Here is a 72,089-nt window from a genome sequence, read left to right as displayed (position 1 = left end):
TCCGTGGCAGTATTCCAAAGAGAAAGAGGAAAACATGATGAAAAGTAAAAGCCTGGGATCTACTGGATCAGGAAATACCTAGTGAACAGCAGAAACCAAAGGACAAGAATTTAAGCTTTTAGACCACCTTATATATTAAATGAAAGAGGAGGTTTTGAAATTATCATCATCCATCAAGGGCTGTGAGAGGAAAGAAAGGTATCTTCTCTTAACTACAAATGAGTCTGTTGTTTTCCAGATTTCTACAAAGGAGTAATAAATACTACTGATTCGCTCTCTGAATTCTTGAAATTATTGCTCAAATAAGTATCATGAGAGTGAACAAAGTGGTTCTTAATCTTGTGGGTAACTTTGAGGGACACAATGGTGGTGAATGAACCACTTGCCATGTCCATCTGTCATATATTCAGGAACAGCTGAAGCTCAGTAACAAGCAGGATTGAAATTCAAATTATATTGTTCAGTGTCCTTACCCTATTGACATTCAAACAGACTGACAGTAAACAAGATGCTCTATCAGTCAATTAGTAAATTCTCTGGTTTTTTTTTTCCTCTTAAACTCCAGGCATGTCCAACTCATCATTATAAATTTGTGTGTGTGTGTTCCTTAAAGTTGTGTATAGCAAGAAGTCGCTTCATCAGAATATTCTCTTGTTTTGGGTACAATTACTAGCCCACGCCTAAAGGTCTATAAAGGACAAGGCAACAGCTCTGCTTAGGGAAGGACAGAAAATCTTCCTTGGCAATGAAACAATTGTGGGTGTTGGTAGAGAGCCCTTTGCACAGTTTGACTTGCTTCAATAGGTGTCTCAACCAATTCCTAACCAGCACTCAGGGTTTAGCACAGTCTAGGGATTATTTCCAATCAACGCCTTGGATGAATGAACATGATTGTTGGGAGTAACAGTGTTTAACAGGTGTGGACAACAGGAGGGACACGGATTGTTCCAGGGCAGTTGGCATTGGTAGCAGATAAGAGCATGAACTAAAAGTGTTTAATTTACAAAAGATCTTTAAAGTCTTCCCAGAGTTCTTTAAAGTTATTCCTGTTTCCAGAGGATGTAGAAACAAGCTGTGACTGAAGCAAAACCCTGCATGTTCTGTAGTGTATATAATGGCATTTATGTAGTGTGAATCAAAGGTGTTCTTGTCTCTCTCTGTAGTGACTTCAGCAACTTCTCCTGAGTGATTTGAGTTCAGATAAGTGAAATAATTGCCTTATCATATTTTCTTTGAGATTTGGGGTTTCAGTTTCAGTGTTCTGTTGTTTTGGGGTTTTTTTAATTTTTAAATAAATATTCAAGAAAAAATGTTTCTGACATTTTCCTCTTTATTCTACTGAAGCTGAGCCTGGTTAATTAAAACCCCATTAAAGCATAGTTGTGAACACTTATGAACTTTTAATTTTTTCTACTTTAGTAGCATCTTTTTTTAAACAATATTTGCCATTTGCTGATTCGTTTTCTCTGCTGTTTTTGTGGTCAAAGAAGGTAATGTTTAATCAAATGAACCTTGTAAAGGAAGAAGTAAACAAGTTGACAGTTTTTCTGTCAATGTGAATGGACACAATCTGCAGGTCCTCCTATCTTTATTATTTTTCATATGTAGATGGTGCTATACAGAATATTGTGTATTTATATTTTAGCACACAGTTTGTTAAACAAAATTTTATAGAAACTAAAGATATTTCAGCAAAGGAGGAAAAGAACCCCAAATCGTAGTACCATGTTTGCTCAGCCTTTCATGTGTATTTTTCTATTCTGTTAAATAAATGACAGTCATTCTCTTTAGATGAGTGAATAATTGCATATTTATTTTAGTTGAATTTGTGTTAGCATAGAGGGAAAGGTAACCACATATTTGAGCAAGGCTATGGCAGTGGTTAATGTGAAAGCAGGTTTCTTTATCTAAAGTAATCTAAATTGGAGCAAGGTTGTAAGTCAAATAACAAAGGTTCCTGACAAAGCTGTGATATACTTAATTTCTTTTCTCATTAAAGCGTGCCACAGTGTCCTTAGCAGACAGTCACTTTTTGAGTATCTCAGGAGATCAGATTAATATGGAGCTGGTAGTAAAGTACTTAAATGGACTCAGTCAAGACCAAGTGAAATTCATCCTAGGATTATTAGAAAGATATAAGGAGAAATTACCAAACTCTATTATTGTAGAGATCTGTCTTATTATATACTACAGAAAAAAAGAAAGTGAGAGGAGAGGGGGAAAGATAAAGTGAACTTTCCTTTCTTGTTGTCAACTTTTCACCACTTTCTTAAAAGACCTTGGAATGATGACTATTGCTTTTTGATTATTTATTAATATAACTCTTGGAAAACCCTAAACCCTCCATTTAGTCTCCTGACTAAAACATAAGCAAGTCACATAATCTCTTTGTACAGAAGGTTTCCTCTTTGTTAAACTGCACTAACAAAGATTCCCCATCACTCAAGAAGTGCCATCAGGACGGAAGTAGGATATAAATGGTATATAGGATTTGCAGCATCTTCTGATCACAGGTAAATTTTGCCCTGATATTTGTAAGGGAGTATAAGTCAGGATGGAGGGATGTGTGCTAAGATCATTTACGTTTAATCTTTCAATTAACAGGTAGGATTTTGGGTCCCAGGAATCAAAAGTCTTCTATTACAAAAAGACCACGTTCTTCTACTCTGCATTTTTATAACATCATTATCAACTATTTTACTGATGTTTATATTAGAAGAAACATAAATGCTTACTGTTTTATGACTGTAAGTGCAGCAGGAACTACTAGTTTCCAGAAAATTTATTTTCCATTTGCATTCTGCCACTCTACTGAACTTAACAATATTTCCTTTTCATCCCAAGTTGGTTTTGTGTCTCTTTTTTATCTGTGTTCTAGTATAAACCAGGGACAATGCCTCTGTGGTATAAAACCCTAATAAAATCCATTAAAATATCTTGAAAGAAATTCCAGAATGAAACACCAGGACAAGAAAGTTCTCCTCAACCATCTACTTGTGAGCTGAGAGGTAGACCATAGCTTTGCTACAGGATGCCACCCTGCTCCATTTCACGAATCTACAAACCCTCTCAACTAGACAAATTCCATTTGTTCTCCTCGGTGCCCTTTAATTACCCAGTACTTTCCCATTAACTTAATTATTTAAGCACTCCTCAATCCCGTCCTGTTGCATGTACAGATGCTATGTGCATAATATATTAAACCTGGATAATTGACTTACATTTAAGTATCACCAGTTGTGTAATATTCTGTGTTTGGTTTACGTTCATGACACTGTGAAGAAACAAAATGTAAACAGACCTCACTTTTATTGCTGTTCAGAGCTGGAACAATTCGGGAGAAACCCCAACTACTGCTATTAAAAAACATGGAGCTGTGGAAACAGCAGCAGCCATAGCCACTTGATCATCTGCATCAGTGTCATCTGAAACTGTAAATGTTTTTTCTGTTAAAACCATGGGAAAACAGCAAGGACATATTTTGGGACTGACATTTTCCTGTATTTAAGAGTGTAGCGACTTATTGAGCCAGGAAACTACAGCTCAAAGGAAGCTCAACAGAATTGAAACATTAGGGGCTGCTTATTTCTTAATTACTTGAGGTCCTGAGTGGCCTGCTAAAAACAAACCAACCAGAAACTCTTTAAAGGCAAAAAAAAAAAAAACCCATCCAGCAGCCTCTGAATCACTTTCCTGAGATTTGTTATTACTTTCCATTTATCTTACCCAGGTGTTGGGATTAGGTATAGTCTCTGGATGAAGAAAGAATCAATTTAGATGCCTTATGGCAGCTGAGATCTCAGATATCAAAGGCTGTTTGCAAACACCTTCACAATATTTCTCAATGAAATAAATGTTCTGGGTTTGTGACATTAAGTTTGACGTTATCAGTCAAGGATGTCTGGCATGGCCAAGAGGAGTCAGGGGCAATTTCCATCTGAGACAGGTCATACCTGTGCATTTCCCTTTGGCAAATTTGCCATAAAGGCACATTGATCAGTAAAGGCTGGACCTTTCTCTCCCACAGCACAATCATTCACCAGAGGTCTGTCACAGTGTGATGGTTTAATTGTCATGGGGGAATATGGTGTAGCCTAACCCAGTAGGAACTGAAAAAAAAAAAACAAAAACAAAAAAACAAACACTTCTGTCTTCACAAAGAAAAAGAACCTTGATCAAAATACTGTGTTTATTGCTTTTCTTTTAATTCCACTCAGTAAACTGAATCCTGAGATTAGATATGCAAAAAAACTTATGCTTAGAAAATGGAGTAAAAAATTTTATGTCTAATTGAAACTCGCGCATGAAAATTCGCGTTTGAGTTTGGTTAAACATTAGGGAATAATTTTGTCTGAGGAAATAAAGAAACAATAGTAAAAATGCCCGTACTCTGTTCCACATAACACAAATAACAATCAACACCACCCAAATTTAGAAAAATAACCAGTCTTAGAAGATTTTAAAATTGCAAATTAAAGTTGAAAATCAAAAGTTACTTTTTGTGTATTTTTCCTTCTGCATTTCTCCAGGAAAAAGCACAAGGGAAGGAGTGTAAGTGTTTGCCTTTCATTTTTGTGTGTGGCTGATGAGAAATTACAGCCTTGACTGTTGTTTTTAAGAGCTAGAATGTCCCATCCCACTTGTCTTCAGCCACCTGGGACTGAGTGTATATTGGTAAATAAAACAGCAGCATGGTGTAGGCTCAGGTTCTAGACTGTGTTTATCTTGAAATAACACCATGTGCCAGCTGGAGTGTTCCCAAACAGTGCTCAGTTGGTTCAGAATCTATCAGGAACCAGAAACAAGACCCAAAAGGTCAGTGATGCACCAGGTTTGGCTCTTTACACATTACACAGCATCTAACACTGACTCTCAAACTCCACCATCTGCTATGCCCAGGGGGCTGTAACACACACTGTCAGCTTTGTGGTGTGAAAACACCACTGTGAGGGGTTGCTGTACAGCTGTCTTGTTATTTATGACATTTTGAACTGGGAGGGGAAAGAAAAAAAAAAAAAAGGAGAAAAAGAGAAAAAAATTATGTTTCTTTATGACTCTAAAGAGGCAGTCAGCATTTCCAGAGAAGACCTAGTACAAATTACTAAGCACTTGTCAGTGTAAATATGCCTCAGAGGCAGAGAACTTTCCCTATTTAGCAGCACATATAGAATAAGAATGTTATTTACCTGTTCATCATAGTAATTCTATAATAAATGAGAAAAGATAAACTTCTAAGTGATCATATATATCCCACCCACATCACAAGTATATCTCATCTGTCAATGTCTAGAGCTCTCTTCAACCACCTAGAGTTACCTCCGAGCAGACACTGAAATTTCAGATTGACAAAGCAGACACAGGTCCTCCAGTTTTGAGCAGTCTCATAATTTATTGGATGGTTTCCACTTTCCATTCATATAATGAAATCACCTCCCCTCTTCCCACATCTGTAAATTCCTACTGTTGTCTGCATGAGTTGCCTTTCATCTGGCACATTAAACCAGATTACCCCTTAAGTAGAAAGTCAGTAGAAGTCATGTTTGTCACATAAACCCCAAATATACACCACTCCCATACTGAGAGGAATGAGATGTTAACATATCCATCCTCTGTGTGTGGAACCACCCAAAAGGCAGATTTTTTAATCAATAATCTGTATTTAAGAAAGTTTGACATGTTAAAGAATTAGCAATGCAAATTAGGCAGCGGCTTGCACAGGCTGCATGGTAAATTACATGCAGGTTTTTTCCTCTATGTGAAATTCACCCACTGATGAGCACAAAATCTATTCAAGTGCTTGAAGGGCAGTGGAACTGCTTCATAAGCCAGGTTTACACATGGTTTACTTTCATTCCAGGCTGTGACCCTTCTGCCCAGTGAGAGTGAGATTTCTTCCTCCTTTTGTGATTTCATTGGCTGCTATATAATTACTCCATGAGCTAATTTAACCATTTCTTTTTCACAGAATCCCAGAATGGGTCAGGCTGGAAGGGACCCCAGTGGGTCATCTGGTCCAGCCTCCCTGATCAAGCAAGCTCATCCCAGAGCACAGGCACAGGATTGTGTCCAGAGAGTTCTGGAATATCCACTGTGGGAGACTCCACACATGCTCTGGACAATCTGTTTAGTGCATCAGTCCCTGCCCATTCCTTTTGTCCCATTGCTGGGCAATGCCCCTCCTAAGGTCCCCAAAGTGCATTTGTTGCCTTCTGTTTCATTTGTTGTCTCATGTAGTGTCGTGGTTTCCAAGCCCTCACATGAGAGCTGCAGCACTCTGTGATACTGGGCTGGGAGATGAGGAGATTCTAGTCACGTAAAAATATGGAAATGGAAGTCTGCATGGTGTAAATGGAAGACTTGGTAAAATCAAACATCTTTTTTCTTCACTTTGAGCCCATGTGTGAGGATTGAAAACATAATCATATTATTGAAATCAGGGGAAGAAATCGCACATCTAAGGTTTGACTTATGACAAAAATTTAAAAGATTACATTGTTCTTGCCCTGTTTCTCAACTTCTGATCCAGTGTCTCAGGCAGGTAAACCTGCTGCTACCCACACATATGCATGTTGAAAATGCAGATGAAATTGAATGGATACACATCTCTGATAGTAGACACTGGATTTTTTTTATCAGCAGTGGAATAGAAAAAGAGGCATAAATGAATCATAAATGTTGAAAGACAAAGAATTTGAAAGACTGAAAATAAATCAAATTAAGGACCATATGCAGCAACTGATTGAATGGAGAATAAATCCTGGGATGTGAAAGTGTTGCCCTGATATAATCCAGAGGCTGACTTGTGAGGTTGTTCGAGAGATTAAGGGTTCATTTGTATTACACATCCTGCTTACCTTTGTGGTGCAGACTGAACAAAAATAGCAAATGACAGTTCATTATATCCAAAGACAGAAAATAAACCTGCTTTTTGAAGAGAGCCAAGTCAATATGGGGTTTTTTTATGCTTGTAATTGGTATTTCCTAGCATTTTTCCTATTCACTCTTGTGGCTGTTTTTGAAGGCAGGACCCTGGGGTAAAAAGGATGAGTTGCCATACAATCTTCCTGAGAGGGATTAGGAATGGGGAAGGTATCAGCTCACCCTTCTTATGACATCAAAGTCTGACTAAACCTCTACCATTTCTCTGGAACTCATAAAAAATCCTTGCACATGGAATGTATTAGTGGAGGATGTAAAAAAAAAAAAAAAAAAAAAAGCTTTTTTGTGTCCCATTTACTTTCCCTGATCTAAAAATATCGCAGAAGGATGTTCAGCCCAATCCAGTGGTGTGAAGTGATACTCAAACTATTCCTATAGCACAGGCACACTACAAGAGAGCTATATCCCTGGCTGTAATCCATAACTATTTTCTTTCCAGCTACCCATTTTTTACTAAATAAAATGTTATCCTATGTAGAGAAGTTCTTCATGGTTATCCTTTTCACTCTGATAGCTACCCAGGGGCTCTGCTGAGGATGCTTCCACAGGATTGGAGCACATGGCAGAGCTATTTGCTGCCTTGGGATTGCAGGACTTCGAGTAAGAACTTGGGGTTCCTTGTCTTAGGTACAGGATCACTCAGTCATACCACTCTCAGACCTGACTCATAAATCTGTTCATCAAAGGTCACTTCTTTTTAATTTCTCACAATGTGTTGGGTTTTCATGGTAATGTTTTGTTAGTGGAGGAGCTGCAGGGGTGGATTCTGTGAGAGCAGATCAGGAGCTGCCCCTGTCACACAGAGCCATGGCCAGGTGGGTTCACCCACCAAATGTCCCCCATCAGGTCGTGTTTCCACACCTGTGGAGGGAATGCCATCACAGCCCTGATTTCATGAGCTGCTTCAGCCAGATGCATCCAGTTATTTTGTTAACTGTTTTTCACAGTGTAGCTTGTTCTTTATCTAAAAATATCTAGGAACAGGAATCAACAAGACATTTTTACTGTGCTACCCATCCTGTAAAAGCTTTTATCTAGTTATTTCTTCAAACCAGCCAGTGATGGGTGCCAGACTCATCCTCATTTCTGAAATCATTACCAGCACCGTTAGCTAAATTGCTAAATTCTTAATCTCTACCATCTGGGTAAAGATTTAAATTATGAGACTTGAGCCATTTAAGGAATAGAAGAGTTCAAGTTTTGACATTTTATTTTGTTGTGGAAGAAAAAAAAAAGAAGAAAAAAATTACCATCCACTCTTTACATAGGTTGTATGAATACAACATCCATCCCAAAACTCACTGGCACAAATTTTTCTCAGTATTTTTTTTTTTCATTAGATCATTTACACATGTAATACAGAGAGAATATATTTAATAATTAAACATATATATATCCATGATGGAATCTGTGTATATTTACATAGTGAGAGAGGTACAAATAGAAATCAATGGGTTCTCTGTAAATGTTTTGATTCTTCTTCACTGTATGCTGAAATATTTGAGCTATTTCTGGGGAAAATCTCTGGCCAGTGAACTAGATCTTAACATATTTTGTTAATGATGCTGCTCAGTGGTAGAATTAAAATTCCTATTTAAATGCAACACTTAAAGCAACTGCTCAGAGTCCAGAAAAAAGACTATTTAAACACTTTCAAATGAAAAATATTAACTGTAATTTAATGTAAACATTCTGGTACACATATAAGAATAATTATAAGATGCTATATCTGTTCTACACATAAATTTGGACCTGTTTTCAACTGTGTCTTTCCTGCCAACAAGTTCCCCAACCTGAGCTAAGTTATGCTGCCATGCTCTGTGTTCATGCAGCAATTGCCCTGGGGAAAAATGACAATTTAATACAAAAACACAGTCAGGGACATGAGGGTAGCAGTGACAATGGGAAAATCATGTCCCAAAAACAGGAGTCAGACTCTGAATACCAGATTGTTGATCATACTGTAAAAATATCCCTAAAATATTCAGCTGAATAGATGAATATGTTCATGATTACTTCATAATAAACTTGTTGCATGTATTTTTATATCTCTAGGCAATTTTACTGCTTTTTCATCTCTTTGTGACTGCAGAGAGTGAAAAGGTGGAATGTGCTTATTTCATGGTTTCTCAGACTTTGAGAGATCTGCTTAAATTCATCAGAATACTAGATTCTTTTCTGAACATCATATCCAAACATATGTGAACATAAAGAATTCCCTCATGAAATTAGGAATGAGAAATAGGTTGGAATTCGATTTTCCCCAAGAAAATTTGCTTTCAGAGAAATTATGTTTCAAAATATCAAAAAAGCAAAATATTGAAATAATGATTTGTTGGGCATATAATATTTTTTCTGATTTTCTTTTTTTTATTTTTTTTTTAAAAAATGATACATTTAGTTGTGACTGCTGCACCCTGGAGTCCAAAATATGTAAACTATACCACAAGAGAAAAACAAAAGCATGTGGAGGTGCACAAGCAGACATGGTATCTTGAAGAAAGTCCTCTGTCCCACATGGCAGCCAGAATTCTGTCTAGACTGAGATGTCACTGTTGAAGAGAAATGTGAGCTGGCTGGACATAATAGGAAAAAGAACAAGAGTGATCAAAAATTCATCATCCATTGTAAGGAAAGAATTAAGTCAAAAAAATCTTCAGTGATTAAAAACATCTCTGAGAAAAAGAGAGGGAATAAATCAGTTCTTGTATCTACCACAGACAGGGGAAGAACCAATGGATTAAAATACAAGAAGAGACATTAATAATGGACATTGATCAAGATACTTGGTGGGCACACAGGAAATATTGCCCGTAATGATTGCAAGCTTTTTCAGTGGCTGGAAGTTTTTAATTAAATTTGAATACAATTGTGTACAGAATACTACAGTGACATCTCTCCATAGTTTAGCAGATGGACAAAAATCTACTTGTTGTCTATGATTTCCTACTGAGTTTAAGTACCACTTTAAAAGGCCACCTGGTTGCTATGCACAAACTAGAGGTGATAAAATGTAATATACTGGTCCAGTATGATATGTGGAATCCAATTAAAATAGATTTCACTAAGTTCAGCAATTTTTAGCAGCACAAGAGATTGGAATAAAAAGCCTTTAAATGTATCTGTTCAATGACGTCTTAATCACTTGTAAAAAATCCAAGCAGCTTGAAGAGACTTCACTTCATGTTTATTCAAGAGTTAGAAATTCTAATCATCCTTGTAATTCTGACCAAGAGGAAATAATCCAGGAAAATATATATATAACTGTTTTTTAAGAAAAAATATAGATTTTTATAGATTTTACAAATTGCTATCACTTTACTGGAACACACTTTTTCTTTCCCAATAACTTGTACTGAAGGAAGAGTAAGATAGAGATACAAACACACACTGAATTTCTAGAACTTATATTCAAGGGAGGACCAACTCAATTATCTCCAGAAATAAAGAAAATATGTTAATAACTAATAAATTGGTTATTGAATTCTTTTGGAGTGGATTAAAAATAACATTGTTTAACAATATTAAAATACACAGGTTTCATTTAATATAGAGATTTTTTTTTTCATTTTGTCTGTTATAAATGAAAATATATGTAAGAAACATAGTTTCTATGACTTCTAGAAATGTTTCACAAATATTTTAGAATAATTAACCAGAACAGAGAACAAAAAGAATCTCCTGGATTACCAAAACCAGTCTCAATGTTATCACAGACAGCCACAATATTCAATCCCTTCACTTCGTTGATAAATACCTGTTTTAAGATGCAAGAGAACTTTTTATTCTCAACTATCCTGCTGAAAAGCTTTTTAGGACCTCACAGCTGTGATAGTTAGAAAATACCTAATTTCCATTCAAAATATATTCATGGACAATAGTAAAGAATAATCTCACATTTTACTGGTGAGATAATAAATGTCATTTCTCTGTAACAGGATGAAAATCAACAGAACAGATTGTGCATCCTTTAAGACTACCAAAAAAAAAAAAAAAATAAAGAAGCTCAAAGTAGATAGAAATTAAATTTACCATTAATGTATTTAAAACAATATTGTTCATTTTCAAACCATTCTTCATAGTTTTTCTCAAAGTCTTATTTTGAACAATTAAACTTTTATGAGATGAGATGTTTAACCTATGATATTGCTTCTCACTCTTTATAACAAGTCAGAATATATTCTTTGCAGGAAGAAATTAAAATATCTGTAACTTGTTCCCAATGAGTAATGAGTAAATTATCTGGTTATTTACTGCAAATATTTGTATCGAGTGTTCTGTTCTAATAAATTGCACATCATATTGCTCATGAGATGCCTACAGCAATGGAAGTAAAAGTGCATGAAAGAAGGAAATTAAATTCAGAAGGAAAATATATTTACAGCAAGTGGTACCCAGTTTTAAACCTCTGGTTCCAAAAGGTTTGTATTGGTTTATATCAGTTAAAGCCAAAGTTTTTTGTTTTTCTGTCTTCATTTATATTTTGCTGCATAATGTGTTCATCATCCGAATCTTCAGGCAGCATATGGAAAATGGAGAGAGACAGTTCTATAAATCCTTGGCTGCATCTTGTTGTCCACCTAATAATGAAGTGTCTCCTTCAGAAAGAATTCACATTACTGAGTGTTTTCCATAAGGATATTTGCAGGGCAGTTCACTTTATTTCATTATTTGAAACCCTTTTATGAACCTCATGTTGCTCATTGTGGTTTAGACTTCCACCTCGGAGCTCTTTTCCCATGGGGTCAAAGCACAGGGCCAAGACTTTGGAGACATGGATTTTTTTCCTCACCATATAACAGCTTTCATGGATTTTAATAATATAAGGGACTTTTTTTGGTTTTTTGTCACCCATAAATTTTCCATCATTATTACTTTGTAAGGGGCAAATATAATAAATGTCTTTTTCCGCTGTGTTTCCTTAGAATAAAAGACAACAGCAATTACCTTAATGGAAAAGCAAAACTTTTAGGTCCTAAATTAGACAGGAGAGATTTAAGTCTTTGGTTTTAGATTCTTCATTGATGCTCCATAAGGCACCAGTGTTGTAACAGGTGTTTTGCACATTAATTCCTGCTTCTGTTCAGAGCAACAGCTGCCACATGAAACCTTGTTCAGGTGCCTGAATTTGTGAAAGTCAGGTAATGAACTACACCTCTCCTTGGTGATTTTAAAACTTTGTGACCTTGACTATTGCTAGCATACTCAGTGTGTGTGCCAAATTTTTGATACTTCTTTTTGTGTTCAACTTCTGGTTCCTTGCATCAGTTTTGTTATTTCAGAGAGGTTCGTAGCAGAATTTATAATTTCTTAATTCAAACAAAATGAAAATATTAAGAGGGTTTTTCTGTTATCAACTTTTTTTCTTCTCTTAAGGATATAATATGCAATGTCTTGTGTGAAGATGTTTAGATGCAACTTTTTAATGCAAATAATTGAGCATTACAAATAATTTCTCATTTCAGGGTTTGGTGCTGTTTGCTGGTTGATTTTGATTGGTTTTGTGTTTTTTTTTTTCAAATGTCTCTTTTTAAGGACTCAGTAAAACACTTGAAATTAAGATATTCTTAACAAATTTTGTGACAGCATCAGGAACAATCTGCATTTCAGAAACCTCAGAGGAACTCTGACTCTCAAATTTATCCCAAAATTATTCACCAAGGAGATGTTGATGGTGCCTTTGAAAAGTGGGTCTAAATTAAAGTTGTGCCAATGGCTGTCTGAGTGGATGACAGCAGCAGCTTGAGTGGGAGACTGAGGGTCACCAAACTGGATAGTGTATAATCTATATTGCTCAAATAAATGGGGGTGTGAGGATAATATCTGCATTACTCTCCCTGTGGGTGCCAAAATATTCATACAGATAGCTTTTTGTTATTCCAGGAATGCCTCCAGCACTTATTATAAGGATATTATAAGGAGTTTGTGTAAGCTGGGAATTCCTTTCTCAGATACTCTTCCTTGCACTGGAGGGGAAAAAAATTTCCAGCTATGATAGGAAGAGTCTAGTCTTCCTAAAAAAAATTGAGCCACGAAAGAATAATATGGTGAAGGGTAAGTGGAGGCAGTGTAGCCTTTACTGAGATTTTTAATCATAGAACCTTTTATGAAGTTGGACTTTTAGATTCTCTTTCCTTGATGAGATTTTTTCTTCCTTTTCTGCCATTGGTCCTTTTTGTGGACAAGTACTTGAGTTTCCCCTCCTATTGGAAGCCAAGGCACAGGGAATTTGTGTGGATGTTGTTTTTGGAAGAAAAAAAGCTGTCTGGAGCCTGCAGTCAAATCTAGGGTTAAGGTGCTCTAAGATTCGATCTAAGGATGGTAATTAATAATTACTACAAGTATATTTATCACTGGAATAAAACAACTGCATATTTTTGCCATGATGGTGGTATGGGAAAATCTGCAGCCTCATTTCACAGCATTCAAAGAAACATTAAAAAGCTTTCCTTGCACCTTTTCTGCTCTTTCAAGCACAGTTTTTACCCAGCTGGTAGAAATGAAGGATTGCTGGGAACTGCATATTCCAATAAGTGAGTTAGTGTAACCAGCTTGCCAGAGAGCAGCAAGAGTCTGGGTCACTGACACTGAATAGACTTCCATCAACTGGCCAAAATCCAGATACCCACTGGCCCCTAATTTCATACAAGAATTGACTGTAGTGACCTTCCATTTTTATCTTTGTATAGAGCAGATGACATGAAATAGAAGTTTCTCTTCTGAGTCTATAATGTCTTGTTAAAATAAAATGTATATTTAAAATGGGAAGAAAAAAAACCCCAGTCTTGATTTAAAGGCTTCAAGTCAGGGGAATCCTCCTTGCCTTAACATGATCCCTGGTAAAAATAAAGTGTCTTGCTTTTAGTTCACATAATTTCAGATTCAGCTTATCCACCCTCCCATTTATTTCACTTTGTAAATGTTCACTTCATTGTCGAGTGTTCATGGGTGAAGTGTAGAGTTCAGGCTTTCAAAGTATTTGCCTATAACTCAAGTTTCCTAAATATCAGTGAAATTTCAAAGTAATTTTTAAGCCTTCAGTGACTGGCCATTTTTTTTAATATGTAGACATGAAATCAATTCCAGAATGATCTCACTGCTATTTCTCTACTCTTACTTGATGTTTTTCAGTTGACGTACTCTGGGTTCAAGTCAATCCCCTTTGCTAGAACAGCAATTTGAAATTTTAATTCAGCTGGCTACTTCCATAATTTACAAGTTATTTCTAATGTTTCATTCCAAGACCTTGTTCATCAGCTTGCCAGTTTGCAAGTGGTCTACAACATGGTGTATGGCTTCGTTCTTTTTCCAAGTGATCCTTCCTGGTTTTACACATTTGTCAAACATTGCACCTTTGACATTTTTTACCAGAAATAATAGGATGTCACCTCTAGGTGCTCACACAGCCTCAATGTTTATAATTTCTCCCTGAAACTGCTCCAGCTTTTAGACAGGTCCACCTCACTTATTGTCATAAAATCATAGAATCATAGAGTGGTTTGTGTTAGAAGGGACCTTAAAGACCTTCCAGTTCCAAACCCCTGCCATGGGCTGGGACATCTTACTCCAGACCAGGCTGCTAAAAGCGCCATCCAGCCTGGCCTTGAACACTCCCAGGAATGGGACATCCACAGCTTCCCTGGGCAGTAACATATTATAATTCACAGACGTTCATGAGTACAACATTGTTTTACACGGCATTAACTGTTTCTTCAGAATATCACAGTGAAGGAACATGCAACACTAGAGACAACTGGAGACAAGGTACCAGCTGGATGTGATTAAGTGCAACACTTTTTCTGTTGTCAATCCTAGCAGTGGTTATCTGGTAGGACAGCTCTAAGTATACAATAAAAAGCATTTATTGTATTGACTTTCAACTGTACTGAGTTGAATCAAAAAACAGGCATTTCCAAAATCCACCCCCAAGAATGTGCACCACAGAATCTTTTTACATTTCTTTCACTCTTAATCTCTTTTTTATTTTCCATGAGACAAGAGAAGTGAAGGAAAGAAAACCCTTCCCAAGGAAATTTTGCAACTCATGTATTTCTTAACAATGTAATTAGATTTGCTTCTCAGAAGTCAGTGTGTGTGTGTGTGTGTGTGTGTGTGTGTGTGTGAGGGCATTCCCATGAAGTTTAACAGGACCAAGTGCAAGGTGCTACACCTGGGTTGGAGATAACCTTCATATCAGCACAGATTGGGGTATGATATTAGGAAGAAATTCTTCACTCTCAGAGTGTGAGGACCTAGTACAGGCTGCCCAGAAAAGCTGTGGCTGCCCCATCCTTGGAAGTGGGCATGGAATTGCACAGGGCTTAGAGCAACCTGGTCTGGTAGAAGATGTCCCTGCCCAGGGCAGGGGATTGGAACTGGATGATGTTTAAGGTCCCTTTGAATGCAAACCATTTTTTTATTCTATGATTCTAAGCAGAAAACTGAATGATCATATTCTGCATCCTGATATCTGTTTTATCTTCAGAACTCGTACTCCCTGTATTTGATTTATTAGAATGGATGAGGGCAAATTTTGTGAGAATTTCTTGTTTACACAATGATGGCCAACCACTGAAAAGTGAAATCCCCTCTCCCTTTCCCCAGCTGTCTGCCATTTGTCAGCTAAGCCATCTCAGTATTTCCTGACATTTTCTGCTTTCTGCTTTAATATGATTAAACCTGTGATACATTGTCAGAAGTTTTAGCCATTGGCAGGATTACAAAATGCCAGACACATCACTGCTAGCTCCACTCCAGCTCTCCTTAAATATTTTCCTTTTTGATACAAATTGCACATGATCTGTGGGTGGCAAACCAGATCCTATCAATTGCCACAACTCCTGTGAAAGCTGAGAGGTTAATAGTTCATTTATGATTTGACAAAAAAAAAAATCTAGCCAGTAATCAAGCAAATGACTTGGAAGATATTAGTGGTGAAAATAAGTAATGTTCCCATGCTTAATATTTGGGGCATACCCATGAGGTCAACAAATAAATATAATGGAATATATACACAATGTCAAAAAATATTTCCTCAGAAAATTATTCCTGCCTTCTCCAATTACAACATAAACCATATATATATATATATATATATATATAAATATATATATATACAAACACTGACTATTTGCTTGTTGCTGGGAACTGAAAGGCACCACTGTCTTCATCACTGAAGAAAGAAAGGTACCCTATGAGAAGTTTCCCAGATGCCTTCATGCCACTAGTACCAAGTTAAAGGTGTTGGTTGGTTGGTTACATCAGACCTAATTCATTCCCTTTCTTCTGTGCCTTGTTATGCTGAGCTGGGAGCTCAGTGAAGTCCTACCTGGCCACCTCCTTTAGGTTTGCCAGCCCTCAGGGTGCCTGCTCTGTGAGGTTTTCGTGGTGTGCTGCCAAATCAAGCCTCACCTACTTCACCATCACTTTCAGTTTTTTTCCAGAAGAGCCACCTCAATGACAATGTGCATTTACTGGTTGCTCAATAGCATCCAGCCCTGAAATGGCTGGAAATGGGTATACTCACATTACTCTGAGGGCTGTCCTGAGCGGCAACACAACCACATCCCTTTTTTCTTTTATTCTTTTCACTTTTATCTCCTGTTACCACTCCTTTGCATGTGAGCTTATTTCACCTTGTCCTATCCCTTTTTTCCCTCTATATCAGACCACTTCCCTGGTGAAATATATGCGTGCAAACATCTTGAAGTTCAATGACCCCACTCTGGTCCCTCCAGTCTTATCCATTCTGTAATTCTGTTATTCTCTTTTTGTGATCATGAAGTGAGACCTACTCAAGGAGAAAATTAAGCCATAATCAATTAAAGGGTGAAATGAAAAGATCCTATATCACTTGACCCAGTAATATGTAACATCTCCAGCAAATAGGAGGGTTTTGAGATGGTGGGAAAGGGAGGGCAAGAAAGGTATTTGAAAAGGTATTTGACCAGAAAATTGAAAGGCTTGTAAACCCCTCCCTGTTGGATGAAAGGGCCATTATGTGAACCCAAGGTTTTTGTTTTGGCATGATACAGAGGCCAACTGCATGGGACAGGCATTTGTGAGGACTTCAGGGTGTGGGGTTATGCCTGGACATCAGAGTCTTTTGTAGATTACAAATGACCTCAGGTTTAGGCCAAGAATTCTTCCAGCAGTGAAACCAACAGGTAAGTCTGAATCCTGCACCTGATCTTCACAAGAGGGGAATCCTTCACACTGCCATGAAAGAAGGAATGATTTTTAATTCAAAATCAGATGTTTTGGTGCTATAGCTTCATCATTCCCCACTGCTTGTAATAAAAAGAAAATGCAATCTTCTCTGCTAATGTTTTATCTTTGTGGTACTGTTCTACATGCCAGTGATTTTCACCAGATCTTGCAACACATATCAGAATGAACTTTCTCTCTCTCACCCTGAGGATCCTGATGGGACAGATAAGGCAGCATGTCAGAGTATTCTTAAATAATGGGTAGTGATTGGTATGAAATTATTTCATCCCACATGCTCTTTGGCCACTACGTGTGATTAATCAAGAGTCTATGACTGCCAGAAGCCTTGAAGATCCTGTCAAAAATGGTCTTTAATTTATCTGGAACATAAACAAACATAAAACTACAGCAAAGACCCACTATGCTTATTTGTTTAATGAAGAGCAATGTTTGGTGAGGTCATAAATACATGGAATAATAGAACCCTAGAATGTTGTGGGTTTGGAAGGAATCATAAAGATCCCCTAGTTTCAACCCCACTGCCACGGACAGGGAACCTTCCACATCTATTAAAAAACTCCATCCTATTGTGTTTCTCACAGTTAATCTCACTCCCGCCTTAGAAAATTGGAAAGAAATACAGGATTAAGAGCTTCATGCCATTTACTTTATTTTTATTGCTTTTTTTCTTAATATATATTCTATCAAGAATGTTAAGCATACTTAGTCAATACAAATCATCCAGCTGTCCTGGAGAGTATTTATTGAAGAGTATTATTTTTTCCTTTAATTTATTTCTATATATACATAGCCAACTGCTTTTTAGAGAGTAAAACAAACAAACAAAAAAAATTAAAAAAAAGGATAAAGAAAACCTAAAAAGATCAGAGCTTCAATAAGATTATGCAATTACTTATAGTGCTGAATTTTTCTTGAGTGTCAGTTGAGGAAAAGGACAGCTTCTGGAACTGGGGCTGGGAGAATGAGATCTGCTGAAAGATAGAGAAACATGAAGTGGGGATGCAAATGCAACATCTGAAGCAGGTGCTCTTCCTTAAGGAGAATTGAACCATCCCAGTTTCTTATTGCTTCTGAGCTGTCCTGTCTTATCCACCAATCAGCAATTGGATGAGGACAGCTGTGACGTCTGCCAAGTCCTACAATTTGTTTATTATCATCTTATATGCCTTAATTTCTTGAGTTAAACTAGAGATAAACCCATATTTTTTTATAGTTCCTCTGCCCAGCTCTCCCCCTTATATCCACTTCCTGTTGCAGTCATGTCTGTGACTCAAAAAACATGCTGGAAGGAAAGTGTGAGCTGAAAAAGGTGAGTAGTAACAGGAGGCTGTAGGAGATCTGAAGACAAGAACAGTCTGATTGTGAGACTCATGCCAAGGTGTTGGTGATAAATGGGAGGGAAGATGAACTGGCACATGGCTGTGAGAGTGTCCTGCTCCCCCCTTCACCTAATATTTCTAAGGCCATCTCCCACACTGCATCCCAAAACTCTCTCCCCATTCCATCTCTGGGTTTTATTTGTGGGGGTTTTTTTTGTTTGATTGTTTGTTCGTTTGTTTGTTTTTGTGGGTTTTTTTTGTTTGGTTGGTTTTTTTTGTTTTTGTTTTTGGGTTTTTTTTTTTTTGTGTTGTTTTTTTTTTGTTGTTTTTTTTTTTTTTTTTTTTTTTTTTTTTTTGTTGGGTTTTTTTTGTTTGTTTTTGGTTTGGTTTGGTTTGGTTTGGTTTTTTGGTTTTTTTGGGGTTTTTTTGACTGCTCTGGCTTGTCTAATATATTCAAATTTCTGAAATGATGCTCTTTCTAGTAGTGATGCCTGCCCCTGGCATATCTTAGGCTGTCAAATTTCCTCCAGTAAAACCTGTCATATATATTTTTTGCAAAGAAAAAAAATATGCTCCGAATACCAGGGGGAAAAAGGCCCCTAAAAATGTTAAATTACAGCTATAGAAGAAAACATTCTGTGACTACTTTAACATTAAGATGTCGCTGCCCTTTAAAAACCTTCATTCCTGCATGCTCCTCATGCTCATTATAAAAACCATGTCTATATGAAATATGGCATACATATAAGTCATATGACAGCCTTATGGTATTAAAAATGAGATCACCTCAACCTTAATGAGATCCAGGATATGAAGGACAGAGACTGAATATCTCAGGATCATAGAGTCATTCGAGTTGGAAAAGATATTTTAGGTCACCCACTCCAACCCTCAACCCAGCACCACCATCACATTCACCATTAAACCATGTCCTCAAGGGCCACATGCACAAGGTTTTTGAACACTTCCAGGAATGATGACTCTGCCACTTCCTTGGGCAATCTCTTCCAACTCTTTACAATCCTTCCAATGAAAAAAACTTTCCTCATATCTCATCTAAGCCTCTCCTGATGCAACTTGAGGCTGTTTCCTCCTTTCCCATCACATGTTACCTGAGAGAAGGGGCCAACCTCCACCTCACTACAGGCAGACCATGTCCTACCTTTTCCCAGAGCCATCCCATGAGCCATCAGCCCACTGAAGTCTCATCTGCTTCATCACAGGTGGGAACACAATTTAGGGACTCAGACAAAGGGACACCCTGTCCAGACACTTTCCCTGATGATTTTTGTACCTCCAGGTGCCAGCAACAGGAGAGGCTGGGACTCAGGGCCAGTTACTGGGAAAAATGAGTATCTGAGCTCCACTGCTGGAGGGATCCACCTTGTGTGGATTTAGATCTCTAAATTATCATATAGTGGGCCTCCGTCCTGCTCAGCCAGAGAGGACAGCAGGATAAGGGTTTGGTGCTGTGTGTTCATGGGGATACTCTGTGTGTGTGTGACCTGTGCATGGAGGGTGTCCAGGTGTGCTCTTTTCACCTCTGCCCATGGGAATGCATAATCAGAGTCACTCCTGCTTTGACCTGGGCATCTGCATTTTTTCAGCCTTGTCTCTTTTGGGCTGTCACTCTGGCAGAATGTATTCTCCTAGTACATTAAACATATCTACTGAATGTTCTGGTGCTGCTGCCTAAAGAAGTTTAGGATAATGCATTAATCTGGAGAGAAAACAGACTGCTTTGTAACGGGGGGGAAGATCTCTTCGTGTCAACAGATCTCTGGCACAGTCATAGTCTCAGTGAATATGAATTGACTCACAAATCAGTGTTGATGCCCTTATCTGCAAGTGTCACATCAGCTCAAAATTGTGTTTGGATACTGCAGCTGCCTGCCTGTCTGTCTAGATGTCAGATGTCAAAATATTATCAATTTTTTGTCAAAAGGTGCTGGCAGCTGCCATGGCGGAGGTCTCTGATCTAAAAATACTCCCACATCTTGTGAAATATATCAAACATTTCCCTTCAGACTAATTGGAAGCAGAAGTCAAATCCTTTATGTCATAGCATTTCCAATGAGGAAGGGAAGCTGCTTCCCAAGGAATCTGTTGTTTATCCAGAACTTGCTTTGGACCACAAATGAGTTTCTCCAGCTACCAGCCCGAAGGATTTACAAAGGAATCTTTTGACAGGAAAGAGTGAAACTAAACTTACTGCTGAATTTAGAGATACTAAAGACATGGAGGATTTTCAAGAAAGGAATTTCCATTTCATTGAGATCTTTAACAACATTTTTTTGCCTTTTCATTTTATTTTTTCTTCCTATGGTGAAATGAACATCGTTTTGTGCATTTACATTCCTTCCTTCCTTCCTTCCTTCCTTCCTTCCTTCCTTCCTTCCTTCCTTCCTTCCTATCACAGAATGGTTTGGATTGGAAAAGGACCTTCAAGACCATCTTGTTCCAACCACCCTGCCATGGGCAGGGACACCTTCCACTTGACCAGATTGTTCCAAGCCCCAGCCAGTCTAGCCTTAAACTCTTCCAGGAATGGGGTGTTCACAGCTTCTCTGGGTAACCTGATCCTCACCACCCTCACAGTAGAAAAATTCTTCCTATTATCTAATGTATACCTACTTTATTTCAGTGTGAAGCATTCTCCCTTGTCTTGTCATTTCAAGCCCTGGTAAAAATGCCCTTCCCGTCTTTCTTGTAGGCTCCATTCAGGTACTGAAGGACTGCAATTAGGTCACCCTAAAACCTTCTCTTCTCTTCTCTTCTCTTCTCTTCTCTTCTCTTCTCTTCTCTTCTCTTCTCTTCTCTTCTCTTCTCTTCTCTTCTCTTCTCTTCTCTTCTCTTCTCTTCTCTTCTCTTCTCTTCTCTTCTCTTCTCTTTTCTCTTTTCCAGGCTGAATAATCCCAATTCCCTCAGCCTTTCCTTACAGGAGAGGTTCTCCAATCTTCTGATCATTTTGGTGGCCTGCTCTGGACTTGATCTGAGAGGACTTCCTCTGCTGGGGACCCCAGAACTGGATGCAGCAGATAGGGTCTCACCAGAGCAGAGAAGAGGGGCAGAATCCCCTGCTGCCCAAAGTGCTTTGGATGCAGCCCTGGACACATTTGGTTTTTCAGGCTGCAGGTGAATATTGTCAGCTCGTGTCCAGCCTCTTGTCTGCCAGCACTCCCAAGGCCTTCTGGGCAGGGCTGCTGATCTGTTCATCCCCCAGCCTGGACTGACACCAGGGGCTGCCCTGCCCCAGGTGTAGCACCTTGCACATGGGTCCTTTAAGTCTCATGTAAAGCCCTCCTCGTGTGGCCTCCCCAGCTCTGAATAAGGGAGAGAGATCCCCTCCCTCAGGCTCCTGGCAGTCCTTGGTCTGATGCAGAAGAGGATTCAATTTGCTTCCTTTGCAGCAAGGGCAGCTTGGTGTTTACCAGAGCACCAGGTCCTTTTCTGTCAAGCTGTTTTCCATTTGGGTGTCCTCCAGTAACTCTTGGTGCATGTGCATGTTTGTGTCCTGAAACCATCCTTCTCACCTGGTGAGAAGAGACTTTGACTCCATATATATATATATATATATATATATATATATATATACATATACAGACATATATACACTTCTTTTTCTTCTTCTCACTGTCACTGGAGCCAGTATTCCTTCCTCATGGTTGTCCCATATACAGTTTTTAATCAAAACCCTCATTAGTAAACATGAGGTATGTGGTCCCATGGGATCCAACAGGACTCAACATGACTACACCAGCATGCAAATAGCAGGATTAGTGTAATAATGCTGAAAGACAAAATATGACACAGTGGGAGATATCAACAAGAGAAAATGCAGAGGCTGAAAGGAGGCAGCAAGCACAGTGGTGGTACAGCACTTCACAGCAGTGTCCCTCTCACTGCTAAGTCTTCTGCTTGTTTAGAGCTCTGTGTGTTTCTTGGTCAAAAGGGATGAGAAGATCTATGTTAAGAAAATGGTAAGCACTGAGGAATGCTTTTAAAATGTTATTCTTGATTTAGGGGAGCAATTTGGGATTTAGCACTTCTAGGGGGATCTTATTCTGATACCCTTGTGCACTATTTTCACTCCAAGAGCGAAATGAGTCTCACTTATTTCCTTGGACAGAGAAAATAACTATTTAACAAGAATAGAACTAAGCCAACACCTTGTGTACCAGTGAATTAAAGAATATCACAGCTAATTCTTTAAAGATGCTCTAAATTCAGGAGAAGGATGCAAAAGGTTAATAGAAGGCAGTGGGGAGTTTCAAAATAGAGACTTTGGTGATTTAAAAAATAAAATCCTTTTTCATAGTATTAATTTTGCATCAATTCATTTTAATGGTTTTGATTGCTCTCAAGAGGTCTGGCTGAAGCAATGGAAACTAATTCTAATCACAGAAAATTTATGTTGCTTAATTTTGACCTTGCTTAAATAGCAGAGGATTATGTGACTGAGTTTTGTGACCTATGTAGGACAGGCTTGAAAATGAAAACTAGGAGAGAACACAGACAGACAAATTTATTCAGGAACACAGGAAAATAAGGAGAAAATAGAAAGTAGAACAGAGGCAAAATTATATGGGGAAATTATAGAAATGTGAAGGCCCTAAAACTAAGGTAATATTCTGAGTTCATATAATTTTAAAAATATGCTTTCAACATATAGGAATGAATAATTTTCTTGGCAACATATTAGAAGATGAGTTGTTCGAGAAGACTTTCCACAGCACTATTGAATCACCACATATAGCTATCAATATTTTTGTTCTTCCCTTTTATTTTCTGTTTTCTTAATGTAAAGGCATCAAGGACTTTGCAAAGCAAAGCAAGTCTGTGTGACCTGTGCTGGAAATAGCCAATCTCCACATGCATGGGGGACTCAGCTCTTTTCTGCTGGATTGGAGGCTGCAGCAATATCCTGTCACCTTTACAGCCCCTGCAGAAAGGAGGAGTGGGCAAGTCACCCACATGGAATAGAACAGCCAGTGTGGTTACTCTGTACCCCAATAACAGCACAGAGCAGACAAGGCAGAACTCTCTGGGAAGGGGTTTAGCCCTGATCTTTTGATCCCTGAAGAATCCAGAGAGGATTCTTTCATTCTCACAGTCCATGCCTGGGCACAGTTAGGAGGCAGCTTGGGAAGCTCCCAGAAGTGTGATGGAGGTGTGGAAAATAAGGTTTATCCTGTCTTTGACTTGTGCTCTGCAAGTCTTTGCTTCTTGCCATGAGTTTGCCATTTCATTTATGTTAGCTTGATTCTGGGCCACTATAGAGACAGAACAGAGATTAAGAGATGGGTGTTTTCTGTCAGGAGCTGTCCTGACGTAGATGCCCATCCCTGTGTCTGAAGTGCCTCAGAAGCATTGCCTTCAAGGTGGAATCATCCTCATTACTCTCCCCTGTGAACTTCACTCCCCAGGACATGGCCACCTTTACCCTGAAAATGTTCTCCCTTTGCCTTGTCATGTAAATGCATAAGTTGTTTGTATGATCTTTTTACCTAATTATTGTAGTGGAAATTATTAACCTTCTTGAAATGGTATATAAGCTTTTGGAAAACCTGAGTAAAATTGAATTCTGATCACTGAATCCAGCTGGAATGTTCCTCCTGATGCTAGGTTTAACATTTTATTTTGTTGACATTCACCCAGTTCATCTCTCACATATGCCTGAAGTAGCATTATAAATCTTTTTCTGTTTTGAATCTAACCAAAATAGAAGATATATTGGGCATCGCTCCCCTAATGAATGTAATTAGCAGGGTGAGGATGGAAGCGCCTTTCCCTGAGTCTGTCCTCATCTGCCCAAGCTCCTCCACCAGATTTTTTTTAGGAAAAAAAAAAAACAAAACAAAACGAAACAAAACAAAACAAAACAAAACAAAACAAAACAAAACACAACCAAAAAAAAAACCCAAACAACTATTTAATGGGGTTTTTTTACATTCAAAACTTCATTTTCATTCCTCATCAGATTAAAAAAAAAAATAAAAAATTGTCCTGACCAAAGAAAAAGTCCTTAAGTGAACTCATTTTAAAACCATCATCTAAAAGATTTGCTACAAAATGGTGTTTTAATCCAGAGTGTCTTGTATTTCATGATGTAAGTAATAGAAAGGATCATATGACATACACTGTGTTATAAAATCTTATAGCACCACAGTTTGGGAGGAAATATTATTTAAAACATTATTATCTTTTTAATGCCTATGAAGTTATTACATAGGGAAATAGATGTGAGTAGATATTGGTATTATTTTCAGCTCATTTCTGAATCATTTTCTCATGCTTGAGTAAAATACTTGGACATCTTTGATGCTTCCAGCAAGAAAATAAGTACTAAATGTACTCATTACAGAACTAACCTCCTCCTATCCTATGTGAGGAGTCAGCTCTTCACATCAGATATAAAACACTGGTTCCATCAAAAGACTCAGCTCTCAAGAAAATCACCACTGGTTACGTCTATTGTGGAATGCATCCAAAACAGTTTCATTCAACTTATTATATTTATCAATATGTAAAAATTTAAATGAAAAATGAATGCATCACTTTTTTTTTTTTTCCTCACAAATAACTTAATGTATTTTTTTAAAAAAAAGGTCTGGTTTTTACAGCCAATTCACTCTTTGCTACCCAAGTTAAAAAAATATATTAAAAAAAATAAAAATTGTGAATTCAGAAAATATTTTATCCCACAGGAATTTCTTTATTAAACAGATTGATCTGTACCTTTCCTGTTTCTTTGCTAGTCAGATACCACAGCTGGGATGCAGATGCATCTGGGTTAAGCCACTTGGATGAACAAATATTCTGTGAGCACTTTTTCAAGGATATCAGTGAAAATGAGGCTTTACTGCACAACCCAAATGTCTCCGAAAAACCATCACCTTGAGTATCAAATTCTGTTTATGTGTTAACCTCGGCATTTACTGCATGGCACACAGAGCCTGTGCAGCTGCAAGTAATTTAAAGTCAATAACTCTGGAATATTTCCCCCTGTTTTACTGGAGATCAGAAAGTTCAATGCACTGGCTATCCTGTTTTATTCAGTCGAGTCTTACTTAGGGCTTCGAACAAATTGCATTATGTTATGCTACATCTTGTTTCTTGGGGTTTTGTTGGTGTTCATGGCTTTTTTTTTTTCCCAGAATTATTTTATTCTGGCAGTTAAAGAGCACAAAACCTTTGTGGACAGAAGTAGATTTTTTTTTTTCTTTCAAATTTCACAACAACAAGAACAAGAACAATAACATAACGCATGATTTCCATTTGAGGTATAATTTGAATCACCTAACAAAGAAGTAGAAGACTGAAATTTGGTGACACTAAGAGCACACTCCTTTCATTTCACAACCCAAAGCCAAGGTACCAGGGTAGGCTCATACTCAGTATAGAAGTTTCAATCTAACAGTTATCTTTCCAAATGGGAGCTTTTAAACACACTCTATAATCAGGTTCACCAGCCATTGACTAACTGGGGACTGCTGTGGTGGGATGAAGCCAGGGTATCACTTTAATTTTTATGCTGCACAAAATATTGAAAAGGAGAACAAAAATAGTGCTCAGTCCTAATAGCCAGATTTGAATATTTCTGTTCTTACTTCAATGCAGATTGGAATATCAACATGAAGCATTTAAACTGGGAAAACACAGTGCAATGTTTCACACCAAAAGCCTCAGAACACAGTGAGATGATGTGAAACAATGTTCACATCTCTTTATAATTTTGTTCTTCTTAAGAATTTTCTCACTAAATTCAATTCAAGTTTCAATCACCACCAAAAAGTTTGTGTTTAAATTAGGGAGCAGAGGTCATAGTTCACTAAAATATCTTGAACTGAATGTCTGAGCCACCAAAACTTACATTAAATTAAGATTCTAAGGGGGAAAAAGACTGGGAGTGGTGTTTTTTTTGTTTTGGTGTTTTTGTTTGTTTGTTTGTTTTGTTTTGTTTTTTGTTTTGTTTGTTTGTTTATTTGTGGTTTTTTGTTGTTGTTTTTTGTTTGGCTTTTTTGTTTGTTTATTTGTTTGTTTTTGGGGTTTTTGTTTGTTTGTTTGTTTTTGTTTGTTTGTTTTTGTTTTTTTGTACACACTAAATCCACAATGGTTCAGAAATATATCAGCCATATTGCATACCTCAGAGGGAATGGAATGGAATGGAATGGAAACCCAGAGGACAGAAAGCTGTTTACAGGTCTGCCAGCCACGAGTCATAATGAGAGAGTGAAATGACGTGGAGAGTGACATTCACGGATTTATGGTAAGAAATGACAAGCAATTTTGAAGTGAAAGGTCAAACTGCCAATCACTTATGGCAAATAACCATTTTCAAGGACTCTGATGTTCATTACTCGCAGACTTTCTGGGATGAAACCCAGGCAACATAGGAGGTGTAATGATCTTAGGGGTTTGATCTTTGGCTATTTTTTGAAAGAAAAGTACTTAATGGATTTGGTCTCAGAAGAGGCACTGTGTTACACAATACACTGGAGGAAAAAGCTGTGCACAGGAGAAAGTCTGTCAGGAAGTCCACATTTACTTTCTCCCTCTTCAGTCACTAAGAAAATTTTACAGCTAAGACAAGGATATCTATCTATCAGCTAAGAAAAGGATATAACAAAGACCAAGTTATCTTTGTGTTATGTTACTACTTTAAAATGAAGAAATATAGGTCTCTAGTAGGTAAAATAATTTAAAAATATTTTATAAGACATTCTATAGCCTGCACAGCCCTTAGAGTATTGTCTGTTTTCTATGCCTACTGTAACCTCTAACTAGACTTGTAGGTACCATGGACAGGTAGAGAAATGCCCCAAATAAAACAGCACTTTTATAGTCTCTAGTTCTAGTAAAAGATCTTGGAAGCAATGTCATACTTGTTTCTCAAACAGAGGATTGTCTTCACATTCTCTGTTACCTGTTTTGACTGTCTCACAACTTTATTTTTGAGATAAATCAGAGCATTCCTGTCTTCCCTACTGCTGACCTAAGGGACAATATAGAAGTTGTTAAGCAGGTGTGTAGATGACAAAAATTCACCATCATCCATTGCAAATATGAACTATCTACGGTGAATTAATGAAACCAACTGATCTCTCTCTCCTGTATGTATTAATTACATGCCCCAGGGTTTGAGGCTCTAACTCACACATAAATACAGCAGAAAATTTGTCAATTTCCTCTTCTTAGGCTGCCGTACTACAATTGATTTGGAAACATCGTTGCCAGATAATGCTGGAAATTTTCACACGTGTGTTTCTTATTTTTCTTCTGTAAAAGGAGGAAAAAAATACATGAACAAAATAGTCTCAAGATCAAAAAAAACCAAACCAAACAAAAAAAAATTAAAAAAATCCAAGTGGCCATTTTCTTTCTTTCACAGTCACATTTACTGCTTCTTACCACTCTCCCTGTCAGTTGAGTGCAAGTATTACAGATTATTTTAGAGAGCCTTTTATCTGAAAAGAGTAATGCCTCTCAGAAACTTGAGGAAAAAAAGCTGAAAAATAGTTTTGTGCAGTCAATACTTATGAGCAATGTGAAAAAGACTGCGGCAGACAGTGAATGTGTGAACTCATAACTCTACATTCCTCCATTTATAACACTTAACCAGCACCACAGGACTGACAAACTACTACAGCAACCTTAATTACTCAGCTTTGAATTCACACCATTTTTGGCTTGTTTTGCTTAGCTCTTTAGAGCAGTGGGAGTAAGAAGTGTGGCCACCTCCTCTATGCCAGTTCCTCCTGCCCAGCTGCTGGAGCCCAGACTGGTTCCACAGGCAGAGCTGCTGCTTTTTCCCTTCTGCAGGTCCCAGCAGGAACAGAGCTGAGCACAGGGTCCAGAGACAAACACACAAACACACACCCAGAGCACTCTGATGTGACCAGTCTGACTGGCTGCCACAGGCAAGATGCAGCCAAGTCCTCTTCCTCCTCTTTGGCTGGTAAAGGTGGGATTCAGTGGTGAAGTATTGCCATAATACTAAGCCTTCTGATGATTGTTTACATATTTTCCTTTAGAGTCTCTCAAAATAATGTATATTGTTTTCATTCCTCTCGGTGATGGACTTTTGGATTGACCACTGGGGTCAGAGAGGTGTTCCTCTCATTGACCAATCCTTGACCAAATCTCAAATACTATATAAACCCTAAATCATAATAAACTGCTTTCTTTTTTTTCCTGCTTCTACCTGACGGGTGAGTGTGGTTCTTTCCGTGTCCCTAACGGTGACAGTGAAGGCAGCTAGAGACCACTCAGATGGTTTCATAAACCAATGTCTGCCCCTGGATTGCTGCTTTAGAATATGGACAAGACACTCAAGTTGTTTTTTTCTATAAAATAATCTTGTGGCTCATAATTTTGTCTGATCATCTTTATGATCTGTGTTACATCCACTTTCACTAGAAGAATTTTCTATCAGAACTTTACCTTGTGACTCAGCAGTTTGATCAGGAAGCTGCTCATATTCTACCTTTTCATATTCTGTTACTTCTACCAGAGCTTATGATTGTCTAGATTTTTTCTTTGGTTGAAGCTGTAAAATTTGTGTTGGATTAAAATTATAGACTAACTGCAGTAATTAGTATTTTTAACGATTAAATGTTAGTTCTTTTTCTGACATTAATGAACTTGTTTGTGCAGCTGTATCTACAAAGGAGGCAGAAAGGGTAGATGTGCTTCAAAAATAGGTTTGCTAAGTAATACCCTTGTTTTCCAATGTAAATATTACAGAATAAGAAAATTGACTTCCTGTGGAAGCCTAAACAGATGTTAACAGATGATAAAGGATATGACCACATCATATCCAAAAAAACTTCACCCTTTTTGGATGGAGTTTGAGAAAAAGTTTATACTCGAAAAAGAAAGTTTTGATCAGTCCTTAGTGTGTTGCAAATGCCACTTCTGTTACAAGAACAAAAACAGTTTTATAATGAATACTGTCAATTTTAAATTATAGTTCTGTGTGAAAAATGGGTAAATTCCTGTTCCCAGAATGGATCTCTTTGTTGTGTGTCCCAAGTACACATGGGCAGATTTTATTTCAAGTAGGCTATGGCTATACAAACCCTCCTGCAATAGTTACATGATCTAAATGTGAGTTTCCATAACACAGACACATACTTAATCTGAATATTTAATCTATTGTCTGTGGATACCTTTTTCTTCCTCCTGTAGGTATTTTATTTTAAATCATTTAGAACAGATGTCTGAACACAGACACAGAAACCCTTGTGACTGTGAAGTAATTTGGGTTGAAAAGATCTCAGGCAGTTTTCAGTTCAATATCCTGTTCAAAGAAGGCTGAGCTATGGGATTGAATGGAGTCAGTCAGGGATTAATCCAGATGTCAAATATCTATGTTGGGAATACTACTAGGTTTCTGTTGGCAGGTTTTGCTGTCATACTTGAGGAGTCACAAGGAATTACCAGTCAATTTGGAAATAATGTAAGTGCAGCGAGGGTACGAATCCAGAGAGGACCAAATCTTGATTTTACAGAGACAGAGGAAATTGAAGAACACAAAAGGCAACTTCTGGGACACAAAACCACATCTAATCCAGTAACAGAAATTTGAACTCTCAGAGAAGACAGACGTCATCTAAACCTCAGAGTAGAGACAGCACCTTAAATTTGTCAGTTTGGTGCCTGACCTAGAGCTAAATGTTACTTTTCATATATAAAATATCTTTCTTTGAATCAAGAGCCTGTTACAAGATAATCCAAATAATCTTTTACTTGACCAAAATCACACTAACTTTAAACCTCACCACAACTTTCCATTTATTACTGTTTATTTCCCTTCTCAATAATAGCTATTCAGCAACTAAATTATTTCACAGAAAGCAAGGAAGATTCTTTCAGGTTGTTTTGTTGTACATAAATATATAATTTCAGGCAGACACACATCTGTCTTTGAAAGCAAAGTATGTGTGCAATGAATATGTTTAACTAATTAATGAGAGGAAATTTAAAGGGTAAGTAAAAGGCCTTGAAGATACTGTGGGATATAAATATATGAAATAATATAAAACATATAAAAATATAAAATTTTAGAAACTGAATTTCTGGATTTACATGCAGTTAGTTTAATGATAAAACTTCCTTTGACCTCAAAAGATCAAAAAAATTTGTAGCTTTCCCTCACTCTCTCTGTTTTTTTTTCTTTTGCCTTTTCATCTCTGAGGGCACAGTTTTGGGGTAGCTTTGCTCTCAGGTCTGCCAATTTCTTATTTGACTTCAAGAAGGCAACAAGAGCAGATTGTCTAGTATTATTATTTTTCCTAATCTAGAACTGGGTAGTTTTCAGAATCGATGACTTGTCTTTTGCACACAGGAACATGTAAAAATCAGAAGATTAAATATTTTTAATATTTGTTAGTGTGATGGATAATGCTATAAAGTTTGAATGTTATTTTTATTTTTTCCTTACCGACTTTGATTTTATTTTTAATTTTTTTATCAGTACTGGCAATTTGAACATTGATATCCTGTCCTCAGGGTAATGAACAGAAAAGTATCAATAGAAATCCATTATTAATTGCATTATTAACAATTTATGTGTTTCTTAAAAGATTGTATCAACTGCAGCTATAGGATGCTTACATTCAGAGAAAAATTCCTCTTTGACCTTTCTTATTCTCCTTCATTTTGAAAATAAAATTTTATTAAAAGTTCTGGGGGTTCCCTTACTTGGTTACATCTGCTTTTCATGCAGCAGTTAATGTAAGCAGCCATGAAGGGAACTACTAAAAAAAAAAAAATATTTCTGCAATTGATTATTGACATACCAGTATATTATTGAGTGCTGACAGCTTGAGAAAGAGATATTTATCTACCTTACTAATTATAACTATACTTGCTAGTGGTGATTTTTTGTCTTTATGGTAATTTGGGATAAATTACAGGAATTTAGAGGAGAAAAGCCTCCTTGTTTTCATGCACTACGGAATCCTAAAAAAACCATCATCAAAATCTCTACACACCCATAGACTGGGTAACCCTTCAGATCATGACAACGGTATACTCTGTATTTTTTTTACCCAATAAGAATTTAATCCTTTTATTTTCCTTCTCCTAAATCCCTGCAGTGCTGCACCTGAAAGAGCTGAGTTACCTATTCATTGTGGACTGGTAAGTGAAACTGTGCAAGAATTAAGCTTCTGCTTCCCAAACAGGGTGACTTAGAACCCAGTGAGAATAAGAAATACAGCAGGAATTCAGTTTGCTGACATTTTGACCCAAGTCTACCAAGACCAAGATCTAGAATACTAGTTACAATAAATATTTAATAACTTTTTGTCTTTTCCTGATCTTCTTTCCAAAAAGACCTACAAACAAACAACTTCAGCAGAACTCAAAAACTGAAGGATTAAGAACTCTTTATAGTCCAGAGATAATCAGCTTTAAATTATTAATTTCCATCTTAAGGACAAAATTAGCAAATAATTATTATTGAGGATGAGTGGGGGGTACTTTGTTTGTGATGGTGGTAGCAGTGGGTTTTTTCTTAGGTGGTTTTATTTTGAGAATAAAGAATGAAAATAGATGCGGACTTCATGCTCCTGTAAGAAATTCTATTTAAAATACACTTGATTGATCAGAGCCAAGCAACATGAGTCACCCAACTGTGCATCCAAAGCTTTTCTCAGATAGTTCTGCTCCTTTGTGGGGGCTTCTAAGCTGCTTGTGAAGGAGCACCTCCACTTCTGTACTGTGCAACATGGCAAAAGTCAACATGGCATTGATTTTCCTACTGCAGCAGCTGTAACATGCAGTGAGCCAGAGTCTCCAACAAGGACAACATGAACAGAGCTGTTCCTGCTGAGGAACAGGCACCTGGGGATGGAACCATGTAGTGAGCCCTGTGTAAGTCATCCTGCCTCTGAGTCATAGTCAATTTTCAGACACATGGGAACAGTATAAAAACCTGCCTAAAGCATGTAGTTCATAGTTTGGGAAAGTTCTGACCAAAGGATATTTCAAATTACAGGAAATTGCCTTGTTATCCTTTTTCTTTTTTAATTATAGTTTGGTGATGTGAGTCAGTCATTTTGAAATAGTCTTTTAACCTTATAAAAATAATTGGCCAAATTTTATGCCTTGATGTATGCCTGAATGCTCAGTGAGTAGTCAGCATAAGCACACAGATTTATGTTCTCAAATAAATGAGCCAACTAGACACCGATAATCACGATAATGATGCCAGTAATGCACACACCAGAGAACTCTAAATGCCCAGCTACTGCAGAAACAATCCTGATTCATAACAGCATGCTTTGAAAAGTTTCATTCTTCTAGCAGCTGAGGCATTTTTCTACTAGTTAAATGCAAGATCATTCTAACAGATGTTGAACTCCTTCCAGTGAACAACAAACAGCCTTGAGCCAAACACCAGTGACACTACCCAGTGACTGTATCAGTCCAGATCTGGGTGTTGAGATCAGCTTGTGCCTTTGAACTGTGCTTCTTAGATCACATCAGTGCAGGCACCAGGGCATTTAATTTTGCAGCAAGCTGCCATCAGCACATCCTATTACGCTGAATTCCTGTTGCTATCTTCCAAACTCTGCCAGCCTCCATTACTGACTGAGTCTGAGTCATTGTTGGGTCATGTAAGCCTCAAACTGTGAACAGCAGCTTCCCCAGTTATGAATTGTATCTTGGGTTTATACCAAGCATGTCAAAAGCTCTGGTTTGTAATTTATTTCTATTCTTGGACAAGCTTTCAGTTAGACGATCACTCCCAGCTCAGCTTGTCACCAAAAAAAAACCAAAGCAGCTAATCTTTTAAAAACTAATATTTTGTAAAATGAGTAATACCTACAAAGAGTCAACAACAGAACTTCCAAAATGGTAAAGTTTATTTTATTGCTCATATTCTTCAGTTTGTAGTACCAAGGGCCTTAGGACAGCATTCATCAATAATAAATTACAATCTGGATTAACATAGTGCTTGGAATCAATGATTTCTGAGCTTTTTCCAGCCTTAACAATTCTACGATTCTGTGATTTAATTCTCATCTCATTGTTGGGAGCACTGAACTTTTGTGGATGGAGAGGTCCTGGATTTTTTACCATTCACATAAATTTACAATCCAAAACTCTAATGATTAAAAAAAAAATTAAGTACAGTTATGATTAAGAACAGAGATTAAGTACAGTTATGGAGGGAAGAAAATTCTTGAATCAACATCATGATCAAAGTAACATATACATATATAACTTCATATTCAGGGAACAGTTTTGATGCTGTAGATTAAGTTGGAATTTCCAAATCTGAGTATTTTTCTAGACCTGGGCAAATCATTTTTTTATTTTTTTTTTTTTTTTGTGCCTGCCACTCTTAGCTTGTCTCTGTCCAAGAGAAAGGCAGACGAAAGGCTTGCTTGTGCTTTCCTTTTTTGGGTTTTCAACCAGGATCACCCCACAAAGTGACATATATTAAGCTGTAGACTGTTCTGACATGAAGTTTTCTATCAAGTATTGCATATGTGGCTATTGAGGAGCTTTGCATGTAGAACCCAATTCCTATCATCCTGCATGGTGCCTAATCCTCTTCTACTGTCTCTTGCCTGTCTTTGGTGTGAAGGAGATTGCTGTAAATTTCTTTTTCCTCATAGGGGAACCTAAACATTCTCTTCACTGAGGCAGTATTAATAGAGCTTATTAATGTCATTAATAAAAGCTAAATAGTCACACAACACATCAGGTTACTTGTTTGTGGTGCTCAGTCACACACACACACACATTTATTTGCAGTTATCTATTTGGAGGGCAGCTCAAGTGCAACCTCAGCAATCTCAGACATGACTTGACAATAGAAACTGCCCTCTCAGAAAGGGTGGATTGTGCTGATTTCTCTGCAGCTACTTGTTCATTTTTAGAAAGTGTCCTGCAGTGCTCCTCCCTCACACATTTGCCCGTGAATGTCCATAGCCTTCACCCACACCTGCCTCTCCTTTGGGTGCAGCCTGTGCTCCACAGCCCAGCTGTGGCCCTGCACAGATTGAGCAAGCTCTTGGTGTGCTGCTTTTGTCAGTTCTTGCAGATTAAACAGGAGCTGTAATCACAAGGACTGGCAGTCCTTGGGAAACTTCCAAACACAGGCTGCTTGGCATCTACCTCTCTCCTGCTAGGTGTTTGCCAGTAGCTACTTCTACGTCCAAAGCTATTTCTATACACAGAGATCACTTACAAAAATGCATACAGACAGTGACTTTCTGGTGTTACCACTTCAGAGGCAGAGTCATGTTCTACAGAATGAAATGTGGGGGAAAAAAAAAAAAAAAAAAAAAAAAAAAAAACTAAAAAATTGTTGAGTAAATCCAGCATCAGTATTTCTGTGTTTTAACATTACTATTTTTTTTTGTTTTCACCTCAGGCTTTTTCCCATCCCAAAAACATGTCTCAGAGAGAGTGAGACAAGGAAAGTTAATAAAATTTATGATAATATTAAATCCCCAGTTGGTGCTTAATCCTTTAAAAGATGTACAGTAACAAAATCACCTCCTGCGATGCAATAACCAAAGGACATTCTCTGTTATGCAAAGGACACTCAGCTATCCTCTGTTAGTTGCTTCATCCTTATAAGATGATGTGATGCAAATCTATGCAGGTGTTTTGGGAAAAAAAAATACAAATTTTAAAGGATATTCTGACCTTGGCTTAAAACAAGGCTGGAATCTGTAGATAGTATTTCATTACCTCTGAAACTCGTGGCATTTCAGTGAAGACACTTTCCAAGAGGCTCACCGTTAATTAAACCTATGGAGTGCATTGTATTTTATCTCCTCTTGAACACAGGACTGCATAGGCTGTCTCACATTATTATGCCTCTATTAAATAATGTGGAGTTTAATACCTGTATGTCCAAAATTACCTTGTCCTCTGATTTTCATGTTTGTTTGCCTGTTTTAGAAACAATCTCTGATTCTGATGTGTTTCTAAGTGGAAAAAAAAAAAAAAAAAAAAAGAAAAAAAAAAGGCAAGACTAACTTATTTTCCAAATGAAAAGTTTTAAATAGGACAGTTCCTTTCTTGTTTATTCCCAAGAATTGTTCAATCTATGATAAAAAAAAAAAAAAAAAAAAAAAAAAAAAAAAAAAAAAAAAAAAAAAAAACCTGCTGGATTAGTTTGCAGAGAGAAATACAGAGTTGCTGGACATGTCTTCACTTCTTTGAGCTCAGCAGTGTACATTTTCAAGTCAAAAGACTTGTTTTAATAATAATGTATGCTGAAAATATGAGACAGCAGGAAAATGAATGTCTAAAACAAGAAAATAAAAAAGGCAATCCAACACTCCTGGTAACCACAGAATTCCCATGCTGGCTCAAAACAGATCATCTGGAATTTATGGTAACTCTATGGGGATTGCAAATAAAATAAGGCTTAAATGGATTCTCCATCCCTATTTGAATCTTTATCATCTGTACAGTGTTCTATAAAAATGTAAAAATACTGAAAAATCCTGCAATGGTTAAACCACTGAATCTAGGTTTCACATTCACATGGTAAGTAAAAGATTCAGGTGGAGATTCCTGCTGTTACCTCAGGGAATTCATTTGGAAGGAAACCTACCAAATAAATTAGAACAACTCAAGTACTTACATTCAGAAGTATGAAATTCATCTTTTCCTATTCCTATGTGACATAATTTCATTATGCACTTCTACTGCAGCAGCCTTCCATGTTCATTAGAAAGACCCATCCAACATTGATTAGTTAGACAGAATCTGCAGATAAACAACCTGCCCCTGGGCCTCAGACCTTTACCCAGAGCAAGAAACTTCAATCAATATTTTTGCCTTATTCACTAGTAAATATTTAATGTAGAGGTAAACCACCTCATGAAATTTGCTTCTCTAATTTGAACATAAGAACCTTAAGACATACTCAGACAAATGTGCAGACAATGAAAACCTCAAAGCTATTTGTGATAAACTCCACTTCTGACATTCTTGTTTAAGCTGTATGAGATACTTAGACAAAAGAGTTCTGTTGAGTTACCAGCTCTTGATCCAGGGATTTGTGAATGTAAATGGCCCCACACTACTATTCTTCCACCAAAATCGTGGTATAACCAACACAAGGGGCTGTTGTGTTGGCTGTGGAGGCAACCATTTAAATTAAATGCCATGGATAAGAGATTGACACATTCAAGGATAACCACTGCTGTTTAACATCTTTTTCAATTACATTAGCAGTGGGATTAAGTGCATCCTCAGCAATTTCATGGATGGCACTGAGTTGTGTGGTGCAGTTGACACTCTGGAGGAAAGAGATTGAATCCAGAGGGATCTGGGAAGGCTGGAGAGCTGGAGCTGTGTGAGCCTTGTGGAGTTCAGCGAGGCCAAGAGCAAGGTCCTGCATCTGGGTCAGAGCAGTTCCAAACACAGCCTGGGCAGAGAATGAATTTGGAGCAGCCCTGAGGAGAAGGACTTGGGGTGTTGCTGGATGAAACGTTGGACGTGACCTGGCAGTTTGCACCTGCAGCCGAGAAAGACAAACGTGCCATGGGCTGCATAAAAAAACTGTGGAAACCTGATATACTGGATAGCACTCCTGCCCATGGCAATTGGGGTAGAACTAGGTGATCTTTAAGGTCCATTCCACCCCAAATCATTGTATGATTCTAATTGCTTGAGAGTAATTGTCAGTAGTTCATTAGAATTTAGTGTTGTAGTGTTGTAGTCTAGTGTTGTGCATACAACAATTTCTGTAAGTATAGAGAAAAAATAACAATTTTTTTTAACACCTGTTGTTTGGGGTTCTTTCCTCAGCCTGCCTTCACCTAATAAAGATACTGTTCTTTCTTTTTTTTTTTTTTTTCATAGCATGCAAAAATTATGTCTACTGAATTTTAATTAACCTGAGTAAATATTATTCTAAGAAATACACCCTTAATACATCAAGCTGCAAATTTATTTCCTTATACTAATATGTACAACACAGATAACATGCAATTTAAAGATAAAATATGTTTGTTGAATAACTCCTCCTGGACTGCTACATTTTAAGCTTTTAAAGGGCTGTGAACAGAGCACAACTGCGTTACTCACTGAACGTGTGTTTTGATGAACTGAAATGGCACAATTGTTCTAGATCAGAGTAAGAAATTCCAGAGGACTGGAGTGTTAGGAAAACAGAACAGAGGCTTTCTTTCTGTTAGAACCGGTTTAACAAAATAGATTAGATGAAGATCCAGAAATGGACCTAGTGAACAAATATTATATGTCTGTAAATTACAGCTTTCTATCTTAAGACTCCATTTGAAGTCATTTGGTCCCAAAACTTCATTTTACATGGAGAAAACTTCACTGTGATAGGCAACCCTCCTTTATTTCTTTGAGATCCTTCAATTAGAAACAAATTTGTCTCAGTATCAAAAGCAGTTGCTTTTGTGTGTCCACAGGGTTATAATCTTTAAATAACGAAATCAAATGCAACGCTCAAGGATTAATCAAAGCTGTGTAAAATGGCCTGACCGCTTTCAGCCATACAGGCACATTTGGGACTGATTAGAAATAAAACAAGTTGCAGTTATAAATGACTTATTCCTCTTACGTCAAACATAGAAAACAATTAATTTTTTTTTTTTTAATATGCAGCTATTGACAGAGTGCCCAATTTAGGGAGAATCTGAATTCCCCCTGGTTTAACACCAGCATCAGCACCAGCAACTCTTCTTTCTGTGTTTGCATTTTCAGGAGTTAACATGGTTCATTTCTCCCAGGGAACACCTGTAGACATCTACTTTGAAGACTGATTTCAAAGGTCTGAACAGAGCTACTTCTCCTGAAGTCAAAATCCCTACTGGGTTACACATCTTGTGCTTCCTACTCCAGCTCTTGCCCACAGTTTCCAATGCATTGCTCATTCTAAAGCTCCTAAAACTCTTCTCTTAAACATGGAGGGCCTGCTTCTGGGTTTTGTTTGTAATTCACATAAATGTTTAAATTAAATACAGGAAGTGCAAACCTCATTAGTAGCTTTTTAAATTTCTGTTTGGAGAAGTCATATTAATTGGGCTTTATTTGCATAAACATGATGCTGATTATTTCAAAACCATACCATGAATATGAAAATATATCAAGTTTGATTGGATCCTACAGCAAATAAAATTAAATAACAAATTTTAATCATTCCCAGTAGCTGAATTTGGAAACTCTTTGCCAGTTTCCAATTTAATCTAAATATTTGTTCTCTTGCTTACTTTAGGTAATCTCTAATTCATTTTCTGTTTATGTCTTCATATTATATTTACTGTCAGAGTATCAGCTCCTTATCTCTTTGGCAAAAGGTCATATTCTCTTAAGTCTCCTTTATAGCACAGGTCTCATATGGAAGGTTAATAATGCAAGGCCTCTAAATGCTGAGGTGTTTGGGATGTTTTATTAAGACTGATAAACAGAATGGTTCATCATTATTAAGGGCAGCTGAAAAATAATAATTTCTCTACATATTTTCATAAAGAAATTATTTGTATGCAATAAAATTATACTTCTGTTGTCCAGAAAATCAAAACTTGTATTTTATATTATTCCTTACCCTTTCTTGGCCTTTTTTTTTTTTTTTTTTTTTTTTTTTTTTTTTTTTTTTTTTTTTTTTTTTTCTTTTCCAATGAAATGACTGTTCCACTATGGTTAAATTCAGAAAAAAATGACATAAGTGACCAAATAATAAAAAGTCATATTTGGTTTCCCAAAAAAACACCCAGAGGTGAAGGTCAGAGTGAAAGAGAAGAAAAAAAAAATCTTAGTTTCATAGCTGATTCTATAAGGAAATTAACATGTAACAAAGCCTCTCTATAGCAACAATAATTGAGCTGCTATCAAATGCACACAGGGAGCTCCCACTACTGATACCACTCTGTCTTGAATAAAACCCAATAAATTTAATTCAGAACCTCTTTGAATTTTATATCTTTTACAGTCCAGAGGCATCAGCTTATATTCAACTAGAAGTCACATATATTAAAATGATGATATAGACAGAGGACAGATTTTAAATACTCCTTTTCCAGAAGACTGCCATATTTTTCAGCCCTGAAAAATATATATGTTTTATAATTATAAAATTATAAAAATACTTGAAAATACAAATTTTCTCAAGTATATAAAAGCAGCTGAGAGATTTATTCTAAAGCTTCTGTTTATGAACATTTCATGTCCTAATGTTTCCTAATAAACTAATCAGTAGTACCACTCCATTATAATTAATAAGCAATAAGCATATTGTTTGAGGATGCTAAATGTTTAGGTTTTTGTTTTTCCTTCTCTCACTTGCTTTTCAGCAGCCTAATGTATCTGCCTAGACATTAACTAGGCAGAAAGCTTTTGGCTTTATTGTTATTACCAACTGCATTCAGTTTTGACTAGTCCATTAAAACACTTTAGATAATTGATGCATTTGCTTGCAGCTGTGGAAGAGGCAAATATTATCCCCAACAGAATTTGACCCAGTAAAGTTATTGCTCTGTTCTTCTGCACCTTTCTAAGTAGAAACAAAACTCTGGTGCTTAGAAGTAAGCACATTAAATGTGTCAAGGACTATCACTTCCTAAAATTTGTGGATTCTCACCCTTATTATATATCTTGATTAAATTCTTTCTTTGTCTTTCTCTTCCCACACATCCATTTGAATTCTGCCAACATTTGAGCAAGAAAAATTGTGTGCTTCACTAAGAACAAATGGAGTTCTACACTCACAGCATCTGAGGGATGGTAAGTTCATGGTTCTGTTATCTGCCACAGCGTTTGCAATTATGAGAAAATAATTTAGAATAAAACTCATGAGAGGCACTGAATGCCCCAAATTACTGAGCAGAAGATCAGAACCTCTGAAAATCAAATCCCTACTCAGTTTGTACAGCAACTTCAGAAGTATCTGTGAATTTCAATAAAAGACTTGATGTGGAACTGTGGTGATTGACAAAAGATTGGACAAGCTCATATAGCACCTACAGTCTGTTGATATCATTATTCCAACCTCCTTTTAGTGTCACACTCAGGTACATAAGGCAAGAGTAGGAAGACAAGCCATGGCAGTGATTGCTCCTCTTTGACCATTGGTGAAGGAATTGTCTGGATTTACAATAGTTTTGTGAAGGGTTTGTGGGGTTTTGCACCTCGAACTCATTGCGAATTTTTCACCTAATTTACTTTAGAACAGTCCTGCTGGAATAAGCCAGCCAAACAGTTAATATCCTTGAGCAGTTCAGAAATTTTGCAGTTTCCACTGGAAACTGTCTTACAGTATCAGGACTAGCTTTGGTTCCATGCAAATAAACATTATTGGTGTTCTGTAGGCAAGAGTATAGGTTTCTAAAATTCCCAGCTGCTGCAAATTAATACAGCTGCAAGATTAAATAGATCTACTGTGATTTGAACCACCTGAAAACGACCTTTATTTTTTATGTAGGTATTCTCTACAGACAGCCTTTGAAAATGAATCTACTTGAAAGTCTGAGTTTTATGCTTAATATTCTGATGAATTTTGCTCTGGGGTTGAAAGAGAGAACTGATGTAGGAGTCCTACAACAACCCAAGAAGGAATACACACACAGGTTGTGTATTATATAAACATGATGAAGTAGAAATGCAAGAAAGATCTGTGCGACAAATGAGTAGTCATTTCCCACTGCTCTTTTCAACCTTAAAAGCATAACACAGACAATGAGGGAGGTATATGATTTCACATTGAAAAAAATTTGAAGCAGACACAAATATTTGCTTTTAACAGAAGCAATATTTCTGCAACAAATTCATATGGTATAAAAAAAAATCACTCTGGAGATCTGTAGAAAACACTCTGAAGTGATCTCATCCTTTCATTGCATCAGGTGCTCTGCTCTGGCTGTGTATTGCCCTGACTTTCTCTTTTCTTCCTAAAAAAAAAGAACCAGGTAATTAAGATGGACGGACAGGGATTTTTTTTCTGGAATTTGAGTTCTAGAGACATGTTTTGTAGCAGTAGAAGATGAAGAAGCCTTTTTTTATTGCATGAATCAATACTAATCAAATGTTTGGAGGTTTGGAGATCAGAAAGTATTTACACAACTTCTCATTCAGTCACCCTTCTGAGGATCCCTGTCTATCAATGGCAAAACTGTTTCTTAAGAAAGAAAGAACTCCTAAGAACATGCTAACTTCAAATATATTCCATATAGTGGTTTATTTCCTACTTTTAGAGCCCCTTTCTGATTGTTTTATGCTACCATTAGAGTGGAGAAAGTGGAATTATATTAGGCATCAAATTTAATTCTAATTTAACCAATTTCCCTCTATGATGAGTCACAGAGGGAAAATTTTGTTTATGCAAAAAAAAAAAAAAAAAAAAAAAAGAAAAAAAAATTGAGGTTGGGGCTAGGAAAAGACAGCAGAGTTGAGTTTTGTTTGGTTTTTATATTGTGTATTTTTCATTCTGATAAAGAAATATGCAAGACTTCACAGAAAGGCAAAAAAGAAAATGATTTGTCATAAAACTTCCCAGCCCATCTGCAAGGAAAGCAATTTCCACTGCTCTAGGTTTACTTGTAAAATAGTTCACATAACATTGATCATAACCATCTGATTCTCATCCCTCAATTTCCTGGGGTCAGGAATATTCATCTCATATATCAAGAACAAATAGCTTTCTCAGACACATTTTGGTTAAACAGATTCAGGTATTTGTATCTATGAACTGTCAGCCTTTGCATCTCTTATCATCTTGTTTTCTTTCACTGCAAAGACATTGTTAGGAGCATAAAAGTGGCTCAAATTGGATTCTGTTCTGTTTCAGTTTTGGAATAATGTAGTCAGTGCTGATATGAGCCTGCTGAAAATGAATACATTATTATCCAAAAAATCTTCTTTTTAAGCTTAATATTAGCCTAAAATTAAAAATATATACATTAGACACAAGAGGGGAAAAAACAAATAAAGTTATTTTGATATGGTTACATTGCTTAGGAGTACATGACTGAAAAAAAAATTAGGAATAAGTGAAAAAATCCCAAAGTTCAACCTTCTTCACAACTTATGTGAGAATTATCAGTCATCCCTATGTAGGGACACAACATTCACCTAAAACAGATTCCAGATGTAGAAGCCTGAAAAGTAGCAAGTTAGTTCAGGATAGCTTGTGATCTTTTTTACATCCATCTAAGTGTAACATCTGGTCATAGCAACTACACTTATTCCAAAAATATTCAAAGCAGAATTTGTCTTGTCCTACCCCTTGCACAGCTCTTATTTCAGCTCAGATCAGCATCCAGATCATAAGGACCTTCCTAGTTGCTGCTCCTCTCTGATGTTTGTGTGTGGAATTGTCCTTTCATCTTTCTGATGTAAATCCCACAAGGCAAAGCTCCCTTTCATGGGCCAGGCTTCCCTGTCATCATCTGTTATACCTATGCTGCCACAAAAGCCCCTTTTCATCCCCAAAACAACAAAATCAAGTCAATTGAGTGTTTAACTGTGCATGAGGCTTGAAGACTTGGCAGAGGATACTTGTCCTGGGAGCAGCAGAGCACTCGAGGAGGGCTGAAGGGAGGAATATAAATTTGAACTCAGATTTCCTGCTTTATTCCCACCACTGGAGCTGCTTTGTTTTGATCCTGGCCAAGTCACTAACACCCCTCAAAGTCAGGAGAACCGACACATTTGTTCATTCTCTTCCGTGGCATCACTCCAGGGTTTTAACCACTTAGGTACCAAAAACTATGGGTTTGCCACTCTCAGGGATATTGAACTGTATTTCAGACATGGTGTTGAGGCAACTGCTTTGTTTGGTCCCAGCTGTGTGGCCATGGCACCACAGAGATAACAGCACAGCTATAAACAGATACCCAAAATGAACAGGGACATGGAGAGCCCAAGCAGAAATTTGTGCCTTTAAAGTGTCATGAACAATCTCTACAGAAACCTGTATCAAAGTTGTAATGATAAGGCTGTACAATACATTGCACAATTCTCCTTTTTGGTTATGCATGTAAGTAGAAAATCCTTAAAAAGGAATGAAAATGCCTTTCTTGCTAGTTTTACTTCCTTGGAAGAAAAATAAACAAATTGCAGACACATGCTTGATGCCAAAAAGATCTTCAGGTATTTGCTTTGGAAAATGTTATAATGGAAGTTTTTGGCTGTGATTCAGTTTAGCTACTGATGGAAGAAACAAAAAGGGGTAAAAAAGAGGTACTTTAAGGTCCCATTTTTATTTAGGTAGGAAATTTAATCCTGTACAAGCTTGAGAGAGTTCTATAAATTATTCTAAACATAAAAGACCACTGAAAAGCAAGGGAAGGATATACAAAGAAGGACTCTTGTTTATCCAAAATGTAAAAGCGGCCATGAAAGCTCCAAATGGAAAAATAATTCAATAAAAAAGAAGAAAAAAGGAAAGAATAAAAAGAGCTCTGGTGGAAACAGGCTGGTGCCAGCTGCAGGCTGCAGAGTGTGGAAGGGAAACTCCCCTGCTCCATGGCAGAGCTCTGGGAAGAAGAATAGGCTGAGGAGTACCTTAAAATCTTAGAATCAGAGAATGATTGAGGTTGGAAAAGGAAAACAAAACAAAACAAAACAAAACAAAAACAAAAACAAAAAAACCCAACCAACCAACCAACCAAACAAACAAACAAAAAAAAGGGGTAGTTGGAGCCTGTCTTCGGCACAGAATGAAAGAATGGAGTTGTTGAGTCATGGAGAAGTGAGGAGGGAGTCAATAGAACTTCTTCCCTAGACTTTTGGAGGGCAGCCTTTGGGCTGTTTGATCACACTGAAGAAATCCAGCAAAACCTTCCTGAAAAGAATCAAGGGGTATCATCAAGATGTTGGAATTCCCAGTGTGAGGAAGAGAATCTGTTAGATGTCTGTAAAGGGTTCTGATAGATGCCTGTAAAGGGTTCTGATACAAAAACAGAAGACAGAAACAGAAGAAATATGTTTGTATTTTATTATTTGCCTTCCTTTCATAATTGCTACAGGAACCTAGAAAACTTGACACTTAATTTCATTTTTTATCTGTATTTGCAGATGAGTTCATACTCTGAAAATTAACAACACGGATGATGTTGTGATATGGAGAATAAACTACAAACAAGAAATCCTTCAACAAAAGGGAGGTAGCTTTTGTAAAATATATATTATTATATATATGTATATAGTCCTTATATAATTTTACTGCTACTACACAAAAATAAAATACTTATAAATATAGGAAAATTATCAGATATGCTAGCAAAAGATATTCAGGAGCACTCTGTAAGAAGCATGCAAACAGAATTGAAATAAATTCAAAATTTGTGTCACAAGGAATTTACAGGTTGATGTTGCAACCTCAAATAAGAAGTGTTTAATTTCAAAAATTGTCAGTAAAATACATATCCTGAATATTTGGCTTTAGATAAAGATTCTATATGAATGTTTATATTTTAGTAAGTTTTTTTTAACATGTCATTTAAAATGTTATAACAAATTCATATTTTGTTTTTTATTAGCTTATTATACCAGCTGTATTCCAGGCAGGACAACATGCCTATATTAGAAATACTTTATTTATGAAATCACAGTGTGTGGATGCAGCTTCTATAGTAATAGAAAACTCATTGCCTCTCTACACCAAAGTATTTGCCATACTGTTAATATGAGACTTTGTCACTCCAAACAGGGTTTGCTATACAGTGCCAGAACCCAGAACACCATAAAACACCAGTAGGATATGGATGATTCACAATGCATTTTCTCACCCCCTACTGACCAATTGTCTTAGACTGCAGTGCAAGGTGTAAGCAAAAGTATGAATTCTATTACCAACTGTTAAAACCAGGTGGGGCAATGTTCTTTATCTTTTCCATGATCCATTCTCCTTCGAGGGGGATATCTGCTGTTAATGGGCCATCAAGGCTCACTGCATGACTGATAAAATTGCATCAACCCACTGGGAGATGCTCCACCCAGGGGGAGGAGCCTAGCATTCCTACCTGGATAAAACCTGAGATTCAGAACACCAGGGCAGCCTGCTCCCATTGGATTCCCAGAGGAAGAGTGGACCCATCTCTAAACCACTGGACTTTCAAAGGAAAACTACACCCTTCTACAGCATCATTGCTCCAACAGAACCACATCTGTCACTCCAGGAGAACTTAAATGGACTGCTCCCAACACCCTGACCAACAGAACAGGGGGGCAGGTGTATTCTAACTCTGTCAGTGGTTTTTTTTTGTTTGTTTGTTTGCTTTTTTTGTTGCTACATTTTTACTTTTAATTTTCCTAGTAAAGATCTGTTATTCCTATTCCCATATCTTTGCCTGAGAGCCTCTTGATTTCAAAATTATAATAATTTGGAGACAGGGAGCTTTACATCTTCAAGGGAGCTCTTGTCTTCCTTAGCAGACACCTGTCTTTCCACACCAAGACACCAATGCCCAGCCTGTCCCTGAGCAGGGGCTGACACCCCTCTGTCCAACTCACCTACCTATTGCTGTTCAGCCTGAGGTGGGATGGGAGGGAATATCCCTTTGGTCACTGGGGTTAGCTGTCCTGCCTCTGTCCCTTCTCAGCTTCTGGTGCATCCCCAACCTCCTTGCTGGCAGGGCAGCATGAGAAGTTGAAAAGTCCTCAACTGAGTGTAAGCACAGCTCAGCAACAACCAAAGCATCAGAGTGATCTCAACATTATTTTTTTCCGAAATCCAAAACCAGAGCACTTTTCTAGCTTCTCGGAAGAAATTAACTCTATCCCAGCCAAAACAAAGACACAATATTACCTGAGTCTCTGACTTCTCATCTAAAAACCCTGATATTTGGTTTTGGGTTATTTATTTATTTATTTACTTTTGAATCTGAACTGTGGTTTAGCTGGAAGATTTTGAGATATTATTCTGTAGTGACATTATTTATAGGCTAAGTGATTTTATTCTAACCAGACCTGGGATTCCAAAACCCTTTAATTCTTGTCAATGTCAAGAACCATAGTGATCTGAAAAGAACATAGGATAAGCTATGTCACCTGGTAGTAATAATTACACTTCCTCAATAAGCCAAATGTAAAAAAAAAAAAAAAAAAATAGAATAGACTGGTTAAAATACTATCATGACGCATAAGCAAGTTATACACAGAAAAAATAATTTAACATTGAAATGTAAATGTTGTATTTTAACTACTGAAATCTTGAAAAATAATTTTAAATAAATAAAAAAAATCAAACAAAATCATTGAAACTTTTTCTTTCGTCCTTTTCAACAAAATCTGATTAAACAAATAAAAAAAATCCATTCCAGTTCCAGGCTGAAACTGAGACAGACAATCTAAACCAAAATAAATCAAACAACTTGATTAAAATACTTTAAAAGTATTATGTCCCTAAGTAATTCAAAGGATAACATCAGAAATTAGTTCATTAACTCTCACCAGATTCATCTTTCCTAAGAACTGCTCTGTTACTATGGGGATTCATTGCTCACTGCTTTGTTCATTATTAATTTCTGTGAAATCTCATTAGCCATCACTATCAAAATCATTATTTCATCTGTCATAAGAATCAAGGAGTTGTGGACTGGAAGGGTCTGTCTGCATCACTGAGGCCAGTCCAGTGTTCTATAAAGTCTCACTACATAGGGTTGTTTTGGAAAATGAATTTTCTTGTCTCTATAATCTCTCCTGAAAGGCTCTTCCCCTGGATGGCAGCCCTGAAATTGAGGCATTTTGTTCTGCTTTCCAAACACAATGTTTCCATTTGCCATTGTGCCAAGGTTGTGTTTCATCCCCAGCTCTGTCTTCCCTGCCTTCCCATGCACTCCCACACATCCGCCTTTCTAACCTGTATTTATAGATGGCAATCACATCCCTTTTTAGCTTTTGTTATAGAATGGTAATCAAGCCAAAATATTCTCATTTACTCATGGAATACAGTCTCTTCATTCACTTGATTACCCAAAGAGTATTTTTCCCTGCATTTCAATTAGTATTTATTAAACACACTGAAAAGAATTCACACACATTTTCCAGAGGTATCATATCTGAGATTTCATTCTGACGTAATTTTTTTTATTATTTACTTCCTCAGTAAATATTTGTGATGCTGCATTATATTTGCATTGTTCATGTCTGTTACCAGGTGTGTCACCCTCTAGTCCCTCCCTGGAATGCAATATTGCCATTCCCACAGGTGTTAAGTAGATTAATCTGTATTCAAAACCCCTAAATTTCACCTTCACCTGTCAGGAAGCAACTTATCAGCTGGTTCTTCTTGTTTCTTCACTTATCATTCCTCTGTACTGAAAGGGTAGAGGAGAACGCTGCTTTCATTCTTGATACCTTAACCTCCAAAGGTCCTGAACAATCTCTTGACAGCCCTGAGATTGCTTATTGCAACTTCATTGCTGTCTACATGGAAAGCAGTAATGGATATCAATCCAAGGGCCATGCCAGGGAGGAAGGTTTTGTCAAGAATTGGGTTCAGTTGGTATTTTGGGCCTTCTGCTCTCCTCAGAAGGGATCTCCTTAGACAAAGACCCATCTTTATTTCTTTATGGAAGTGTTTTGAATGCAGGGCATAGGCCAACTTAACCTTGGGGTCACTTCCAATCTGTAAGAAGCATCCTGCATATCTTTATTTGATCCTACTTTCAGAGTCTTGTCCTTGCTATACCAGGGCATCTGGAAAGCATACTCAAGGCAGGAACTTGTCACTATTGCCTCCTATCTCCTAATTCTTCAACCCACCCACCTTCCCCTGAGCTCTTTCATGGAGCAGAGGAGTTCCCCTCCCTGGGCTCAATCCCAGAGTCATTCTCCCTGCTGCAGTTGTGCTGCCATAGGAGCAGGGCCCAGCCTGCAGCTGGCACTGGGATGGCACCATGGTCCCAGCAGAGCTCAGTCTGAGCAGCTGCCTCAGTCAGGGTGGGTGTAGAGAGGAGAGAGTTCTATTATTCTCCAAAGCTCAGAATATTCTTCATGAACCTTAGTAGAGAAGACTTAATTTGACATGAAAAAACCAAACAAACATATATTCAGGATAGAACTCATCCTATCTGTTTCAATGTCTACTTTATGATGAGACAAGCCCGTTGCAGAAATGCACATTCTTTTCTTTTTAATGCAAATGTAGCGAAGGTAACTAATAAGACAGGTGGTATATCTTAGGTGTATTGTTGAAATTCTGTATCATTGAATCACTGGATAACAAAATATTTTTAGTTCTTGATACCCTCCAGTTCTCTACAATCCTCATTTTTCTCTTCTTACACATTGCTCAAAATACCTTAATCTTTGTGCTGTTGAAAGCCTTTCTCCTGCATATTTGTAGCCTCTTTTTCCATTGAAACTCTTGAATCTTTTCCTCAGTAATTGAGGCAGCTTTTCAGAGGCTCTTGGGCAGTGTATTTCCTTGTGGTTTCACACTGTTGTCACACAGTTGTTATGCTCATTGCCTCACACCTGCAATCCCAGTGCTGGGTTTTCATGGGGCATGGCTGCCATAGCTGGAGACACCTGCACCTGATCAGGCACATCTATTCTGCACTAACAGCATCATAAACAGGAACAAGATACGTCAGCAAAGACATCTTAATTGTTAGCACTCAATGCACTTGAGAGAACATTGAGAGGAGGATCCTTCTCTAAATCCAGCACTGCTACTCTGCAGCCAACTTCCCTTCCCTTCCCTTCCCTTCCCTTCCCTTCCCTTCCCTTCCCTTCCCTTCCCTTCCCTTCCCTTCCCTTCCCTTCCCTTCCCTTCCCTTCCCTTCCCTTCCCTTCCCTTCCCTTCCCTTCCCTTCCCTTCCCTTCCCTTCCCTTCCCTTCCCTTCCCTTCCCTTCCCTTCCCTTCCCTTCCCTCCCCTCCCCTCCCCTCCCCTCCCCTCCCCTCTCCTCCCCTCCCTCTTTTGCTTTCCCCCAAACAAAATTTTTTGTATGTCTTTGTCATCAGCCATGTACCCCGTGTGTAGAGTTTTGTGCAACACTCACTGTTGTCAGTGTGTTTTTATAATCTCAATTGCAATTTATCATTAAATTGGTTTATCATGAATTTATCAACAACATATCACAAAATAGTCATTGGAAAAAATTATTGCAAAAATCAGTAGTTCCCATGAGTTCATGTTGAGATCAATTCCTCAAAGCCTTAGATTCTTAGGAAAACTAAAAATAAAAATAAAAAAGGAAACAAGATAATAAATTAAAATTCTTACTATGAAAGTAAAAGTATAAAGTAATTGGAAAAACTAGGAGATGATGAGAGATAGAGTAACATTTTCCAAGTATAACAAAGCAGTCAAAGAAGATATTTCCTATTTCCTTCATCCTATTATAGTGTCTTATCATCTGTTAAAAAACAAAGCAAGCAAGTAATCAATAAACCAAAACTACTTTCTGAAGTATTTAATAAGTTGCAGGTTGTGCAGAATTAAATGCCACATTTTATTCAGTATTATTGGTCCAAGAATTTCTCTGTTCATGAGCTATATTCACTGCTAGGCTATTTTAACACATTTAGAAATAGCTGGCTATTTTTGTTTGGTGAAAAATTATTTTAGTCTTCAATTATTACTTCTAATGTGAGCAGATATGTTTTTGTCATGTTAAATAAATTAGGATCTACAATGAATATTATTTCTATATAATTAGATTTGAGTAATCAAATGTGAAAAGCATGAACTTTTTTTTCTTCATATTTTATAACATACCTCTGCTTCTAAGTTGATCACATCTTTTGGTCCTTTATTGTGAAAGATGACAAAACATTTTTGATGCTGGGTACTTGAAACCTGAGTCCAGAATCAAACTCGAGAGGAGCAGATTGAAAATTATTTGATATTTTAGAAAACTTATTCATATGTCCGAGAGAGCTTTGGTTTATTTTTTTTGGCACTCAGAGCACACTGCATATTTGTAAATCAGTAATTTCTCAATCTTAATAACAATACTAGTTCATGTTTGAAAATTCCATTTTTTTTCACTAAAAACCTTTACCTGGAAAATACAAAATATTAGAATTCATGTCATATTTACAAAAAATCTCTCTCTTTGGGGTTTCCCCCTCTCCCTTTATCCTTCCTTTTCCCTGCCTATGCTACTATATTATCCTTTACACTTGGATAAATTCCTAATGCTGCTTTAAGCTCTCTGTGACCATGTCTAAGTTGAAACCATGAAGTTCTGGACTTCTGGATCTGAGCACATCTCCTGACTGTTTCATGCATATGAAAGTGAAAACTCTGTGTCTTCCATCTTCATTGTAAAGGCAGCTCAGTTTGCAGAGAATCTGTAACAAGTTCTATCAGATTCCCAATCTTGAAAAATGGGTTCTTAAAGTAGTCAAACATAAAGGTGAATTTGAACAAAGTGAAAGTACCAGGAGTAACCACTTAGTATTTCCAGAACTTCTGTTTATCACCTGTGCAAAGTCAAAAATTGGCATTTAATCCTCCAATCCTCAAGATGCATCCAGTCAATACAGTGTTGTTACTGAACGAATTTTTAATGTAAAGGTATTTAATAACAAGGAAACTAGAGATCACCACAAGAATTTTTAGAAGACTGATAAATCAGATAGGCTTCAAATTTTAATGGGATTTTTACTATTTACATTCATTAGATGACACTCTGTGCTAATGTTTAGTCACTGTCTTTACTTTTCACTAAAACTGTTAGTCATTTACACTTAATCTGCTAATTACCTCCGGCTATGACTTCCATGAATATTATGCTGATGGCCAGCCCTTGATGGCTCGTGGTCTCCCAGGTGCAGGATGAAGAAAGAGCTCTTTGATGAATTAAGTCAAAACACAAGGAGACACTTTCCCAAATTTGCTTTTTTTTTTTTTTTTTTTTTTTTTTTCCTGTGGTTTCATACTGCTTTTCCCCCTCCCAGTGTGGGAAGATGGGGATCTCATCTGCCCCCAAGGTTCTCTTTCTCATTTTGGGGTTTTCAAGTCATGTTTTTGTTTAATGGGCAGGGTGTCCTTTCTCTTTGCTGTCTCTTGTGCTATTTTCTTCTTCCTTTTCTTACAAATTCTGATCTTTTTGTCATACCTGTTTTCATGTTTCCTCATATCTCAATTTTTAGGCTCTTCATATGCACGTTTAACTCGTGTTTACTCAGCAAATAAAGAACATCTCCCTCTTCCAATATACAAGAAAAAACTTGTCATTCAGTGTGGAAACTGTTATTTTGCCTAATACTGTCCCTTTTGCTAAAAGAAGCTACCATAAGAGTAGAAATTTAGGAATAACTTTGTCCTGAAAACCACAGTTATTCTGTGATGCCTAAAAAATGTTGAGGCATGAGAATGGAGAAGATGCAGGACTGCTACTTCTAAAGAGGATCCAATTTGTTTTTTAACTGCTATCCTTTTTAGTTTATTTTCTTTTTCTGTCTCCATCATTGGTCCCTAACTTTCTGTTGGAAAAGCCCTTACCCTTGAGAATACTGCCTTGCTCTTACTGTCTGTGCAACAAGGTTTTAGTCTAAGATTTTTGATAATATCCCAGTAAAAAAAAAAATTACAAAAAATGAGAGATTTATACATGATACGTTATATTGTTATAATAGAAGTAAAAATAGAAATGGAAATACAAATAATAGAACTAGATATAAATCAGGATGTCTTATAAGTGGCATATCATCTCTATTGCCTAAAATAACAATATTTTAAAAATTTAGGTATAAATTAGTTGTTATTCATCACTTAAGAATGAGTTAACATGTAAGAAAAGTGGTGTTACAGCCCTTCCATCAGCCTAGTGAAATCTGTGAACAGATGATTGCACCTGCCACTGTGCTCAGACCCAGAAGTGCAAGATATTTTTTTTCCTCAGGTAAATTGGGAAGGCACAGCAATGTAAAACTGTGAAATCTGGTGTTATTTACTGTTTTATAAAATAACTTTTTGTTGAAAGTCTGTTTTCTGGTGTGTGCAGAGGATAATGACAAAAAGAAAAAAAACCCAAAAAACAGGAAACTAATAGAGGGTGCAGTGAAAGCTTTCTTTCAGCTTAGCCAAGCTTATTGAATTTTATGAATGAACCTCCAGTTTTTTTATTTTTTTTCTTTTGGTTTCTGTGCCTGCAGCAGGATTAGCAGGTGGGATGTCCTGAAAGGATGCTGAGAAACAAGGGGCCATTCTGAATTAGTCTTTTTCTTTATCTTTTTGTTTACCAAGCCCTGTGTTACTTTGTGCTTTTCTTTCACTTCCTACATGAGTAGTATGTGTTAAAGAAGTGAATGAGACTACTATTACTCTGAAAATTAAGTACAATATTGTTGGCAAGAAAATGAATTGCCATTAAAAATCTGTCTTACTCTGTCCTGGCTACATTTTATTTTAAAATTAATCTATACTTTATTTTTAATGTGAAAGACATTAGGTTAACATTAGATATTAGGAAAAAAGGCTTTACTGTGAGGATGGTGAGGCCACCCTGGCACAGGTTGCCCAGAGAATCTGTGGATGCTCCATCCCTGGAAATGTCCAAGGCCAGATTGGATGGAGCTCGGAGCAACCTGGGATAGTGGAAGGTATCACTGGAAGGACAATTGGGACTAGAGGATCTTGAATGTCCCTTCCAACCCAAACCATTCTATATTTCTACAGTCCTGTGATTATACACTTGCCAGAGTAGTGTTGGGATTTTAAGAGGGTCAGGACCACTGAGAGGTGTTAAGTACATGATTTATTGCCTCAGTCTCTAGGAGTGAGAACATCTTCACTTCATATGCCAGGAGCTGGTGGTCAGTGGTTGTCAGTGGTCAGTGCTCACAAAATCACAGGTTACAAGGTCTCTTAAAGGTTAATTAGCCAATAAACTACTGCCACAAAGAACGTTTTTACTTTCACACCAAACCCTAAGTAATTTGTCTTATACATCTCTTCCACAATTTAGACTCTCTTGACCAATCATCTGATGACACACAAACTTACAGTACTACATCTTACAACTTCTTGTTACCTTTATAACTACTTCTATGTCTTAAATTTTAAACTCTAAAACTTTCCACTACCTACCTTAGTATGTCTCTGCTTAAACTACAAACTCACATTCTTACTTATGGTCTCTAAATTTGGAAGCCTTTTCCAAAGTCTCAGATCAAACCCTGTATTCTATGCTGTATTTGGGCCTCCATGCACGAGGTTTTGAGAATTTTCCATGCCTTGATTTCCCACGGAGTAGTTCCATAAGTCTGTCCCCTGGTGTAATCTTGCATCCCAGCTACAGCTTCTGTTGTTCCCTCTCACTGATTCTCCATTCATTATATTGGGTGACTTGACATTTCAGACATTCACCATCTCCTGGCTCAGGGCTGAACTTAAGAAATCATTGTGTAAATAATTGTTCTTATTTTAAGGAAAACAGTGACTTTGACACAAAAAAAACCAAAAAAACCCAAAAAAACCAAAAAAAAAACAAAAAAAAAAAACAAAAAAAAAAAAAAAAAAAAAATGAAGCCCTTGTAGATCAAATGGTGCATGAAGGAAAGGAACTGCTGATAAAGGTGTTTAAAATGGGAGAAAACTTCGACAAACCAGCAGCTGCAGCATTTTGAGATCTGCCATTTTTAACAGGCCATTTTTTTTTTCTAAATTGCCTTTCTCTGAAGTCTCTCTTTTCAGATTCTGCTCACTATGCCATCCTCTGAGTAAGTCTCTCAGCACTTCACAGTGCCATTTGGCAGGGTCAGACTTTCAGCTCCACACTGATCTCCATCAGGAGTTGGATAGCACAAATCCAAGATAGAGGAAAGGGAATGAACTAATCTGGTCTGACCTCTAATAGAGCACAGGACACCAAAAAAAAGAATGCCAATGATGATATTCCTAGCTAAAAATTAAATAGTGCTTGGTCTTAATATTGTAACCAGAACTGTCCCTCAACTGGTTTTGTCATGTGATGACTAGCACATTCCAAAAAAGTTCATGGGCCTTCCTCAGAGCTGGTAAAAATCCATCCTAGTTTTCAGTCTCCTAATTTTGATCTGGTTAAGTAAATCTTTTACAGGCACCATATCCCACCCCATGTAGGCATAGATTTCAGTGTTTCATTTCTTTTCTTTCTTTCTTTTTTAATGTTTTGTATCTCCTTTTTCTAATCTGAATCCATCTGACATGACAGTCTTTCTTCTTTTATGGAAAGGTGTAAATTTTAACAGTCAACAAGATAAAGAAATAATAAAAATAGAGAGCTCAAATATCAATATTTTGGCATTTGTGATTCTTCAGCTTGAGAAGGGAGTGACCAAGAGGGTGACTTGGCAGCTTGACCATTTTAACTTTAAAAATTAGTTTGGATGAAACGCTATAATTTGCACTGCTGGTAAAAGCCTTCCATTTTCAGGGAGAGCATAATAAACAGTCTCTCAGATCTGTATTACAAGGATATTATTCTCCCACATAAAATTATTTGTTCCAGTATAGTTTTTCAAAAGCAACATTTCTACTTAATGTAATGTTTGCAAGCAGAGTTAAAATAATATTAACTCTAGGTATTTGTTCTTTATCCCCCTCAGCTATTTTCAGAGGTTTACTTTGTCACCTATTAGCTCTTTTTGAAGCAAATCTTGAACAGCCCAAAGCTGTACCAAGTCTAGAAATAACATGCAATGGACTATTAGCAAACAGAGCCAAGGAGTTTTGACCTCTCAAATCAAATAGACATGTGAGCTGCTAGAACTTTGATTCTTCTGTCATTTAACTTCTGTACTAGATCTGTATCACTTGTTTTTTCTTTGAGCAGGCTGATCAGTCAGTGACTGCAGGTGGAATAGAATCTTTCATTCAAGCATGAATGTCATGCCTGGGCCAAAAAAAAAAAAAAAAAAAAAAAAAAAAAAAAAAACCAAAAAAAAAAACACCAAAACAGAAAGGGCACTGGAAAGTTAAAATAACCCCTTTGAAAACTGTGGTTTTTGCACAAGAAAATTTTCTGCCAATATTCAGCAAAATTCTAACACCCAGCTTCATGACAATCCCTGTATAGAGATAAATGTTTTATATATAGATGGGGATAGCAATGTAAAGGGAGCTCCATGCATGCTTGGATCCTATCTCATTGCAATGTAAGTGGTGGTTTGATGATACATGGAATGTAAATGTGATGTAAAATAGAATAGGAGGGAATAATGAGATTAACTCCTCCAGTTTTGGTTGGGGAAACGTTGGCATCTCAAGCTAATTAATTTTTCATTAGTCATGTTGGTAACACTATCTTAAGAATAATAAGATCTTTGATAACTTAGCTACAGGGAGACTAAATTTATCTACAAAACAGAACATTAAACTATGCAGAATTTTGCATTCAGCTATAGAAAAGTGGAGGTTTCTTTCTTGGATCAATGGCATAGTATAATTTTCCAGTTCCTTTCAGCCTTTTTTTTTTTCCATAGCTTGCACTTGACCTGCATTTCTGTAAAAGAATCATTTTACGGAGAGGAGCACTGTCAGAGCCTGAGGTGGTGTCACTCAAGACTAACTGCAGATCATGTAACAGTAAAGCTTTATCATGCCAAGTGCATTTAGGCAGAATACAGATCTATGTGTTTTAAACCCATGAACATGATCACAATTAACTCTAACCATGAGCTGTGCTCTGAGAAAAATTCGACAATCAGCATCAGTTGAAAACCCTTCAATGACAGGAAGATTAATTACAATAACGAATCTGAAGACAGAGATCACAATTGAGAAGATTCAATTCAAATACAAAAAAGAGACAATAAATTAATAATATTATTGTTTTGTTAAAATAAATCAGAAGAGAGCAAAAAATTATTTGATTATATTAAAAAATAAAATATTTTCTTACATAGTTATGTTTAGCTGATACTTATTGAATTTTTATCTAAATCCTTATTATATCTAAATTTATTTTTCTGAATTGAACTTGCTTGAAAGTTTAAAAAGTCTGAGGAAGGTGTACAATGAAAGGGACTGTAAATAATATTAAGAAAATACTTTACAAACTCACTATGTTATGTACTGCAGTAAAATTTGAGGCCAGTGTTCTGTTGAAATTATCCAGCCCTCCTGCCTAATGATGACTTTCTCTTTTTTTTTGCTGAAGATTTTCTCCTCACATACACATATTACAAGAGCATTTCAGCCTCTGCAACAACATTAGAATCTATACAAATACATACATGATTTGTATGAGCACACAAAATATATGAAAATATTTCCAATATAACTATGTCATAGAAACCAGGCTGAATGTACTTTAAAAAATTAAAATTGAATGTTCTAGTTAGTAGGATCTAACTGATAAAGTTTCGTGGTGACTAGTTTTCTTACCCTAGAAAATATTTACAATTTAAAAACAATTTCTTCCAAAACAGGCATCAAATCTATCAGAAATATGCCTGTACTAAAAAAAGTTTAAACCAAAGACTTGGAGCAACTTCAGCATTTCTGTAATTTTTTCTGTGTTTTTACAGAATTTACAGTTTTTACTTTCTCTATGTTTAATTGCTAGTTTGCATTCCAGATTAGCATTACACAAAAAAGGCCAATTTTTGAAAAGCTTGAGAAATGTTGTGATTAACAAAAGCAGCAAAATTTATTGGTTTAAACAAATTGGCAATGACCAATTGAAAAAAAAAAATCTTCATCATATTCTCCATCCTCTTGTGTGTTTCTTGGCTTTTACAGAACTTGACACAGTGATTTCTCAGTCCTTGATGGGATGCACTGGGTTCCCAGCACATCCCAACTGATCACAATAGGTCACAATTAGTGACATTGAAGGTTTTCTTTTTGTACAATTGCTCAATTAAGTTATATTTAATATTGTTTAATTTATTTTAGTTTAGAAGAAGCTGGTTTAACTTTTGAACTCGTTTTTATATTTTGTAGCCAGGTGGAAGCTGTAGCAGAGATCACTCATTATTCAGGGAGGTGTGATGTGCCCAGTACTACAGGATAAAGCCCTTATGTCAAACTGTAAAATGTCCCACAGTTCATTGATTCCATCAATCAAAATGTGAGGCTTATGAAAAGAAAAGATCAGAAAATGGCAGAAATCCATGTGATGGATAACAATAATGGTCAGGGTGGTCTAGCAGGCATGGATGATGCCATCCTGGCTCAAACTGGAAGACAGATGTGTGTGGACATTTATAAAATTATTTCATGGAGATAATTTGCAATAAATCTTCAAACAGGGCTTTTCCAAGATAGCCAAGTGCCTAGTCTTCAAACACAGAAGGGTTAAAATAATTTTCCTGAATTAAATGAGAATGAAGTGTACAAATAAATCAGAAATAATCCCGTTCTTCTGTTGATTTGGTTCTTTTGTTTGTTTGTATTTTAAAGGGTTTCTTTTTCTTTCTTTCTTTCTTTCTTTCTTTCTTTCTTTCTTTCTTTCTTTCTTTCTTTCTTTCTTTCTTTCTTTCTTTCTTTCTTTCTTTCTTTCTCTCTCTCTCTCTCTCTTTCTTTCTTTCTTTCTTTCTTTCTTCCTTCCTTCCTTCCTTCCTTCCTTCCTTCCTTCCTTCCTTCCTTCCTTTCTTCCTTTCTTCCTTTCTTTCTAAGAAGTTTGAAGCTGATCCTAAAGTAAACCAATGTCCTAATAAAAGCATCAGAATGCTAATAATTCTGTGCTGATTGAACGGCCTGTCAGTGAATTTGGCATTGATGAAAAAGTCAGTGCACTTAATTGTCAGATTTATGCCATCTGAAATGGCAAAACTAATAGAAGTAAAAAGGTAAGAAATAAACAAAGTTGTTGATATTTTATACTCTTATTTCCCTTGTAGTCTTTCATTTAAAGATCAATAGCTATCAATCACACAAGCCAGAGAATTCTATAGGGAAAAATCAAAATGGGGAAAATTAATTACTAATAAACAATTTTTAGATGTATTAAAAAAGCTCCTATATGTATCATGTAAGAAATGACATAGACCTTTATTTATGTAATTCTTACAAATAACTCTTTCTCACATTTCTTATTATTCTGTTAATAGAAGGAAAAACTCATCTGGGTCAAAAAAAGTCTCATGTCTACACTTTTGTATGTTTGTATACTTATGTCTGTGTGAATATATGAATATACATCTACTTATATACACAAAATAATTGGTAGATTGAAATACTTATTTAGAAAAAAAGGAGTTTATGAAGGGCCTGTTATTTTAATTTTTAGTTAGGGTTTTTTTTTTTTCTTTTCCTCACTTGGAATTTATTTCTAGGTCTACGGTCTTCCTTTTTTTATTATTTTTTAATTGATTTAAAAAATATCTTTAAACTGTTTGGCTAGATTCCTCAGGCTAACTGTGTATATCTTTCTATTATAGTTTATTACAGAAACAGTTTTTTAAATGGCTAATGTGAGTCAAAACAAGGATGATATTGCTGATGATCACTGAATTCTTGAACAACCTCTTTAATTTAGTCACCATGGTTGAGCTTATCTTACCCCTTAACTCATTTCACTTTCCACCTTTTACCCTCTCACATTGGCAGAGGGGGAGAATTCCCTTCAGTTGTGTTTTCTGAAATCACAAATTAAGCTTTTCTGAATATTTTCTCCATCTGGGTCTGCACAGCAATTCCCAGCAGGAAACTAGAGCAGCAATTTTGCTGTCAGGAAATTGCCTTGCACCAACCATTTCCTGGTTTTAAAGAAGTGGTTCTTACACTGGTCAGATACTGAGGGTTGGATGAATTTGGCTTGGATGAATGTGAAGTCTAAGCACCTTAATGGAGTAAGTTCAGTGAACTACCCAGCTAACACTAAAAAAGAAATATTCTCTTACAATAAGAGTCGAAAAAATTCAAGCAACTTCTGACAGCTCCAGGGTGGGTCCCACAAGACCTTGAAAAGTCGAATCTAAATTAAAGGGCACTGAGTTAATTTGAGAGATGTCTACATGCACTCTGACTAACCTTATGGGTATTTTAATTTATCTGAGCTTTTGTTCTTTATCTGTGCAGAACTGCAAGATTTTTTGGGCAGGAGTGCTTTTACAAAGATATATAGATCCCTGCAGTGGGGACAATCAATTTCTAGGTTACCTTTTGTGGATGATTGTACTAGGAATAATAATTTTAATTCAATACAATAGCAGAAATTGGATGAGTAAGAGCTGTGGTATTGGAAGAAAACAGTTTAGCTTCAGCTCTATGCATGTTATTAATGACACATATATATATATATATATATATCTCCAACAAAGATATCTTAAATTTCATTTAACCCATTTAGAGTCCTGAAACTCTGTTTCTTGTCAGAAAGCAAAAAGGGCACTTCTAAGGGTGGAGTTTCTCTGACTTATCATGACAAGGTCTTTTTTAGTCCCAAACCTAGATGCCTTTACTACAAATATTTATATTATATTGCTTGAATCATGCCCTGTGACATTAATGTTGGTTTTTGTGTTATGAGAGTTTCACAGGAGATCCTGAAAACGACACAATGTGTAATACAAGTCAGAAGGTTCTCATCCCAAGTAATCATTAAAGAGAGGCCAGGAAATTGTCAAAAAGATATGATCCATCCGATTTAATGGGGGCATCTGCAGGGAAAATACAAACAGATGAAGGCAATAAATCCAAACAACCTTTATGGTTGAGGCACTGTTGGTCAAGACAGTAAAGACAGTCGAGGATGTGATTCATTCCATTCAAAAAGTGGGCCGTAAATAATTTTAGGAATTGCATCTTGAATCCTTTTGAATCTGTCAACATGAACTTTTTGGACCACAGAGGGGCCAGGACATCTGTGACATATCCAGGTGTGTGCTGACCCAGCCTGTTCTCAGGACACATGAGGAGACCAACTCTGGTTCCCAAAGCCCCACAGTCGTGTTTGGAGTGAACACACTCTGTTAAACTGGTCTTTACTACTTATTTCATCAAAACACTCCTTAACCAGGATGTAGCTTTTCTTTCCAAAGAAAACATAATTTCAAGTTATCTACCTTGCTCTGTTTGACAGCTTTTATTAGTTAGAAAGGGCAGGGGGACAATACAACATGGATGTTTCTACTGCCAAAACAAATTATGTGGTGCATTACATAATTCTACCTGCACTGAACAAGTCTTATTGTTCTTCATCTTTTATTGTTTTCTTTTGCAAAATAAAATGTGCTGATCTATTATTAATATTTTTTCCATGGTTATTGTTACAAATTTCCCACTTTTCATTTAAAATGAAAGTTCTCATAAAAATACAGACTGTTACATAGTCAAAAGTGGTAGAAGCTTTCTTTGTAACTCAACAGGAAACAATTATGAATTTATTTATTTATCTGCTATGAAAAAAGATCTTAGCAATTTCAGGTATAAACAGCAAAACCTTAAATATTTTCTTCTCTTGTCATTGTTCTGAAAACTTTTTTGTGCAAAATGAATCTTTGCAAGGATATAAAATTTTTTATTCTATATTAACGTGCTGTCATTTTATCAGTTTATTGAGTATTTTGTTTCTGGGTTTCATATGGGGATTTTGGAGAGACAGAATAACACATTGCTTACCACTCTTTGAGAAAGAAATATTTTGACAACTAGCTTGATGAACTTGATTTTAATTTCATATAATATTTTGTCTATGCCCTAATAATATCTTTCATTAAAGGTATAAATTAATAGATTTTGATTATTTGATTATGCAAGTAGTAGGGTATATGCGAAATACTCTAAAGTGATGCCATAAAAAAATACTCTGTTGAAATTTGAATATTGAAATTCTGACTAAGGGTCTTCATATTGAAATTCAGAGATGAAATTCTAAGCTTTCTAAGGTTTGAGTTCTATCAGCTGCCACCTGACCCAGCTGTAAATGGATTCCTTGTCAGTCAGGCTGAGCAGCCAGTGAATGCCACATTGTTCTTTTGAGTGCTCTTGGTCTCCACAATTGACGTGCCATTCTCAAGCTTCCCCGACTCAGAATGGAAATTTGAGCTTATGAATTGTAGTTTTTTTGTTTGCTATTCAAAAACATGCATGTACCAGGGCCATTGAGTACTACTCTTGGAGGTAAATAGCATTTTCTCTTGGATAAAATGATATTGTAAAAACTTTTTGATAATCCATAGGGTTATTATTTGCAAAAGAGATTCAAGAAATGTGGTTAAATATCTGTACTGAACAACGTGATACAAACTGTCATTGTGACTCAAATAGGAATGAAACTAAAGCAGTCAATATCTTTTCATTGGGCTGGACCAGAAGATAAATCTTCAGACCACCAGACATTCCCCAGAGCCTCAGAAGAGCATGGCAATCAAAAGACAAGTTCTGTCAGGAGTACCAAATAACTGATGTTTGATCCGTTTGTCACTTGACTTTGTGTTTTAGTGAAGTTCAGTCAACAACACAGTGTAACTACAAACAGAGCCCGTACAGACAAGTTCAGTGATATTTTTATTTCAGACAGACTGAACTGGCAGAGGCTGCAGACACTTGATACAGCAATGGCAGAATATACTGTGGTCACAACAAATGGTTACCCGGGTGCTGCCATCTGTTAGGTGTCCTTACAGGTCCCTCTTTAACAGAAGAGTTCTGAAGAAAATGACACAGTGATGACCTGTGTCATTTCCATACTTTTCACAAAAGCGAATCCTTCCAAGGGAGCTTAATGAGATTTTATCTTCTATTTTATCTATTTTATCAAAGCAAATTTTATCTTCCCTTCTTTTACAAGCAGATATGTGTGCAGATCTGGTGTCATCATGAGAAGCATTTGGAGTCACCTTTGAAAGCAGAAGTGAACACTTGAATTTTTCTGTGAGTTGTCAGCCCTCCCTACTCCCTCTGAAATGCCCATCACATGTGATAGGCATAAACACGCCATGACATTTCATTTTATGTAACACTTGGTGAATTCTTCATGCATAAATTAGTTACACCCAATAAACAAAAACAATGATCCATGATCCACATGCCAAACACTCCAACTTGAGATATGTTCAGTGTTGGGGGTTAAACAATAATAAAGAAAGCAACTGAGCTTTCAGAAGGCACATCCTCAAATTAGTCTTTAATTTTGAGAAGGGCATTTTAGTTTCCTTTATGTAAAACACCCCAGATATTCATCTATTTGGAATCACTGGTCACCTCTGAAAACTACACTCAGATCCAAACTCCCTCCAAGACACATTTTTATGTACATGTATTGATAAACACAAAGAGCAGAAAAACAAGAAGAAAGAAAACAAGTTTAGTAGAGTGATGCTTACAGATGCCTGCATCAAGATAAATGTGTTCTTGCATAAAATGCAAGCCAAAACATGTGAAATACTTATGACTTTATATGATACAAATCATAGAGGAATTCCTCTATGAATGGATTTTTATTTCTCTTAAAAATCTTTCAAATAATTTATGTGAAAGAAGAGTACTTTCTGGATCATTTATAGGCTGAATAAAAATATATAACTTTCAAGAATGCAATCTTAATTAGTGTATTGATGCGTGCCTGTTGAACATGAAAAATAATTGTGTTGGAAATTTTAGGGTTATTAAAAGCATGTTTTCTTTTGCCTTTCGTCTGACATATTTCCAAAAAAAGTCATAGAAAAAGAAAAAAAAAAGAAAAAGTGATTTTATCCTTAAGTTACACACATAGAATATTGCAGAAACAAGGTTTTGTCCTTGAATCACATTATGCAGTTCAGGCATTCAAACATTAATCTCTCATAACTCATAAACTTGCCATGAAAGCAAATAGAGACTCTTCCATCTTTCTGCTCAGAAGCCACCAAAGAACCTCTGAGCCACAAAAATTCCATCAAAAAGAACCTCTGACCCACAGAAATTCCATCAAGAGTATCCATCTATGTTAGTTATGCGTGAGAAATGTTTCGTTCATTAATTTTTTTTTTAAAGGAAGAATATTTCAAGTAGTGGTATAAGCTACTGTAATTTTAACCTGTAAAATTCATATTTCATTTTCACCCCTTCATCTGCAAGGGTACAAATCACAAATGTGTTCTGTGATCCTTGACACAGAAAATCCAGAAATATTAGTGGCTCTTTCCTGGAAAAGAAGACAAAACAACGCCCAAGATTCATATTCCCTTATCTCAATTTATATAGAAATGGTTAAAGTTCTTCAGGCTTTGGAGGGTGAAGGGATGACACAACTGCCTTCTCATTAATGGGTGAAGGGATGACACAACACACCAAAGGCAGATATCACCATTCCTAAGGAGATTTTTCTTGTGAGAGGGGTGGAAGAGACAGGTAACACAACAGTGCCTACCATGGACACCTTCAAAAAAGTCCCATAGACGTCATGTTTCTTTAGGAAAGGCCTCAAAATGGATATGAGGCAAATCTAGTGACCAAATGTGTTGAGGAAAGATATATGATGCCAGCTTTCTTGGAGGAATTTACCTGCAAAGTGCACAGGTTGGATGGTCCTCATGACCTGTGTAGGCTGCCCCTGTCCTGTCCATTCTCTCAGTGAAGACATTCAGAAGGATAACAGTCCTTCTGTGAAAGATCCTTCTTAAAAGAAGAAGGGTTGTTGCAAAACACAACATTGTCTTGGGTTGCAATTCAAGATGTAACCAAAAGTATGAATTCTATTGCCATCTGTTGAAACTGGCTGGAGAGGTGTTTTACTTTATCTCTTGGGTAACCCATTCCTCATAACTCCAGCGGGGAGAGGTGAGTGTCTTCTGTTAATGGCCAGCTGTTAAAACCAGGTGGGGCAGTGTTCTTATCTCTTCCACCACCCATCCTCCCTCGGGGGATATCTGCTGTTAATGGGCCAACGAGGCTCACTGCATGACTGATACAATTCCATCATCCCATGGGGAGATGCTCCACCCAGGGGGAGGAGCCTAGCATTCCTACCTGGATAAAACCTGAGATTCAGAACACCAGGGCAGCCTGTTCCCATTGGATTCCCAGAGGAAGAGTGGACCCATCTCACCACCACTGGACCTTCAGAGGAAAACTACACCCTTCTACAGCATCATTGCTCCAACAGAACCACATCTGTCACTCCAGGAGAACTTAAATGGACTGCTCCCAACACCCTGACCAACAGAACAGGGGGTCAGGTGTATTCTGACTCTGTCAGTGGTTTTTTTCTTTTTTTGTTTGCTTTTTTAGTACTGCTACATTTTTACTTTAAATTTTCCTAGTATAGAACTGTTTTTCCTATTCCTATATCTTTGTCTGAAAGCTCCTTAATTTCAAAATTATAATAATTTGGAGGGAGGAAGCTTTACATTCTCCATTCCAAAGGAGGCTCTAGCTTCCTTTGCAGACACCTGTCTTTCCAAACCAAGACACATTCAGAAATAATTTGTCACAATAGCAAACGAAGTTTGTAGGATTTTTGACATCAAGCAAAAAGCACGGCTTGTGGGTTTTTTTGTTGTTTTTTTTTTCCTTACCATCCACCTGATCAGGGTTCCCTAAGAAACAGCAGTAGTTCTGCATCCTATCTTGTCAGAACTGCTTGATAGCTATTAATACAAATCCCATCAAAAGCTGTGAGAGCCTTTCCTTTGTTTTCCTTTACCTCTGGAATGTTTCTAAGATTTTTTCTTGCAGTGTTACGTATTCACACTTCTGTTTATTTCACTGTCTCCTGTCCCTGACCATGGTTCCATTAGAAAACCTATCTGGAGGGAAAAGAGCCTTTCCATGTCAGTACAGAACTCAGATCCATAAAAATGGAATATCTCTGTCTCTTCAGACGTGTTTATAAAATAGAGAGCTTATTGAGATTACTCATGCAACTTCAAAGAAGAGCAAACCAAGTAAACGAGTAACTACCAATTTGTATTTTGAATATAAAAGGCAATTTTTATTATACAGCCTTTGAAATGTGAATTATACATTATGAGATGAGTTAAACTAACATCTCTGGGAAGAGAAGATTTATATTTGCCTCTAATATATACAGCTAGTGATTGATTGGTGTAAGTACTTGATTTCTCTTTACTTTTTATTTTCTTACCTCTTTTGATTCCTATTACTCTGCCATCGGTGAAACTGTGCCTAGAAATACAGACAGGTAGAAGCAAAAATGAAGTTTGTTTAGCATCTAGCTTTGGAAATAAATGTTAATAATGCCAATTTAAACTGCTACAGTTACCGCTTAGCATTTAAGTGACAACACAAAGACAGGCTTACACTGTGAAAGAATCTATATGAAAAATGACATGTCTTTTTAGCAACTTATCACACACCAGTAAATCCCCTTTCAGCTCATGAAAAACCCACACTGTTACAAGCTTGCAGACACAAAGTTCTTTTAGGCTTTTTTTGCTACTATGATTTTTAATATTTTGGGGGAGGAAAAATTCAAATCATAATCAATTGTCTCTTGCCTTCAGATAATTTTTCTGACAGCTGCCAATAATTCCTCAGTTTAAAGCCCTGTCAAAATTAATTCCTAATTGTCTCTCAGAAATGTTTTATTTCTAATAGACTGTTTCAAGACTTAGATTCCTACTAAAAATAAAAATATATCAGGACTAATGCTAAAAACAGAAGAAGATTAGCTTAAATGAGTGTTAATATGACATGGAGACTTTTTAGTGTAGCCTGTACCCTGCACAAAACGGCTCATTTATTTTTTGAAAGATGTGCACACTTCTATAATGTAAGAAACCAGTATTATCCATTTAAAAATGTGAATTTCCATCATTACTGGGTTTGTAAGAAAAACATTTTTGAAATGAAAAACCAACCTATCTCCAAACCCCTGTTTTTCAAAGAATCAAATACCCTTTTATTAGAAGCATTTTTTGCAGGTGTTGAGACAACACAGTGGCAGAAAATAAAAGGTAATAGATACTCTTTCTAAATCAATATTAGAGAATTGTTGCAGTACAGTGTCCCACAGCTTTCAGGGGTAAAAAAAAAAAAAAAAAAAAAAAAAAAAAAAACCAAAAACAAACAAAAAAAACAAACACCACCTCTCCTATTTTGAGCTGCAAAAAGAATAAATTGAAGCAGGAGGTCTGACCAGTGAGAACAGAGCTGTTAGTAGGGGGTGACAATAGCACTTTAACACAGACATTGATTCAAATGATGGCTTTGGCTTGGAACTGCAGATTGCACCCTAATAATTTATCCCAGACAAGTCATGAAATGCTGCAATGGCCCTTGATGGTCTACAAGGAGGTAGTGCAGCATCTTGAAAAACCTGCTGATCAAAAGTACCATTTCCATGGATTTATTTGGCCATGCATAAAGACAAAGATGGTTACCAGAGCAAAGTGGTAAGAAATGAACAAGTGAAACAGGAGTTTATAAGAGAAAATATAAACCTGTCCCTTTCTTGTCAAAAATAAATTGTTTTTCTATCAAATGCTGAGGACCAACAGAAACTGGAATTGCATGATAATTAGATATCCAGTATAGAGCTGTTACAAAATTCTCATGAATTTTTCATGCATGGAAATGGCAGAAAGATGCTGCAGCCCACACTGGAACACTTCTTTTACCAGTGCAGAGTTCTAGAAGATATTATTCTCTATCTAGATTTTTTTTTTAAATAATATAAATTGATTGAGATAAATTATAGAGGCTTTAATAATGTATAAAGATGTAAGTATGGTTTACTTTAGAATAAGCTGGGCCTTGGTGGCTTTCGAAATTCTGATTAATTCATATGGGGAATAAGAGGATGAGGCAATTCAAACTCTCTGAGCTATAAAACAAAAAGAGTATTTGATGAGAGAGGTCTGAGTGCAACTCAGCAGCCTGGAACTGGAGCACAGGCATTTAAACACTGACTGGGATCTACCACAGTTCCAAGATCTGCAATCTAGAAAGGTAAATCTAGCAATTGCCCATAAAGACAATTTAGATCCTCAGTCCACTTCCAGGAGCAGAGGAAGTTGGTACACCAAAAATTATATTCAAACAAGTGAGAAGACCAAAAGCACCAAGATACTTTATGCATTTTTTTTTAATTATGGATTCCCAACTTTATTTCAAATGCATTTACCTGGCTGTGCATTTGATAAAGTGTCTTTTAAAGAGAGAGTTTTGCAACACAATGCCATTTGGATTACAAGTTCTTCCAGATTGCCATGCATCTTACAGTAATTAGGTATTGGTTTGACTGTGCCATAACTAGCCCAAATAAAAAGTGAAATCATGATGCTAGAGATTAAGCCTGTGTTTTGCAGGATAAAAACTGAAATATTCATCTTTTTCAGATAGACATGGCTTATCAGCTGATCCCTGAGAAGCCATAAATGGCACCACCATTTTGAAGCAAATGATTTAGTCTTTTAAAGGACATTTGGAATTCCGCACCTTGGAAAAGTAAAAGACACCTAAAATACCTAAAACCTACAACATCTTTTCCTTGTATGAATTCAAGAGTCAACTTGGATGTTAACTTTAATGAGTCTTTTTTATAACTCCAAAGCTCCAAATACAAAACTTATATACATTTATGTATTTAAGAGGCATTTAAACACACCTATCTGAAGCGTTGATTAATTAGTAAGTTTTTTTTAATTTCTGAAACCAGCATGATTAACAACAATGGAAACACTGTTAAAGGGAAAAAAAAAAACAAAAAAAACAAACTGAAAAAAATATTAAAGATTATGGGACTATAGGTGCCCAGAGACTAAAATAAAATTTAAAAGTACTTTAGGTCTTTGTTTTTTTAAGCATTGACTTTGTGGAAATCACTTTGGATTTTATTATCTTTTTTTCCTCTTTCACATTATGGCCCTGCTTTTGCTGGACATTTAAACATATAATATAATTTAAATGGGTGTATAATCTCACAGAAGTTAATAAGGTTCTTGGGTTTTTAAAATTTATTTATTTTCCACTAGGGGGGCAAAGTCTTAGAGAGTTTTTATTCCCTATTTTTTAGTTTCTTTGGTCATACCTATTGCTGCTTCAAGTAGGAACAATGTGTGTGATTTGGCTCCAATCAATTCTATTTTGGTGTCTAAACATGACAAGAGTTTCTAAGCTTCCACTACAGTAAGCAAAAATCGAGTTACTATGTTCAGTAGAGTCTGGAGAAGTATTCATCTAAGTAGATGTAATGTTTCAGATCTCTTCAGAATGTATTTTATTGGTAATTAATACATCTATCCAGTAGTAAGGCTTCCCATGCCTTCTGAGAACCCTGGAATATCCTACCTGGCCCCTAGGTCCTAATTCACAGAGGACTAAGATCATGGAATCCTTAAGTTCATTCCAAGATCATGAGGTCCAACCTGTAACCAAACAATGCCTTGTCAACCAAACCATAGCACTGTGTCTGCACAAGTCCATAATCATTTATCCCTCCTTGCAAAATTCTTATTTGGAAGTTTAAATCTGTAAGCAAAATGTATGCAGGGTTTGAAAATATAAAAAAATCTGTCAGTTTGGAAAATCATAACATTAGAGCTGCTCTACAATATAGGAAAAAATAAAATGCAAAAAAAAAAAAAAAAAAGAGCAAAAAACAAGGTTCCTACAAAGCCTAGGGGAAAGGCTTAGTAAGAGTTTTTAAATATTTTTCAGAGTGGGTAAAAGATTTCACTAAGAACTTGGACTTTGAAAGGGAATTTATGCATAGCGGACTTTTTTTTTCCTTTTTGGAGTTCTTGATCTATTAGAAAAGCTTATTAAATACCAAAACAGCAAAGCAGTCAATCACAAGGCAGGTATCAGTAGGAAACCACATATTATTAAAATAATTATTAAAATAATTGATAGTCTATCACAAGTTTCCTGATTTCACTATTGATGCATCTGGCAACTGTAAGTGTCTTTAATGTTCTCTCTTTTATTATTTTTCCGCTGCATTTAAACCAAGTTTTCAGTTTGTAAAAAATTTACATTTTAGGAGAAAAAAAAAAAAAAAAAAAAAAAAAAAAAAAAAAAAAAAAGAAGTAAATTTTAGGAAAAATATGCCAAGCTATGTGTCTTTTTTTATCACTAGTTTAGTGTAAATATAATAAAACACAAGCAGCTCTTTCTTTTCAGACAATTCCTTTTAAAGAGAATCCTGGGGTTTTTATTATTCCCTAAGTTTTGATGTTGCTCCTTTATCTTCGACACTGAATTCTTGCAATTTATTTTGCTTGCATTTTTGCTTCTGCCTGTGAATGTTTCTAACCTCTCTTGCTTAGTTGCAGCTAATTAATTTTCCTGCTTCCATTGCTCTTGTTCATCTGTAGGTTTGTACTCAGACACATCCTGTGAGCACTGGCACTGGAATCATTTCCATCCTCGTAGCGTTGTCATAGATACAAACAGAACCATTTATTGTTGGAGAAATGTAGAGAAATAAATGCCCAGTGTTCTGCCCTTTCCTGTTTATTTTTTTAATTCAGGCTGGTGCCATTGACCATCAATGGCTTGCTCCCCTCTCGCCCGTCATCTCTGCTAATGAGGGAACATCTGTGCACTGGCAGATGTGGATAAACGAGACAGGGCTCGTTACATCCCTGCTCAGAGACCAGCCAGAGGGCCAGGGTGGATCTGCCTCTCTGCAATGGCACAGGGACAGGCAACTCCTAATATAACTGGTCCCCAAACCTGAAGATACTGAGTTTTAAGTTTTGAAACCTTTGTATTTTTCATTATCTACAAAGGGAGGGCAGAAACTGGAGATGTGGAGCTCTGCCAATCTTTGTTGTCACTGTTGGAACCATGATGTCCTGCAGAAAGGACCTCAAAATCATTATTTTATTTTTTTTTCCAAAACCAACAAGAGCTTAATGGTTAAAACATTCCTCTTCTACTTTAGCTGGGGTTACCCCAGGTGCTAATCTCAGCTGCAAATGCAGAATCTATTTTACTGATGCCTGTTACAAGTTTCTTTTGTCCATTTAGCCTGTAGGTTGCTTAGAGTGAGAGTAAACACATTTTGGAATTGCTGTTGTTGTAGTAATATATTGTTGTAGTAGTAGTTATTGATATTGTTATTGTTATTTTTGTTATTATTACTGCTATTTTGTTTCTCTACAGGACTCAGTGTACAGTCTTGCTGTGACATAAGGTAAAGCTTTAGAAATTTAGGTCAACATGGGCAAAGATTCTTTATACACCTGCACAAATTGTGCAGGTGTATAAAGAATCTTATTTCATTAAGATTTTAATCTTAAAATTGGATTTTATTTATGGAGAAACCTCCAACAACCCCTCAATTACTGCAAGTGGTAACGCATCACAGCTGAATCAGTGGAGCAAAAAATTTCCTTTGGTGCACTGTAGAAAGGAAAAAAAAGAGCTAAAAATATGTATGATAGGTGGGTCCAGATTCATTAGACATAAAGTTTTAACACTGACTTTCATTATAGGGCAAGTTTTTATTCTTTATTGCTGGAAGTAGTTTAATCTTACTTGAAGAGTGTCTTCATAGTGAGAGAAGGGTAAAAAGATTTCTGCTTAATGGCAGACAGTGATTTCCTCTCAGATAAATTTCTAGCTTCCATTGATCCAGCCAATCTTAAGACATTCTTATATTAAAAAGCATTACCTTTATAAATTTCAGTGCAACCTCTTCCAGTTTTAAGCTTTGTCCTGTGCAAATCCTGCAGATTAAAGAGTCAGACAGAAAACTATCTCTGAAGTTGCCAGGAACTCTGTAACTGCACTAAGAGAATAAGATTTTAATTTGTTTTTAAACTCCTGAAAGATTGCCTTTCCTGGGCATTTGGAATGACTAACTTCTGTTTCTCTGTAAGCTGGGATTGACTGGAGTCTTTAGATAAAATTGTTTTGCCCAACCTCTGAGGTAAGTATCCTCTATTAACAGATTCCCATCCTCCAGGAAGAGTCGCTGTAGAAAAGGTTCTCACTATGGAGCCACTCTACAGTATCTATATATAGTTATAAAAGCTTGCTGCAAATGAATAGTGCTGTAGAAATGTGAAATGTAAATAATCATCATAATTAATGGGCTGTGTTCTTGCTGCAGCTCTCAGCTCAAAAGCTTATCTCAGCTTGGTTATTTCTCTATCCCACATTTTCCTCTGTTATTTCTTAACTGCTCTGGTAAAGTTAGACAAGTCTGACTGTTCAGGACTGAGATATTTTCTCACCAAATATACTTAAAAGGAAAAGATCAAAACATTTTGATAAAATCTATTTTTATTTTTAATAATTTGCTTTGTGTGAACTGTTCTTAGTCATTTTCAAAAACCTATTTTATTTAGAGTTCCCCCTCTCTCCCCCCTTTTACAGATTGGAAACCTGAGGCAGACTGAAGGGAGGGTCTGCAGTTTTCTAGAGACAGTACAAATTCAGAAACAAAATACAAAGAGGCTCCAGTTTTCAGAGCTTTTAGAACTTGCAACAGTTATTAAACTGTATAGGAGCTTTTGAATATTATGGCAAACTTGAATTAATGTTCTTTCAAACCTACTTATCTGCCTCAGCATGGATGAGAGCAGTTTAACTCTACTGGAATTCATGGCATTGAGGTGGGATTCAGCCCTGGCACTTGAACATTCACTCATCACATCAGTCTGCACTCATGCACTCAGAGGTAAGAGAGTGCCCACACTAGAGTTCAGTACTCAGGATGCGCAATTTCACTGCACCCTGTGTACCACATAATCTCATATATTAGATGTGAAATATTGTGATGTTTCCTTAAATCCATCTGGGAACACGACCAGTGACCCATGTATATGCAAGAAAATAAAGTCCACTCAATCTTCAAGTCCAC

The 72,089-nt window shown here is 36.6% G+C and overlaps 1 long non-coding RNA gene across 1 annotated transcript; it reads right to left on the bottom strand.

The window, feature by feature from the left end:
* Positions 1-35,454: 35,454 nt before the first annotated feature.
* On the bottom strand, positions 35,455-55,430 carry LOC310914199. The gene is made up of 2 exons (XR_014590980.1): positions 55,333-55,430; positions 35,455-35,627 (listed from the first exon to the last, which is right to left on the bottom strand). It is a non-coding gene; the product is annotated as an uncharacterized lncRNA (long non-coding RNA).
* Between the last annotated feature and the right edge of the window lie 16,659 nt (positions 55,431-72,089).

The sequence above is a fragment of the Zosterops lateralis genome (genome assembly GCF_965231275.1).
Source record: "Zosterops lateralis genome assembly, chromosome: 1".
Lineage (NCBI taxonomy): Eukaryota > Metazoa > Chordata > Aves > Passeriformes > Zosteropidae > Zosterops > Zosterops lateralis.
The sequence above is the reverse complement of the archived record's forward strand: the minus strand, read 5'-3'. Positions and strand labels throughout refer to the sequence as shown.